The sequence below is a fragment of the Phyllobates terribilis genome, unplaced genomic scaffold (genome assembly GCF_046119375.1).
Source record: "Phyllobates terribilis strain yellow unplaced genomic scaffold, ASM4611937v1 Scaffold_362__1_contigs__length_1925733, whole genome shotgun sequence".
Classification (NCBI taxonomy): domain Eukaryota; kingdom Metazoa; phylum Chordata; class Amphibia; order Anura; family Dendrobatidae; genus Phyllobates; species Phyllobates terribilis.
Window position 1 is genome coordinate 257926 of NW_027363122.1, and position 72089 is coordinate 330014.

Consider the following 72089-nt stretch of genomic DNA (forward strand, 5'->3'; position numbering starts at 1 on the left):
CTGGATGTGAAGCCATTTACGACCACCCGTTGAGTCCGATCACTAAGCCAGTTATGAATCCACCTAACAGTTGCCTTGTCCTTTCAATACTTGGTCATTTTTTCAATAAGGATGGTGTGAGATACTTTGTCAAATACTTTGCTGAAGTCAAGATATACTATATCTACGGCATTTCTGTTAGGCGTCAGGTGTTTGCTAGATTTGAAATAGGTTCAGAACCATCAGTGGATTCTGTAGTCTCCCATTCCAGTCCAGCCAGGGATGATGCTGCTCAACATCATCATCAGTCCCAACGCCTAGCTGGTGCACGAGATGTACAGGTTGTCTCTTGGGTCTTTGTTCCTAGCAACATGAAGGATAGGTTGCGGAGGGAAACAGGGCTGCTAAAGCTTAAGTCCAGGATTCTCTGCACTGAGCATGCCTGTGACATGGTGGACCGTGATTGGTGGTTTGGGAGTCAGCTGATCCGGTGACCTGGCGCCGCCTGATTGGTTGCGGGTGACGTCACCAATAGTGCGACGGTGGGCAGGGCTTAATCTTTAAATAGCCCGCCCATAAACATGGCGGCGCGCTCTGATCATTGAGCTGTGATGGTGTTGTGTGGACGCTTGGTCTTTTGGGCTCCAGGTGTGCTTTAGTTTCTGGCAGGCAGGTTTAGTGGAAATAGGCAGGCTTAGATGAAATAGGCAGGTAGCTTCATCTGACAGTCTGGCTCCGACAAAGGGGTCGCCATACACCCCGAGCAGTCTGCAGACACCCTATTCCCAGCACCGCCTGTAAGCCACGTGGAGAGATACTCCTCAGTGCGGTAGCACGCCGGCTGGGAGCACATATTCGCCGACGTGAGTCACACACGCATCCTAGCGTCTGCTGTGTAGTCCCTGTGCAGTTAACAGGGCTACAGATATATTATTTATCGCACATCTCTCGTGCTGTTAACGGAGATAGTGCGAATCCCTATTCCCGTTCCGGTGTGCAGTAACACGGAAGGGATTGTTATTTAAGTTGGTTGTTTTACCTTCTCACCCGGAAGGTGTTTGGCCGCAGTCCACCAGGCTGCATCGCGGACCCTGTGTAAGGTTGCTTTCCATTATTGAATAAAAGTTGTTTGCAACCGTCCCCTTAACAATTTCCCTGATCCACCCAGTCAGTGATTCTGTCATAGAAGGAAATTAAGTTAGTCTGACTTGATTTGTTAGTTACAAACCCATGCTGACTCTGGTTAATCACTTCATTCTTATCCAGGTACTTACATACATGTTGTTTAATAATTTGTTCAAAGATCTTTCCTGGTATAGCAGTCAGACTCACCGGCCTATAGTTCCCTGGGTCCACTTTCTTCCCCTTTTTGAAGATAGGAACAACATTTGCTCTTCTCCAGTCTTCTGGGATTTCTCCTGTTCTCCAAGAATTTTCAAAGATTATGGAGAGTTGTTCTAAAATTTCTTCTACGATCTCCTTCAGTACTCTGGGGTTTAATTCATCTGGACCTGGAGACTTGAACTCATTTATGTTAGCTAAATATTCCCTCACAATCTTTCTGTTTACAGATAACCTGGATTCTTCAATTCCTTTAATAGGACAGTGAAGATCAGTTGATGTTCCATTTTCTTTCTGAGAGAAAACAGATGCAAAATAGGAATTAAAAAGTTCGGCCTTCTCAACATCCTTTCTTACCATTTCACCATTTTCATCCTGTAAAAATCCTATAGCATCATTGACTTTTCTTTTACTTTTGACATACCCTCAAAATCCTTTTTTATTGCTTTTGACATCTCTTGCAAGCCTTAATTCATTGTCAGCTTTAGCTGACCTGATACGTGCCCTGCAGGATCTGCAGACTGCATTATAATCTTCTTTAGATATGACTCCTTCTTTGCATTTGATAAACATTTCTTTCTTTCTTTTAAGCATGTGTTTAAGTTCTGTGTTCATCCATCCTGGTTTCCTTAAATGCTTCCCATTCTTCCTACTTTTCGGGATTGTTAACGATTGTGCTTTGAGAATCTCATTTTTAAAAATTTCCCATCCTTCCTGGACATTTTTGTCCTTAAGGACATCCAGCCATTGGATCCCTCCTATTCTCTTTCTGAGTCTCTTAAAATCTGCCTATTTAAAATCTAACCTTGAAGTTTGAGTCTTCACATGTCTTCCTCCTCTAGTTATCCAAAATTCTATAATAGCATGATCGCTGCTTCCTAGGGTCCCAGCCACTTTTATCTCCTCAACCATTTCCTCCCTGTTTATAAGGATTAGATCCAAAGTAGCAGATCCCCTTGTTTTCTCCCCTACCTTTTGGAAGATAAAGTTGTCAGCAAGAGAGGATAAGAATTTGCTTGACCTGTTAGTTTTACTTGAGAGAGATTCCCAACAAATGTATGGATAGTTGAAATCTCCCATGACCACTACGTCATATTTTTTGGAGAACTTGGTCATTTGATACATAAAGAGTTCATCCATATCTTCAGCTTGCCCAGGTGGCCTGTAGTAAATGCCTACAATGGTGTCCTTTCCGTTGTTCTCTCCTTGTATTCTTACCCAAACACTTTCCACAGAACTCCCAGTCTCTGCTTCAATCTCTCTGCAGATATACGCTTTTCTAACATACAATGCGACACCTCCTCCTCGTTTATCAAGTCTGCTTCTTGCAAATAAGTTGTATCCTTTTAGCCTTGTATTCCAATCATGTGTATCGTCCCACCAAGTTTCAGTGATTCCAATGACATCATATTTCTTTTCCTGCGTTAGTAGTTCCAATTCTCCTTGTTTGTTGCCCATGCTTTGTGCATTTGTATAAAAACATTTTAGTTTGTGATTGGTTTCTCTTCCTCCCATATTTTTATTACTTAGATTTTTTTGTCTTTGTTCTTCCTTTCCACTTCCAATAGCAGAGATCTCAATAGTATTTGTCAGCTGTATGGCTTTTTCTGGCCTTTTGCTTCCCTTCCCACATTGATCTAGTTTAAAGCTCTCCTGATGAGTGTAGCAAGGCGACTTCCAAATACATGTTTTCCAGTCTTCGTAAGGGGCACCCCATCTCTAGCAAGTAGTCCATCATATAGATAATTCATTCCGTGATCCAGAAATCCAAATCCTTGTTGACAGCACCATCGACGTAGCCAGTTGTTCACCTGTAGAATCTTATTCCACCTCATTGTTCCATGGCCATCCACTGGGAGGATGGATGAGAAGACCACCTGCGCTCCCAATTCTTTCACTTTCTTGCCTAAGTCTTCAAAGTCACTGCAGATGGTTTCCAGGTCCTTTCTTGCAGGGTCATTTGTCCCCACATGTATTAGCAGGAATGGGTAGTGATCTGTAGGTCTGAAAAGTCTTGATATCCTGTCAGACACATCTTTAATTTTTGCTCCTGGAAGACAGCACATTTCTCTTGAGGTTATGTCTGGTCTGCAGATAGCGGCCTCTGTTCCTCTCAACAGGGAATCCCCCATGACCACCACTCTCCGTTTTTCCTTCACAACATTTTCTTTCTCTATCCCGGAGGATTCTGAGGGCTTACAAGGTTATTCATTGTGGGCAAAGTCTTATCTTGCTGTATTTCTTCATGGTTCTCCTGTGTGAGAGCCTGGTACTGGTTCCTGAGCAGTATGGGTGCTGACTGCCTCTCGATACTCCTGCTTCTCTGGGTCACATGCTTCCATTCCTCTGTTTCATCAGGTGCAGTTCGAATTTCTTCTCTTCCTGTATCATGAAGGGATAATTATCCTCTGTCTAAGAACTCTTCACCTTCCTTAATGATTTTCAAGGTAGTTAACCTCTCTTCTAGATTTCGCAACTTTTCCTCCAACAGGGACACAAGCTTGCATTTCTGGCATGTGAAGTTTGGCTTTTCCCTGGCAAGTATGTGAACATGTATCAGGATATGCAGCTCACCAAATGGCTCCTGGACTCTTCCATGTTCTTATTGTTAATGTGTTATGAAAACAGTGAAATACGCTCCAAAATTCGGTTTACCGATGTCCTCCTTTCAGCTCCAACGGCCAAAATCCAGTGTTCTTTGAGCTCACGGAGACTCTTCACTTATCCCAAAATGCAGTGGGAATATGCAAATTATCTCCTCAGGACTCCTCCCCTGGTTTCATCTGTCAATGTAAATATAGGGTGCTTCCACGTTACTGGTAGCACAAGGGCACTGGAAAAGTGAAATAACTCCTCGCCCCCAAAAGAAATATAGCAAATTCTGTGCTCCGAAATTTTAATGCTACCCCCCACCCCCGTCCTCCAGAGCTCCAGTGTGTGCCTACATCAGATTTACCATCCACATGTTTGGCAGGGGTATAACTTACAAAATGGGGTCACTTGAGGGGGGGTATTCTGCTCTTTTAGCATTTAGGGTCTCTGTATATGGAGTCCGCAAACTATTCTAGGAAAACCTATACTCCAGCAGTCAAATAGCGCTCCGTCCTTCCCGAGTGTCGCCGTGTGGCTAAGCAGTACTGTACAGTCACATATGAGGTATTTCCACATTCAGCAGAAATTGTGGGCCACATTTTAGGGGCCAGTTGTATCCATTAACCCCATTTAAAATGTAAAATCTGGGGCTAAACAAAATATTTGAGATAAAAATGTAATTATTTTTTCTTCACTGCCCAATGGTATAAAATTCTGTGACACACCCATGGTGTTAATATGATCATTGCACCCCTAGATGAGTTCACTGAGAGGTGTACTTTGTAAAATGGGGTCCTCAGGCTGTTATGGCACCTCAGGGGATCTCCCAGTGTATGATGGCACCCGATGCAGATCACGTAGGAGAGGGAGCCCTCTCCCTCCTCAAGCCTTCTAAATGCTGTTATTTCTATTGATAATGACATTTAAGGGGTTAAAAAGCTGGGAATGGTGAGGGCAATGCTCCTGACAGTGACAGCCGAGGCTCTGCTATCACTTAAGCCAAGCTCCCGACGATGATGGTGAGGGCACAGCCCCTGGGCCCGGCACAATCGTCATGATGTTACTGTATGTCAGTGGTTGGGAATCCCTTCCCGATCAGGACGTATAGGTATGTCAAAGGTCATGAAGGGGTTACAATTTTAGCAGCAATTTTTCATATTTCCAAGGAAATTTAAAATAAACTGCACTTTTATGGACCTATTCACTTTTGAAGTGACTTTGAAGGGTCTTTTATTGTAACCCCCTAAAAAACACCCCAATTTAAAGAATGGAGGTTTCAAAGCATACAAGAAGTTTGCTATTCCTTGAGGTGCTTTGCATTAATGAAAATATAAGGAAAAAAAATTAATAATTCCATTTAGTCAAATTCCATTCAGCTAAAATGTTACTTCAGCCCTAATATTTAGACTGCACAATTTATTAAACAATTTATCCTGAATGCAGCATTACTCCTTGTATAGCAGACCCTAATATTGTATAGCTACTGTACGGTTTGGTACTCACTCGGCTGCAGCTGAGGTAGGCACAGGAAGCATTTTCATTGAAATCCAGGCTAGTTTATTCAGACAGCATAAACTGCTCAGGTAGCAAAACTAAAACACCCTTTTCCGGCACAAAGTGGAAATACAAAGTAAAATGTCCATACAATGTTGCGGGTTCGACCGCTCAGGTCAGTTTCAAATCCTTAGGTGTTTAGCACAGACCAGCATCCTGGAGATCCACATATCTCCAGACACAGAATGAGACAATTGGTCTCCATTTTATTTACCAAACCACGCCCCCGGGGTGGGGATATGTGAGCAGCCATTCCCACCAATCTCTTATGACTGCTCATAAAAGCGGCCCTCATACGTCCTATTAACCCTTTCAGTACTATATGTGCTGGAGCATGCTTTTCTGGGTTTACATCACCGAAGTTAACAACCTCGAGGACCTGTCCGGTGGCCATCTTACATACCCTCCTCTGCCCAAAGCTGGCGGGCTTGGCTATCAATAAGCAAAAAAACTCAAAATTCGAAAATGACGATACACATGAAGATTAGAAGAAGAATAATCAGTTCTGAGAAGGAAATGCATTAAGCATAACACTGTGTGTGTGTGTATGTATGTATGCATGTATGTATGCATGCATGCATGTATGTATATATATATATATATACACACACACATGTATATATACATACATACATACACTACCTAGTCAGGGTGCATGTTTAAAAAGGACTGTATAGACCAATCGGTAACTAAAACACAGAAAACCAATGATATAGAACCAAAAAGAAGACCAGAGTATGCTAAAATATAACAAATTTTAATGGATCAAGCTAAAATACGAATAGGGGTGGGAACAAAGCAACCAGGAGAAAGCGCTGAACAACATGTGTTTCCCACATGCAAATGTACAGTACAAATCAATGGAATATATACCATTGCCACCATTGCCACCAGAATACATATATATACATACAGTGGGCACGGAAAGTATTCAGACCCCTTTAAATTTTTCAATCTTTGTTTCATTGCAGCCATTTGATAAATTCTAAAAAGTTCATTTTTTTTCTCATTAAAGTACACTTTGCATCCTATCTTGACAGGAAAAAAAACAGAAACCTAGAAATTTTTGCAAATTTATTAAAAAAGAAAAACTGAAATATCACATGGTCATAAATATTCAGCCCCCTTGCTCGGTATTTGAATTAGTACAGCCATGAGTCTTCTTGGGTATGAAGCAACAAGTTTTTCACACCTGGATTTGGGGATCCTCTGCCATTCTTCCTTGCAGTTCCTGTCCAGTTCCGACAGGTTGGATGGTGAACGTTGGTGGACAGACATTTTCAGGTCTCTCCAGAGATGCTCAATTAGGTTTAGGTCAGGGCTCTGGCTGGACCAGTCAAGAATGGTCACAGAGTTGTTGTGAGGCCACTCCTTTGTCATTATAGCTGTGTGCTTAGGGTCATTGTCTTGTTCGAAGGTGAACCTTCGGCCAAGTCTGAGGTCCAGAGCACTCTGGAAGAGGTTTTCACTCAGGATATCTCTGTACTTGGCCGCATTCATGTTTCCTTCAATTGCAACCAGTCGTCATGTCCCTGTAGCTGAAAAACACCCCCATAGCATGATGCTGCCACCACCATGTTTCACTGTTGGGATTGTATTGGGTAGGTGATGAGCAGTGCCTGGTTTTCTCCACACATACCGCTTAGAATTATCATCAAAAAGATCTATCTTCATCTCATCAGACCAGAGAATCTTATTTCTCATAGTCTGGGAGTCCTTCATGTGTTTTTGAGCAAACTCTATGCGGACTTTCATTTGTCTTGCACTGAGGAGAGGATTCCGTCGGGCCACTCTGCCATAAAGGCCTGACTGGTGGAGGGCTGCAGTGATAGTTGACTTTGTGGAACTTTCTCCCATCTCCCTACTGCATCTCTGGAGCTTAGTCACAGTGATTTTGGGGTTCTTCTTTACCTCTCTCACCATGGATATTCTCCCACGATTGCTTTGCTTGACTGGATGGCCAGGTCTAGGAAGACTTCTGGTGGTCCCAAACTTCTTCCATTTAAGGATTATGGAGGCCACTGTGCTCTTAGGAACCTTGAGTAATGCAGAAATTATTTTGTAACCTTGGCCAGATCTGTGCCTTGCCACAATTCTGTCTCTGAGCTCCTTGGGCAGTTTCTTTGAGCTCATGGTTTTCATTTGGTCTGACATGCATTGTGAGCTGTGAGGTCTTAAGCCCCCGTCTCACATAGTGATATCGCTAGCGAGATCGCTGCTGTGTCACGGTTTTGGTGACTCACCAGCGACCTCACCAGCGATGTCGCTATGTGTTACACTTTGCAACGATCAGGCCCCTGCTGTGAGGTCGCTGATCGCTGCAAAGTGTCCTGGACCATTTTTTGGTCGTTGGCCTCCCGCTGGCCAGCACACATCGCTGTGTGTGACCAGCGGGACCAAAGAACTGGCTGGTAACCATGGTAAATATCGGGTTACTAGGGGCACGCGCGCACTTAGTAACCCGCTGTTTACCATGGATACCACTCTGCTACGGTGCGCGGAGGCTCCCGCGCACCGTAGCAGAGTGGTATCCATGGTAAACAGCGGGTTACTAGGGGCACACGCGCACTTAGTAACCCGATGTTTACCATAGTTACCAGCCTGCTCCTGCTTAAGCAGCAGGCTGGTGACGGGAGCAGGACATCGTGGAACGATTCTTTCCACGATATCGCTGCTCCCCTGATCGCTGGTGAGCCTGCCTGTTTGACAGCTCACCAGCGATGTATTAGCGATGCAGCAACGATCCCTGACAGGTCGTAACGTTGTCGGGATCGCTGTTGCATCGCTTAGTGTGACGGGGCCTTTATACAGACAGGTGTGTGCCTTTCCAAATCAAGTCCTATCAGTTTAATTAAACACAGCTGGACTCCAATGAAGGAGTAGAACCATCTCAAGGAGGATCACAAGGGGTCTGAATACTTTCCATACCCATTATGTATATGTGTATATATATATACATATATATATATATATATATATATATATATATATATATAATACACATATAAATAAAACAATAAGGAACCAGGTGTATATCAATACAGATTATATGTATTAGATATGGGGAAAACATATGTACTACCTCTATCAGGGTGTAAATAAATATTGTGCAAAAGAACCACAGGATGCAAGAGAGGGGCAATGATGGAAATAGCTCCTAACGTATAAACTATTCCATAATAATAAACCAATATAGGCGGGTATAGAATAGTCTATATACCTGTGTATGAGTCTGGAGTAGAGGGGGCATACGGTGCAGAGTCACCACCCCGACAGCAGTGGACCCTCGACAGTGCATCAGCATTGCCATGCAGTTTCCCGGGCCTATGCTCTGCATGGAAGCTAAAATCCTGAAGGGCTAGGGACCATCTGGTCACTCCGGCATCGTTCCCCTTCTTGTCCCTCATCCACCTTAGTGCGGCATGGTCTGACACTAGCCTGAACTTCCTGCCTAAGAGGTAGTATCTTGAAGTGTCCAACACCCACTTGATGGCCTTTTCCACAATGGAGTAATTCTTCCCACAGGATGTCACATTCTGACTTAAATACATTATGGGATGCTCTTCCCCATTCACTTCCTGTGATAGGACAGCACCCAGCCCGACATCTGACATGTCTGTCTGGACCACAAACTTATTTGAGAAATCCGGTGCCACCATAACTGTCTGTTTACACAGAGCTACCTTCAGTTCCGCGAAGGCAGTCTCAGCTTCTGGAGATTACTTAGCCATAACCGACTTTGTCCCTGTAAGGAGGTCTGTCAAAGGGGCCGCTATCATGACGAAGTTAGGGATGAACCGGCGGTAATAGCCCACGATGCCTAGGAACGCTTTGACCTGTTTCCCTGAGAGGGGTAGTGGCCAACTCTTCTTGATCACGTCGACTTTATTTGGGGCTTTATTTCACCTCTCCCTACGACATAACCCAAGTATTTGGTTTCTTCAATGCCCATGGCACATTTCTTCAGGTTTATAGAAAACCCTGCCTTCTTTAAAGAATCAAGTATCGCCTGGACTTTGCTCAGATGGCTTCCCCAATCCTGGCTATAGATCACGATGTCATCCAAGTAGGCTGCTGCATACTTCTTGTGGGGAGCTAGAATCAAGTCCATGGTCCTCTGGAAGGTAGCCAGGGCTTCTTGCAACCCAAACAACATCCTTGTGTACTAGAATCAACAATCTGGCGTTGAGAAGACAGTCTTCTCCTTGGCATCTTGGGACATGGGTATTTGCCAATTCCTTTAGCGAGGTCAAGGGTGGTAATATACCTGGCTGGCCCCAACCTTTCAAACAGTTCATCTACACTGGGCATTGGGTAGGTGTCAAACTTCAAGAATTTGTTGAGTTTCCTATAGTCATTGCAAAACTGCCATTCTCTATTTGGTTTTGGCACTAAGACTATGGGACTGGACCAGCCACTCCTGGACTCCTCAATGACTCCCATGCTCAGCATCCGCTTCACCTCTTTTGCAATCACCTCTCGGTGGGCTTCGGGAATCCGATACGGCTTCATATTTACTTGGACATGATGACCCGGAAGAAACTCATGCTCTATGGTCCGAGTACGCCCTGGTAGTTCTGAGAACAGGTCTCAGTTCCGCTATAGCAACTCTCGGCACTGTGGCATCTGGGCATGTGACAGCGACTCTGCCAGCTTGACTTCCTTCACGTGGGCTTTGGTCTTCGCCACCAAACAGGAGCTTCCACAAACTCCCTATGTCGCCATGGCTTGATCAGGTTGACCTGGTACACCTGGTAGGGCTTCCTTTTCCCTGGTTAGTGGACTCTATAGTTGACATTGCCAAGCTTTTCAAGAACTTCATAGGGGCCCTGCCACTTGGTCAGGAATTTGCTCTCCACCGTAGGCACTAGTACCCAATTTCCAAGGTGGAAGTGTCTCACCCTCGCTGATCTTTAGTACACCCTTGACTGTGCCTCTTGTGCTTTGAGGAGGTGTTCTTTCACAATAGGCATCGCCTCAACAATCCTTTCTTGCATCTGGGCCACATGTTTGATTACATTCCTGTAGGGTGTAGACCCCGCCTCCGAAGTCTCCTTTGCTACATCCAGGAGTCCAAGGGGCTGTCAGCTATATAACAGCTCAAATGGTGAGAAGCCAGTAGAGGCCTGTGGGACTTCTCTAATAGAAAACAGAAGGTACGGCAGTAGACAGTACCAGTTCCGGCAGTCTTTCTCTACGACCTTCTTCAACATGGCCTTCAAGGTTTTATTAAACCTCTCCACTAAGCCGTCTGTCTGGGGGTGGTAGACTGAGGTCCTGAGTTGTGTGATTTGCAGGATTTTTCACAACTCCCTCATCCCCCTTGACATAAATGGGGTCCCTTGGTCCGTTAGGATCTCCTTAGGCAACCCCATTCTAGAAAAGATGTGGACTAGCTCCTGGACTATGCACTTGGCAGAGGAGTTTCGTGGTGGTACAGCCTCCGGGTAACATGTAGCATTGTCCAGTACCACCAAGATATACTGATGTGCTCTGGCGGACTTGACCAGGGGTCCCACTAGATCCATGGTGATGCGATCGATTGGGACCTCAATGACAGGTAGTGGCACTAAAGGGCTACGGAAGTGAGCCACAGGGGAGGTCAACTGATAGGTGTGACAGGACCTACAGTAATTCACAATCTCTCGGTGACAACTGGGCCAGTAGACCCTCTGGAAGATTCTTTCCTGGGCTTTTTCTACCTCCAGATGACCACCTAAGACATGTACATTGGCCATATCTAACACCCTGCGTCTGTACGGCCCTGGCACTAGTAACTGATCGATTACCTCTCTTCTGAGCTTCGTGACCTGACATAGTAACTCCCCAATTCCAGCAAAGTACGGATATCAGGTATCAGCCCTAGACTCTTGAGCAACACCATTCAGAACAGTGACATTATTAAACACACCTTTTAGAGTTCAGTCCCTGAGCTGGGCGTTTCCAAAGTATCCCCACCTCCAGCTCAGGGATGCTGCTTCATCCTCACCCCCAACAAGCACATGAAAGGGAAAACTGTCGGTTGCGGCCTGCGACGAGGTTTCTTTAGGAGCGACCTGGTTGTGGTCTGGACAACCCAGCTTCCTCCCTTTCTCCCACAAGTCCCAAAGCAAGGCAAAGTCCTGCCCTATTATAACAGGGTGCAACAGGTCCTTGACTACGCCCACCTCATGGGACTCGGTGCTACAGTTTGTGCCTATGACCACTAGGACCACAGGGTAGTCCTTAGCGTCTCGATGGATACAGCAGATGTCCACTTTTTTCTGCAGAATCAGACGATGAGGAATTATGGCCCTCACTAGGGTTACCAAACTCCCAGAATCGAACAGACCAGTCATTTGCGCTCCATTCACTGACACGGGGCATGCCTGTGGTCCCACGCCTCGTGGAGGGACAGCACTACAAGCAGGATATGCAAAGTAGCGCCGTCCTGTGCTGCAGTCTACTGGCTCGTTGGTCATAGGGCAACAGGCCACTATTAGACCCGGGGTGTGACATCGCCAACAAATTAAGTTATTGGATGGGGCCTTTGGTAGCAACTCGGGACCCCTCCTGAACTCTAGGATGCCCCCCAGATGTGGTTCTAGTTCCCCACTTTTGGGTGTCCATCCCCCCTGTTGGTAACCACAGTATGGAGATGCTCCCACCCCTTACTTCCCCAAAGCACTCTCGACCGCCTGGTACCTTTCTACCAACCTCACAAGGTCATTGGCATTATGGGGATCTCCCTGTGCAACCCAGGATGGCACCAGCCTTGGAAGGGAGTGTATGAACCTGTCCATCACAATCCTCGCCACTATATGTGCTGGAGAGGAAGATTCCGGTTGCTACCACTTTTGGACCAAGTGTAGGAGGTAAAACATTTGGGACCGGGAAGGTTTGTCACTGCAATAGGCCCAGTGGTACACCCGCATCATGTCAGTCAGAGTCACTCCTAAGCACGCCAAAATCTCAGTCTTCAACTTGATGTACTCTTTTGCATCTTGCAAGGCCAAGTTATAATAGGCCTTCTGCTGTTGCCCTGTTAAATATGGTGCCAGAACCTCCGCCCACTGCTCTGGAGGCAATATCTCTCGCTCCGCCACCCTCTCAAAAATTGTCAGAAACGCCTCGTCCTCATCACCCGGGATCATCTTTTGTAAGGCTCTTCTTAACGTCTTCCTGGCAAGTGAGTCATCACTTGGACTTGGGGGTGGGGCGATTGAACTGCCATGGATTAACTCGGCTAGGAGGTTTATCTGCTGCTTGTACTGCTGCTGCTGCCACTGCTGCGGTTGATGCTGCCGGAGATTAGCCTGCACCAGTTGCTTTATCAGCTCCTCCATGATGCCAGACGTCCCCTACTGGCTGACGGCCTTCACCCAAGACATAAAAGGTTTCCTGTAGCAGTCACACTGCCCCTTGGGATTTGTGACTGTGCTTCTAGCACCAATTGTAGGGTTTAATACTCACTCGTCTGCGGTTGAGGTAGACACAGGAAGCATTTTCATTGAAATCCAAACTGGTTTATTCAGACAGCATAAACAAAAATAGCGTTTTCCGGCACAAAGTGGAAGCACAAAGTAAAATGTCCACACAATGTTACCGGTTCGCCTGCTCAGGTCAGTGTCCAATCCTTAGTACAGACTAACGCCTTGGAGATCCACAGGTCTCCAGACACAGACACTGAATGAGACATTTGGTCTCTATTTTATTTACCAAACCACGCTCCAGAGGTGGGGATATGTGGGCAGCCATTCCCACCCATTTTTTATGACTGCTCTTAAAACCGGCCTGATACGCCCTATTAACACTGTCAGCAGTATACGTGCTGGAGCATGCTTTCTCGGGTTTACATCACCGAAGCTACCAACCTCGATGATACATATTTCCCCTCAAGGACCTGTCCGTCAGCCATCTTACACTATATACATGTCATTAAGGGTATACAAGTTTAAAGATTGCACATTTTTCAAAATTTTCAGAAAATTTGGAATATTTTCATGAACAAAGACAAAACAACAGATCTGAATTTACCGGTAGTAACAGGTAAAATGTTTTACAACAACAAAATCACAATCTCAGAATCACTGACAGAAGCATTTTAAAGTTATTACCGCAGAAAGTGACGTATCAGACTTGAAAAATGGGGCTGTCAGGAAGGTTAATGCTGATTTACACGAGACAGGGTTAAGAAACATGGAATGGTATTGTGCAGTACATACCTATAGGTGAAGCATCATCTCCCTCAGAATCTTCCTCTGTATAGTAATGAAACACTTATTAGTAAGGGTGAAAAAATAATATATATATACATTATATATATACAGTACAGACAAAAAGTTTGGACACACCTTCCCATTTAAAGATTTTTCTGTATTTTCATGACTTTGAAAATTGTACATTCACACTGAAGGCATCAAAACTATGAATTACCACATGTGGAATTATGTACTTAACAAAAAAGTGTGAAACAACTGAAAATATGTCTTATATTCTAGGTTCTTCAAAGTAGCCACCTTTTGCTTTGATGACTGCTTTGCACACTCTTGGCATTCTCTTGATGAGCTTCAAGAGGTGGTCACCGGAAATGGTTTTCACTTCACAGGTGTGCCCTGTCAAGTTTAATAAGTGGTATTTCTTGCCTTATAAAAGGGGTTGGGACCATCAGTTGTGTTGTGCAGAAGTCTGGAGGATACACAGCTGATAGTTCAACTGAATAGACTGTTAGAATTTGTATTATAGCAAGAAAAAAGCAGCTCTTCTAGGAGTGGAATAAACAACTTGGCGGCATAAAAGCAATCTTTTTAGAGACTGGATGCTGGATGCAGCGTGATGCTCAACTTATCTCTTCAGAATTTCTCCCATAGGTGTTTCATTTGGGTTCAGATTAGAAGACATACTCACTGAATCATTTTCAATCTGTTCTTCAGAAATGCAACATATGTGTGCTTTGGATCATAGTCATGTAGCTCCCGACATCAGCAGCACTCATGCAGCCTCACTTAAGGATACTGATGCAACCACCATGTTTCACTGTAGGCATCATGCATTTTTCTAATTTCATATTTGTAAATGCATAATGCCAACACTAAAACATGGTGGCAGCAGTATCCTTATGTGGAGCTCTATGAGTACTGCTGGTGCTGGGGAGCTATATTTCACTGAAGGTATCATGAGTTCAAAGATGTACTGCTCTATATTGAAAGAAAATCTGCAACCATAACTCTGTGCCCTTGGTAGACATGCAATTTCCAACATGACAATGATCCAAAACACACATAAGTTGCATTTTTGAAAAAGAACAGGGTGAAAGAGATTCAGTCGCCAAGAATTAATCTGAGCCCAATCAAAAGACCTTCAGGGAATTCTGAAGAGACAAAATAAAGGGGTTTTCCCACAAACAATAGTACATTTTAATCAATATATCTTGGAATACTAATAATTTCCACAATTGGATATGTTTAAAAAATGTTCCTGTGCTGAGATAATCTTATAAATGTGTCCCTGCTGTGTACTGTGTAATGGCTGTGTCTGACTGTACAGGAACATGGTCTGATTATACCACAGCTCTTGGGCAGGGGGTAGAAAAAAAATGTGCACTGATATTACATCAGGGGATCGCAGATGATTCTTTCTTTGAAGTAAAACATTGTTTAAAAACAGGCAGGGAAATGTTTTACCTCACAAAAAGAATCAGTTGTGATCCCCTGCTGTAATGTTTGTATATTCTTTTGCTTCCCCCTGCCCAGGAGCTATGGAATGATCAGACCAGGTCCCTGTACGATCAGACACGGCAATTACGCCATACATAGCAGGGGCACATTTATAACATCATCTCAACACAGGAACATTTTATTTAAACACATACAATTGTGGAACTTATTATTCCAAAATCTATTGATTAAAATGTACTTTTTTTTGTGAGGAAAACCCCTTTAAGCATCACTCTCCATCCAGCATCCAGGCTCTAAAGAGGTTGTTCTTGAAGAAAGGGAAAAAATAGATGTTGCAGTATGTCTCCAACTTGTTCATTCCATGCCTAGAAAACTTGTTGCTGTCCTTAAAAGTCATGGCGGTCATACAAAACACTACAAGTAGTAGTTTTTGATGTGGGGTGTATACATTTTTGCATTAACAAATTTGAGAAAAACTGAAGATTTTGTAAAAAAAAAATCCTATTTTTATTCTTAATTTAACTGCTGGATACAGACAAACTCCAGGGATAAAAGATGGGAGGTAGCACAGGTGCAACATACTGATGAACAACCACTCACACCGACCATTCATAGGGAAAGGGGTGAATGATTAGAATTTAAATGCACATGAATAAAACCTGTATAATGTGCCAGTCACATAGATGCATGTAGTGCACCATGCTGGCTTATTATGTATAAGAACACACTACAGGGACAAGCATCCTATTTCCCCAACCAACACTACAGAGCCTGGTTGTATCCTGCAAAGATGAAAAATACTAGAGTTATTGGTTTATATTTTGATTATATTAAGAGGAATCTTTGTGTGTGTGAATGAATGCAGAATGGGATGGGGGCCTGGCTGGATACACAAGGGGGGGCCTGGCTGGACACACAAGGGGGGGGGCCTGGCTGGACACACAAGGGGGGGCCTGGCTGGACACACAAGGGGGGGCCTGGCTGGACACACAAGGGGGGGCCTGGCTGGACACACAAGGGGGGAGGCCTGGCAGGACACACAAGGGGGGCCTGGCTGGACACACAAGGGGGGGGCCTGGCTGGACACATGGGAGGGGGAGCCTCCCTGGACACATAAGGGGGGGGCCTGGCTGGACACACAAGGTGGGCCTGGCTGGACACACGAGGGGGAGCCTGGCTGGACACACAAGGGGGGGGGGCCTGGCTGGACACACAAGAGGGCCTGGCTGGACACACAACTGAGACCTGGCTGGACACATGGGAGGGGGAGCCTGCCTGGACACATAAGGAGGGAGCCTGGCTGGACACATAAGGAAGGAGCCTGGCTGGACACATAAGGAAGGAGCCTGGCTGGACACATGAGGGAGCCTGGCTGGACACACAAGGGGGTGCCTGGCTGGACACATGGGAGGGGTGGCTGGCTGGACACATAAGGGGGAGATTAGCTGGACACATAAGGGGGGAGCCTGGCTGGACACATGGGAGGGGAGGGAACCTGGCTGGACACATAAGGGGGAGCCTGCCTGGACACATAAGGGGGAGCCTGCTGGACACATAAGGGGGTGCCTGGCTGGACACATGGGTGAGGGGGCCTGGCTGGACACATAAATGGGGGGGCTGGCTGGATACATAAGGGGGGGCCTGGCTGAACATGTAAGGATGGGGGGTTTGGCTGGACACATGGGAAGGGGGGCAGGATGGATATATGGGGGGGGCAGGTTGGATATATGGGGGGGCAGGCTGGACACATGGAGGCCAGGATGGATATATGGGGGGGCAGGCTGGACAGATGGAGACCAGGATGGATATATGGGGGGGGGAATGGACACAGAGGCCAGGATGGATATATGGGGGGCAGCTGGACACATGAAGGCCAGGATGGATATATGGGGGGGGCAGGCTCGACACATGGGGGCCAGGATGGATATATGGGGGGGGGGGCGCAGGCTCGATACACGTGGGCTAGGATAAATATAAAGGGGCCACGCTGGACATATGGGGAACAGAAGGGATATATGGGGGGGAGCCAGGCTGGACAAGCGACTTAATTACTGTTTATGGTGGCGAGTGGGGAACATAATTACTTTAGATTCCAATTATGAACATTATTACTTCTGTAATATAATTTACTTTTTAGGAAACTGTTTTCCATGGGAGGGACCAAAAGTGGGGTCCTGTTACTGTGCAGGGCGGCACTATGTCGCTTTTTTTTCTTCAACTGGTGTAGTGTAGAAGTCAGGGGGGAAAAAGTGGGAATGTGCTCTAGAAGAGATCAGTTATTGATAACTGTGTGTTATTTTCTGCAGAGATGATTCATGACTGGAAGAAGTGATGGCGGTCTGTACCAGATGAAGAAGAAAAGCGAAGATGAAGGACTTCACCTAGAGACATCATTGGTGAGTCAGTGTATTACATGAACACTTACACTATATAGTATATACAGAGCTCCTGTGTATAATGTCACTGGTGATCACTGTATTATTTGTACACTATACACAGAGCTCCTGTTTATAATGTCACTAGTGATCACTATATTATCTGTACACTGACACTACACTGTGTGCAGAATTATTAGGCAAATTGTATTTTAGAGGATTATTTTTATTATTGATCAACAACTATCTTCTCAATCAACCCAAAAGACTCAAATATCCAAGCTTAATATTTTTGGAAGTTGGAGTGGTTTTTTTTTTAGATCTTAGGAGGATATCTGTTTGTGCAGGTAACTATTACTGCGCAGAATTATTAGGCAACTTAATGAAAAAATGAAAAACAAATATAATCCCATCTCACTTGTTTATTTTCACCAGGTAAACCAATATCAGTGCACAAAATTTAGAAATAAACATTTCTGACATGCAAAAACAAAAAAATTAGTGATCAATATAGCCACCTTTCTTTATGATGACACTCAACAGCCTTCCATCCATAGTTTCTGTCAGTTGCTTGATCTGTTGTCGATCAACATTGCGTGCAGCAGTCACCACAGCCTCCCAGACACTGTTCCAAGAGGTGTACTCTTTTCCTTCCCTGTACATCTCACATTTTATAATGGACCACAGGTTCTTTATGGGGTTCAGATCAGGTGAACAATGGGGCCATGTCATTATTTTTTCTTCTTTTAGACCTTTACTGGCCAGCCACTCTGTGGAGTAGTTGAATGCATGTGATGGAGCATTGTCCTGCATAAAAATCATGTTTTTCTTCAACGATACCGACTTCTTCCTGTACCACTGCTTGAAGTGAAGAAGTTGTCTTCCAGAAACTGGCAGTAGGTCTGGGAGTTGAGCTTCACTCCATCCTCAACCCGAAAAGGTCCCACAAGTTCATCTTTGATGATACCAGCCCATACCAGTACCCCACCTGCACCTTGCTGGCGTCTGAATCGGAGTGGAGCTCTCTGCCCTTTACTGATCCAGCCTCTGGCCCATCCATCTGGCCCATCAAGAGTAACTCTCATTTCATCAGTCCATAAAACCTTTGAAAAATCAGTCTTAAGATATTTCTTGGCCCATTCTTGAAGTTTTATCTTATGTTTCTTGTTCAAAGGTGGTCGTTTTTCAGCCTCCCTTACCTTGACTATGTCCCTGAGTATCGCACACCTTGTGCTTTTTGATACTCCAGTAACGCTGCAGCGCTGAAATATGGCAAAACTGGTGGCGAATGGCATCTTGGCAGCTTCACGCTTGATTTTCCTCAATTCATGGGCACTTATTTTGCGCCTTTTTTGGCCAACATGCTTCTTGCGACCCTGTTGGCTATTTGCCATGAAACGCTTGATTGTTCGGTGATCACGCGTCAAAAGTTTGGAAATTTCAAGACTGCTGCATCCCTCTGCAAGACATCTCACAATTTTGGACTTTTCAGAGCCAAACAAATCTCTCTTCTGACCCATTTTGCCAAAGGAAAGGAAGTTGCCTAATAATTAAGCACACCTTATATAGGGTGTTGATGTCATTAGTCAACACCCCTCCTCATTACAGAGATGCACATCACCAGATTTACTTAATTGGTAGTTGGCTCTCAAGCCTATGCAGCTTGGAGTAGGACAACATGTATAAAAAGTATCTCGCGATCAAAATACTCATTTGCCTAATAATTCTGCACGCGGTGTATATACAGAACTCCTGTGTATAATGTCGCTGGTGGTAATAACAGTGTTGTTAGTATTGTGGTTTGTATTCATGATCAGCATTGTAGTATTTGGTCACTTTGTGGTGGTGGTAATATGTAGTCCGGTCATGGCGTGGCAGTATTTTTTCCTTGCATGTGGTATTATTGTCACTTTGTGGTGGTAATATGTGGTCTGGTCATGGTGTGGCCGTACTTGTTCTTTGTATGTGGTATTATTCGGTCAGTAAGTGGCGGTAATATGCAGGGCTGTGGAGTCGGTAATCCAAACCTTCGACCCAGACTCTGATTCCTCAATTTCCATCTTTCCGACTCCGACTCCCTCATACATGGTTCATATTTAAGTGATGAATTTAAAAAAGTCTAGATCCTTAGAACAGGAATAGGACAGACATTTATAGAACATTTCATAACTTTCCCAAATTCTTATGAAAAAAATATTTTCCACAAACTGCATTGAACTACTGTACCCAATTTAGTATATATTTTAGGAGTTGTACCAGAGCGTCAGAGGTACACTTACAAGGGTCTCTGGTGAAAACAAGTAATCACCTCTCCACAGGATAAGTGATAAGTTACTGATTGGTCGGGTCCTGACTGCTGGCATACAATCGGCAGAATGTGAAGCTTTTCTCCCCATTAGACTGGAGCTCATGTGCGACTCGATCACTGATCCAATCATTCCCACAGTGGCTGCGAGCGCTGCTCTTTTTTTGGAAGCCCCCAAGAGAATGAATGGAGCTGCGGTCAGACATCCCATCTGTCACTGCATTTTAAAATGGGGATAAGTGTCCTGACAGGGATAAAACTTCCCCATGCTTCCGATGCTTTTCCAATGTTCGGACCAAAACGATCAATAAGTGATCACCTATCCTGTGGAGCCCATGGATCGGTGATAATTTGCTTTAACCAAAGAACCCCTTTAATGCATACTATCGTAATTGTACATCCCAGTTATAGTATATGCACGGCAGATGTGCCGGAGCCGTCAGTCAATGCTCCACTATAACAGGGATAGCGGATAACAGATATTTGCATATTGCTGTAGGTGGGCACCTAGAGTCAATTACCCCTGTGGGCCCCAGACTCCCCAGTCCGATCCTGGACTACGTCTGGAGACCAGGCTTTTCTGAAATGGAAAACCCCTTTAATAAGTGTTATTTAGTAAAATCATCTTTGATGAATATTAGTATTCAAGCTATATCAAATGGAGAGTCATATTTTCTGTGTCCTTCCAATCTCACCTTCTTTATAGCTCGCTCTCCTGCGGTTCGGAGATGTCTTTTCTAACAGCTTCCTAACCTGTCATGTAGAGAGGAGAAAATCTTCTAACATGGAGCACTTAGGCAGACTTTCTTTTTAATGAAACATGAATAGAACCAATCTATCACAACAAATATTGGCAGAATGTAAATTTAAATATAGACATCAACATGAAGGATGAAACAATGTAGTGCTTCACTTGGTCATGCCCATACCCAATACATTTAAATTATGTGTTGAAACAGTTCAAAATGCGTCACACAGACTATCATACACAGTATTTTACCTGCGGTATAAGGAATGGTTCTGGCAATTCGGGAGAGCTGTTCATATTCCCAAAATAAGGATCCGGGTCATCCTCCAGCATGTCAGGAAGTAAGTAGTGTCTAAATATGCACAAAATGTGTCACTATATAATGCAGAAACTAGTTTTACCTTCTATAAATACAGTATTTGCAACAACACATACTACATTAGGAAAAAATATTAGTAATTTAACTAACTACATGGAAAGGTATTATGCCATTCAATATGAGTGCTTTCATTTCCACATACAGTACAGACCAAAGGTTTGGATACACCTCATTTAAATATTTTTCTGCATTTTCTTGACTATGGAAATTGTACATTCACACTGAAGGCATCAAAACTATGAATTAACACATGTGGAATTATATACTTAACAAAAAAGTGTGAAACAACTGAAAATATGTCTTATATTCTAGGTTCTTCAAAGTAGCCACCTTTTGCTTTGATGACTGCTTTGCACACTCTTGGCATTCTCTTGATGAGCTTCAAGAGGTAGTCACCAGAAATGGTTTTCACTTCACAGGTGTGCCCTGTCAGGTTTAATAAGTGGGATTTCTTGCCTTATAAATGGGGTTGGGACCATCAGTTGTGTTGTGCAGAAGTCAGGTGGATACACAGCTGATAGTCCTACTGAATAGACTGTTAGAATTTGTATTATGGCAAGAAAAAAGCAGCTAAGTAAAGAAAAACGAGTGGCCATCATTACTTTAAGAAATGAAGGTCAGTCAGTCCAAAAAAATGGGCAAACTTTGAAAGTGTCCCCAAGTGCAGTTGCAAAAACCATCAAGCGCTACAAAGAAACTGGCTCACATGAGGAGCACCCCAGGAAAGGAAGACCAAGAGTCACCTCTGCTTCTGAGGATAAGTTTATCCGAGTCACCAGCCTCAGAAATCGCAGGTTAACAGCAGCTCAGATTAGAGACCAGGTCAATGGTACACAGAGTTCTAGCAGCAGACACATCTCTTCAACAACTGTTAAGAGGAGACTTTGTGCAGCAGGCCTTCATGGTAAAATAGCTGCTAGGAAACCACTGCTAAGGACAGGCAACAAGCAGAAGAGACTTGTTTGAGCTAAAGAACACAAAGAATGGACATTAGACCAGTGGAAATCTGTGCTTTGGTCTGATGAGTCCAAATTTGAGATCTTTGGTTCCAACCACCGTGTCTTTGTGCGACGCAGAAAAGGTGAATGGATGGACTCTACATGCCTGGTTCCCACCGTGAAGCATGGAGTAGGAGGTGTGATGGTGTGGGGGTGCTTTGCTGGTGACACTGTTGGGCATTTATTCAAAATTGAAGGCATACTGAACCAGCATGGCTACCACAGCATCTTGCAGCGGCATGCTATTCCATCCAGTTTGGATTTAGTTGGACCATCATTTATTTTTCAACAGGACAATGACCCCAAACACACCTCCAGGCTGTGTAAGGGCTATTTGACCAAGAAGGAGAGTGATGGGGTGCTACGCCAGATGACCTGGCCTCCACAGTCACCAGACCTGAACCCAATCGAGATGGTTTGGGGTGAGCTGGACCGCAGAGTGAAGGCAAAAGGGCCAACAAGTGCTAAGCATCTCTGGGAACTCCTTCAAGATTGTTGGAAGACCATTTCTGGTGACTACCTCTTGAAGCTCATCAAGAGAATGCCAAGAGTGTGCAAAGCAGTCATCAAAGCAAAAGGTGGCTACTTTGAAGAACCTAGAATATAAGACATATTTTCAGTTGTTTCACACTTTTTTGTTAAGTATATAATTCCACATGTGTTAACTCATAGTTTTGATGCCTTCAGTGTGAATGTACAATTTTCATAGTCATGAAAATACAGAAAAATCTTTAAATGAGAAGGTGTGTCCAAACTTTTGGTCTGTACTGTATGTAATCCATGTCAATAAAGTATTAGAAGACAATAATACAGCTGAGACTGTGCACCACTAAAGTAGCGTTTTCTCCAATAGACAAATATGATTAAAAGTGCAGAACAGAGGCTCATTTTTAGGCACCGTGCTATGTAAGCGCATGACTGAGGACATAAACCAGTTTATTCCAACGCATTGTCTACTATACCTCATGGGTTATATATACTGAAAGTGAATGAAGTGAGGCTGAATGGCACCAGCCAAGACGTGGAGAGATGAAACCAAGACTAATTGCCCCAACTACTCCCCCATAAAGCCCTCTATGCTCTCCAGCTTAACCTGTCAGAATTTGCCACCACCAATACATGATTAGATTACAACTATTTAGTGAGGATGGCTAAACTGTCTTTATCTTCTTCATACATGTGTGCCAGGAGCAGTCTTATTCTCATCAGTAACTGTCATAGGTCATTTTGCTTTTCACAGTGTAGATCTTGTGTGGTACAGACCATGCAATTCAATCAAATGCACTCATTTCTTGTGACCCTCCTCAGGAAAGACAAAGACATGTAATTCTGAAGGAGTCTCTATGAGAACAACTTAATAAATTAATACTAGCAAAATGATGTAGTCTGGTGGACAAGTGACCGAATTAATTAAAAAAAAAAGTTTTACTAGGCTGCTACTTTTAGTTAAAAAATATCTACAAATTGTAAAACACTTACTGTACAGTAGGTGGTAAATCCAGGTGGGCTGTAGATAGAGGGGTGACAAAAAAGGGAAGGGATGGTCACTTCCTCTGAGAGATGAACAGATTTTTAAAGGATGAAAATGGCACAAATAAAACAGCAACAGGAGACATCAGAAAACATGTTTGAAATAAAAGAAAACTCTCTTCTAAACTCTAGCAGCTCTGGGCCTCGCTGGTTTGATACACATCCCTTGCCTGGCGCATGTGCTGAATTTGGTGGTGTAGAGCTTCCTTAAAAATGACCCACATATGTCAGAGGTGCTGCTGAAAGTGAGGGCAGCATGTGCATGCTTTTGGCGTTCTCACCCTGCGGCTGCCGACCTGCCTGCGCTGCAGCATCACTTCTACCTTCACACTCACTGCCTCATATGCAATGTGCCAAGATGGAACTCCACCTTACATATGCTGGAGAGACTGTGTGAGCAGCAGCAGGCAATGGTGGAGTTTCAGCTGCAGCACGCACGGGGGTGAGATGCTGTGAAGAACAACACCACTTAACCACCAATGAATGGGCTTCCATGAAGGACGTTTGTGCCGTGTTGCGCTGCTTCGAATACTCCAATATAGCCAGTGCTGATGACACCATCATGAGCGTTACTATACCTCTTCTATTAAGAAATTGAAAAAACTGATAAATAGCCTATTTTGGGGAAAAGGGGTGGTTATGTGGGAGAGAATAATCGCCCTAGTAGTCTATATCCCAATCCACGTGTTAGTGGACCCCAGAAGGACAAAAGAGGGATTTAATTCCAAAAATATCAATTTTATTAGAAATTTTAAAAATGACATCATAATTCACAATATAAGAGAAGGGAAGAAGAAGAGGTGGTAGGTAAACCATAGGGGCAGGTTTTAAGGAATAAAATCCTGCCAGGAGACTAATATACCTAAACCAGCATAGAAGGTAAGCCAGGTACGCGTACTAGCTGCTATTTAAAAGATAATGGAAGGATCATATCAATCTATGTCCACACTAGTAATAACAGTGAGGTATAAAGCATGGTATACAAGATAATAATATTGATATGTGGGCATATGGCAGCATATATCAGATCATATAGCAGTGATATATGGGTAAGAGCATTAAACAAATAGCATTAGATAGATAGCATAAAACATGTACACCGGTGATACATAAGTGTAAATAGATCGATAGTGCTATTGATATAGTATTACTGTCTAGTCTGGAGCTGTCTAGTCTGGAGCTGCGGCTCTATAGAAAATCAATTACCTTGTGCCATATGAGAAGTGATAAAGCAGCGTGTCCTGGAGAGCTGGGGGGGATGTGGAGCTCACTTCTCATATGGCACAAGGTAATTGATTTTCTATAGAGCCGCAGCTCCAGACTAGACAGCTCCAGACTAGACAGTAATACTATATCAATAGCACTATCGATCTATTTACACTTATGTATCACCGGTGTACATGTTTTATGCTATCTATCTAATGCTATTTGTTTAATGCTCTTACCCATATATCACTGCTATATGATCTGATATATGCTGCCATATGCCCACATATCAATATTATTATCTTGTATACCATGCTTTATACCTCACTGTTATTACTAGTGTGGACATAGATTGATATGATCCTTCCATTATCTTTTAAATAGCAGCTAGTACGCGTACCTGGCTTACCTTCTATGCTGGTTTAGGGATATTAGTCTCCTGGCAGGATTTTATTCCTTAAAACCTGCCCCTATGGTTTACCTACCACCTCTTCTTCTTCCCTTCTCTTATATTGTGAATTATGATGTAATTTTTAAAATTTCTAATAAAATTGATATTTTTGGAATTAAATCCCTCTTTTGTCCTTCTGGGGTCCACTAACACGTGGATTGGGATATAGACTACTAGGGCGATTATTCTCTCCCACATAACCACCCCTTTTCCCCAAAATAGGCTATTTATCAGTTTTTTCAGTTTTCTAGGGATTACTGACCATATATATATTCTTTATGGCCAGCTTGTAGGTTTTCATTCTATTAAGAAATTGACAGAGAAATTAATTGGGTATCTTGAAAATAATTTCATGTAAATATCATTATACCCTATTTACATTAATTTCAAGGATCACATTTAGAAGAAATTCATATTCAATTATATAAATATAATGAAAAAAATGGGGTGCTGACTTCATACAATGCTGGCCAAAAGTATTGGCACCCCTGCAATTCTGTCAGATAATACTCAGTTTCTTCCTGAAAATGATTGCAATCACAAATTCTTTGGTATTATTCTCTTCATTTAATTTGTCTTCAATGAAAAAAACACAAAAAGAATTGTCCTAAAGCCAAATTGGATATAATTCCTCACCAAACCTATAAATGGGGGTGGACAAAAGTATTGGCACCCTTTGAAAAATCATGTGATTCTTCTCTAATTCGTGTAATTAACAGCACCTGTAACTTACCTATGGCACCTAACAGGTGTTGGCAATAACTAAATCACACTTGCAGCCAGTTAACATGGATTAAAGTTGACTCAACCTCTGTCCTGTGTCCTTGTGTGTACCACATTGGGCATGGAGAAAAGAAAGAAGACCAAAGAACTGTCTGAGGACTTGAGAAACCAAATTGTGAGAAAGCATGAGCAATCTCAAGGCTACAAGTCCATCTCCAAAGACCTGAATGTTCCTGTGTCTTCCATGCGCAGTGTCATCAAGAAGTTTAAAGCCCATGGCACTGTAGCTAACCTCCCTAGATGTGGACGGAAAAGAAAAATTGACGAGAGATTTCAACGCAAGATTGTGCGGATGGTGGATAAAGAACCTCGACTAAAATCCAAACAAGTTCAAGCTGCCCTGCAGTCCGAGGGTACAACAGTGTCAACCCGTACTATCACTCAGCGTCTGAATGAAAAGGGACTGTATGGTAGGATACCCAGGAAGACCGCACTTCTTACCCCGAGACATAAAAAAGCCAGGCTGGAGTGTGCCAAAACTTACCTGAAAAAGCCTAAAACGTTTTGGAAGAATGTTCTCTGGTCAGATGAGACAAAAGTAGAGCTTTTTGGGAAAAAGCATCAACATAGAGTGTACAGGAAAAAAAAAGAGGCTTTCAAGAAAAGAACACGGTCCCTACAGTCAAACATGGCGGAGGTTCCCTGATGTTTTGGGGTTGCTTTGCTGCCTCTGTCACTGGACTGCTTGACCGTGTGCATGGCATTATGAAGTCTGAAGACTACCAACAAATTCTGCAGCATAATGTAGGGCCCAGTGTGAGAAAGCTGGGTCTCACTCAGAGGTCATGGGTCTTCCAGCTGGACAATGACCCAAAACACACTTCCAAAAGCACTATAAAATGGTTTGAGAGAAAGCACTGGAGACTTCTAATGTGGCCAGCAATGAGTCCATACCTGAATCCCATAGAACACCTGTGGAGAGATCTCAAAATGGCAGTTTGGAGAAGGCACCCTTCAAATATCAGGGACCTGGAGCAGTTTGCGAAAGAAGAATGGTCTACAATTCCAGCAGAGCATTGTAAGAAACTCATTGATGGTTACCGGAAGCGGTTGTTCGCAGTTATTTTGGCTAAAGGTTGTGCAACCAAGTATTAGGCTGAGGGTGCCAATACTTTTGTCTGGCCCATTTTTGGAGTTTTGTGTGAAATGATCAATTATTTGATTTTTGCTTCATTCTCTTTTGTGTTTTTTCCTTGCAAGCAAATTAAATGAAGAGAGTAATACCAAAGAATTTGTGATTGCAATCATTTTCAGGAAGAAACTGAGTATTATCTGACAGAATTGCAGGGGTGCCAATACTTTTGGCCACCACTGTGTATACATGGATTGGTGGGGGGGAGGAAGCATATATACATGGATTGGTGGGGGGGGGGCAACATATATACATGGATTTTGGCATATACCAAGATGGGAGTGAGCACATTCTTTATTTCTGCAGTCTCATACCCTGCTCCTTTCTGTGGCTGCTCTATGCTGCCCTCACCAGCTCTCTGTACGAGTTGTTTTTCCTAAACTAAATCCTCAGTATTCGGGTTAATTTGCCATATTGGCACTTTACGATAAATAAGTGGGTTTTGGGTTGCAGTTTGGGCACTCGGTCTGTAAAAGGTTTGCCATCACTGCAATATACTGTTGAGACAGTTGACCCCCGAGAGCATGGATTGGGACACTCCGCTACCATCCCAGAAACAACAAAGGTGGGAGATATGGAAGAAGTCTCTGAAGGTCTTAGAGCATGTCCAAGTCTCACGCAGTTATTCCCTAAGCACCCTTTCAGCCTCCACCAGGAGAGAAATCCACATTTTCTCCGACGCATCTACAGAGGCCATAGCTGCAGTAGCCTACCTGAAAACCTCAGAAAGCAACAACAAGGTACATTGTGGATTCATCCTTGGCAAGGCAAAACTAACACTGAAACCGTCTCACTCTGTACCAATACTCAAACTTTGTGCTGCCGTACAGGCAGTGGAATTAGCTGAAGCTATAAAGGATGAAATTGACATTGTGATTGATTCATTTACATTCTACACAGACAGTAGAGCGGTACTTGGTTACATTTACAACCAAAAAAACAATTTTACGTCTACATCAGCAATAGAGTAGAGCGTATCAGAAGCTTTTCTATCCCTGAATACTGGCACTACGTCTCTACTGACCTGAACCCAGCTGACCGAGGGACAAGATTCACAGCCGCGTCTAAGCTCAATGACAACATGTGGCTGTCACCTCCAAGTCTCTTATATAAGGATTCTAGTTCAAAGGACATCAACAACACTTATAAGCTGGTGGAACCGGAGTCTGAAAAAGAGATCAGACCAATCACCTCTACTCGCTACACTTCTGTGATGCCAAAATCAAAACTAAGATCTCACCGCTTTGAAAGCTTCTCAAAATGGTCAGCTGTTGTGCGGGCCATAGCTCGTCTTGTTCACATCGCTCATTCCTTTGCCAGTGACAAATCATCAGTGTTGTGGCTGGCACATGTGTAGAGGATACCCTACTGTTGCTGACATCAGACATGCCGAGCAATTCAGCGGTGAGTGCAACAAGAATATGGTCACGAGATCGACAGTATCACAAAAGGGTACCAGCCTGTCCAAGAACAGTTTACTGCTTGAATTGAACCCAGTGGTCGATCATTACGGACTGTTAAAGGTGGATGGTCATATAGAGAAGTCTGATCTATGTAATAAGGAGCAGAATCGTATCATCATTCCGGGTCGGCACTACAATGCTACGCTATTGTTCCATCACCATCATGAAAAAGTGCAGCACCAAGGCAGACAGTTTACCGAAGGCATCATAAGGTCCGCTGGCCTCTGGATCGTGGGGATGAAGAGATGTGTCTCCTCAGAGCTCCATAAATGCTTTATGTGAGAAAAAGTAAGAAGAAAACACTAACATCTACAGATGGCAAATCTCCCAGCAGATCAGCTAAACACAGACCAGCCATGCACATATGTCGGAGTAGATGTTTTTGGACCATGGTCGGTTGTTACAAGAAGGACCCGTGGTGGAGCCGCAAAAAGTAAGTGGTGGGCTGTGCTTTTCACCTGTCTTAGCATCCAAGCAGTTCACATTGAGGTAATTGAATCCATGGATTCCTCTTGCTTCATAAATGCTCTCAGAAGATTCTTTTCTATCTGGGGACCAGCCAAATAGCTCAGATCTGACTGTGGCACTAACTTTGTGGGAGCGTGCAAGGAACTACAGTTAGACAACTTCTAGACTGACAATGGGTGCACTTGGGTGTTCAACCCTCCTCATTCATCGCATATGGGAGGATCCTGGGAACGCATGATTGGCATTGCTCGAGGAATCCTTGATTCGATGTTGCTGGATCATAAGCTACCTCTCACCCATGAAGTCCTGGTTACCTTCCTTGCTGAAGTGTCTGCTGTGATAAATGCAAGACCATTGGTACCATTATCATCGGACCCCAAAGCTCCAATGATTCTTACTCCTGCCACACTTCTTACTCAGAAGGTTGGAGATGCTGAAATCCCTCCAGGGAAGTTTGTGGACAGAGACATTTACAGGTGTCAGTGGAAACAGGTACAACACTTTTCTAATGTCTTTTGGCACCGCTGGAAGGCTGAATACCTGCACTTACTTCAAACCAGTCACAAATGGCAGACTGCAAAACCTAACCTCCAAGAGGGAGACCTCATCCTCCTTAAAGATAAAGAAGCTCATCGCAATGACTGGCCAATGGGTCTTATCACCAAGGTTACACCAAGCAATGATGGAAAGACTTGTAAGGTAGAAGGCAAGGTCATCTCGCGTTTTCTTTCGTCCAGTCACTGAACTTCTACTCCTTTTACAAAAGGAGGTCATCACATGAAAGACACTGCTTCAGGACACAGCTTACGACGGAGAGCCTACCGCCATATACTTCCAGCTGTGTTGGGACATTTGAACTTTTCCCAGTGGATTCTTAGGTTGGTGGAAGTGTTTGCACATTGCGGCTTCCCCAATCCAAAGATGGGTTTCTGTTTTGGACTCGGATTATCCGGCTGTTGAAGACTTCAATGGAAAATTGGACTACAACTATTACTGTTATTGTTGTTTGCTTGTGTATTTTCTTTTGTCTTTCAGGTCTACCATGACATTCCCAGAAAACATCACATTAAACGAATCATTAAAATCTAAAGATTTCAGACGGGGAGTGTTACGTCCCATGAATGGGAAATTTGCTGACTATATACTGAACTTTTTACAGTTGCTGTGTATTACTGTTTGATTGCATTGCTGCAAGGTTCACCTTCCTTGAAGTTTGTCCCTTCTCTCTCCCTGTCTCCCTCTTATGTGACTGTGATGTAGCTAGCCCCTCCCTTCTTCTTCCAGCCTTTCCTAATTCTCAATCTTGCAACAATTAGGAGCTCATGTGCTTACAGCCTGTCTCAGGAAAAGTTATTTTTACTTGCTGTTGATGCATGCATTCTTACAAGATTTCTCAAGATAAATAAAGCTTCTTCTGAATTCTTTACAACGTGCCTGCCTGCAGCCGAGTTAAAGCTATCTGTGTCCATCTCCCTTGTAAGTAAAGGTGAAGACACAGCACCCTATATTTACAGCACAGCCATGGGGACAGAATATTCCTCTTGGAGATTATTGTAGGTTTAATCGTTTTCTTTTTGTTTGACAGCTGTCACACACTAAAAGACGCTTTTTTTTTGGCATCACTATATTTTGAGAGCTATAATTTTTCCAGATTTTGTCCAACAGCGTCATGTGAGGGCTTGTTTTACGGAACGAGTTGACATTTTATTGGTATCATTCTCAGGCACATGACATTTTTTGATCGCTTTCTATTCTGATTTTTGGGGCGCCAATCCAAGGGCAGAGAGGGCTTCCTCCCTATACAAGCTCTCTAAATGCTCCGATCGATGTCTATCGCCATGAGGTATCCATACGTCCAAGTTTGTTAAAGTGAACCTGTCAGCAGGATTGTGCTTAGAAAACTACATACACTGTCAGGTGGGCGCCGTTAAACTGAGTAAAATGATACCTTGGATGTTGTAATACGTCCAGTGGTTCTTTTATCATCTTTAGTTTCAGTTCTGCTGCCATAATGATATGTATGTGCTCTGGTGCTCTGCTTCTGTATTCATGTATTCCTATCTCTTTCCTCTGACAGGTCACTGTGCTTTCAGTGACCTGCCTACTCTTTTACATACTGCCTGTGTAATTTCTCTGCCCATGTGAAATTTACATTCCCAACATGGACGCCCGCGCATGTGCAGTAGCATCTTTTGGTTGCCGAGAGATGCTACTGTGCACACGCGAGCACCATTTTACTCAAAAGTCTGAGCATAGGGAACATGGTACCATAGAGCAGGACTTGAAAGAAGAGCACCATGAATCTAGCACTCAAGGTTAAACGGCGCACACGCGAACAACATAATTAAAGAAATAGGGCATGGTAGATGTGTAGAATGAGTCAGAAGGATAAAACAAAGAAAAAGAAAGAATACAGAAAAGGGGAAATGGGATGGCAAACATAGACAAGAAAAGTAAGAGCCAAAAGTAAGTTTTTTTTTATACCTGGTGAAGCGTTCAAATGACCTAAAGGAAGACAAAAGGGGGAAAAAAACAATTAGGATATATATGTAGGAAACACATAAAATTACAGTACAGACCAAAAGTTTGGACACACCTTCTCATTTAAAGATTTTTCTGTATTTTCATGACTATGAAAATTGTACATTCACACTGAAGGCATCAAAACTATGAATTAACACATGTGGAATTATATACTTAACAAAAAAGTGTGAAACAACTGAAAATATGTCTTATATTCTAGGTTCTTCAAAGTAGCCACCTTTTGCTTTGATGACTGCTTTGCACACTCTTGGCATTCTCTTGATGAGCTTCAAGAGGTAGTCACCGGAAATGGTTTTCACTTCACAGGTGTGCCCTGTCAGGTTTAATAAGTGGGATTGCCTTATAAATGGGGTTCGGACCATCAGTTGTGTTGTGCAGAAGTCAGGTGGATACACAGCTGATAGTCCTACTGAATAGACTGTTAGAATTTGTATTATGGCAAGAAAAAAGCAGCCAAATAAAGAAAAATGAGTGGCCATCATTACTTTAAGAATTGAAGGTCAGTCAGTGCGAAAAATTGGGAAAACTTTGAAAGTGTCCCCAAGTGCAGTTACAAAAACCATCAAGCGCTACAAAGAAACTGGCTCACATGAGGACCGCCCCAGGAAAGGAAGACCAAGAGTCACCTCTGCTTCTGAGGATAAGTTTATCCGAGTCATCAGCCTCAGAAATCGCAGGTTAACAGCAGCTCAGATTAGAGACCAGGACAATGCCACACAGAGTTCTAGCAGCAGACACATCTCTACAACAAGTGTTAAGAGAAGACTTTGTGCAGCAGGCCTTCATGGTAAAATAGCTGCTAGGAAACCACTGCTAAGGACAGGCAACAAGCAGAAGAGACTTGTTTGGGCTAAAGAACATAAGGAATGAACATTAGACCAGTGGAAATCTGTGCTTTGGTCTGATGAGTGCAATTTGAGATCTTAGGTTCCAACCACTGTGTCTTTGTGCGACGCAGGAAAGGTGAACGGATGGACTCTACATGCCTGGTTCCCACCGTGAATTATGGAGGAGGAGGTGTGATGGTGTGGGGGTGCTTTGTTGGTGACACTGTTGGGGATTTATTCAAAATTGAAGGCATACTGAACCAGCATGGCTACCACAGCATCTTTCAGGGGCATGCTATTCCATCCAGTTTGCGTTTAGTTGGACCATCATTTATTTTTCAACAGGATAATGACACCAAACACACCTCCAGGCTGTGTAAGGGCTATTTGACCAATAAGGAGAGTGAAGGGGTGCTACGCCAGATGACCTGGCCTCCACAGTCACCAGACCTGAACCCAATCAAGATGGTTTGGGGTGAGCTGGACCGCAGAGTGAAGGCAAAAGGGCCAACAAGTGCTAAGCATCTCTGGGAACTCCTTCAAGATTGTTGGAAGACCATTTCCGGTGACTACCACTTGAAGGTCATCAAGAGAATGCCAAGAGTGTGCAAAGCAGTCATCAAAGCAAAAAGTGGCTACTTTGAAGAACCTAGAATATAAGACATATTTTCAGTTGCTTCACACTTTTTTGTTAAGTATATAATTCCACATGTGTTAATTCATAGTTTTGATGCCTTCAGTGTGAATGTACAATTTTCATAGTCATGAAAATACAGAAAAATCTTTAAATGAGGTGTATCCAAACTTTTGGTCTGTACTGTATGTATTTAACAGTAAAATTATGTCAACAGATATCGCTAATCCACTGGTTAAATAACACAGAGGAAACAAAGGAATATGTTAATCAATAAGACAGTTCATACTCTGGATTGAGGCCATATGCCTGCCTCTCCTTCAATCTGTGTATTCTGTTGCCACCTCGCCTTTTCAAAGGAATAGACTCCAAGTAGCGTAATTGTGAAACGTTATGTCCGGCAGAAACAAGATGAAAGGGAACTGGCAGCATTGTCCTCTTACACCTAATGGTAGATTTATGCTGAGGTGCGCTTTTAAGGGGTTGTACACTAATATTTAAAATATGCCAAAGCGTTTTTATAATGAAAAGCAACTTCTTTATAATTACCTTCCTCTGTCAGTGAGCGGCGCTATCACTGGCCGCTCACAGGCAGCACGTGAACCCCCGCTGACGTCCCGTTTATTGAGGCGTGACTCAGCGCTGGGGTCCCCGTGGTGGCTTCTGGGTTGAAGGCGGGGTTACCCCACCGTGTCACACCCAGCATCCACCGCGCGTTTTCCCAATGAATGGGGAGAGGGACAGCATGCGGTGGATGCTGGGTATGACTTGAGGGGATAACCCCGCACACAACCCAGCAGCCACCATGGAACGCGGAAGAGAGAGATCCCCGGCAGCAGTCTGGACTTGTCGTGACATCAGCGGATGTCAGAGCCGGCTGCAGCCGGGGGTTAAGTGATGCCTGTGAGCGGTCAGTCATAGCGCCACTCACAGGCAGAAAAGGAAGAGGGAGGCAATTACAAAGAAGCAGCTTTTCAACATAAAAATGCTTTGCCATATTTTACATAGTAGTGGACAACCCCTTTAAGTACCAGGGACCTGGGTGTATGGATATGTCCAAATCCATAAAGGGGTTAATTAATGCAAAATGGAATGAAAGAATTAAAAATGCCATTAAGTCAAATTCCATTTAGCTAATATGTTACTTTAGACCCAAATTTTAGCCTGCACAATTTATTATGTAATTTCTCCTAAACGCAGCATTGCTCCATACATAGCAGACACTAATATTTTCTAGCTATATACAGTACATAGCATTAAGGGTAAACAATTAAAGCGGTTGTGCCACCATAAAGAATACAGTTAACCACCCAGAAAAGGTGGAAATAAATAGTTTTGTAATTTACAGTGATTCAAAATTATGCTTCATTCAAAAGTTACCAAGCTTTTACTTTTATGAATGCTGCTCTCTGGCGCCCCCTGGCGTTATTCCATTACGTTCTGGTAGTGGGTGATCAGCTGGTCGGGTTTGGGCAGTTCCTGTCATAAGAGCTCCCAACCGGCAGTCTGCACAATGTATTGCAAGAAAAGAAATGAAAAATTCCATCTCCAAAAACGTTGTATTAAAAAATTCCAAGTTGTTATTACATCATTTTAACATCTGATGAGGTCACAAGGTACATGGGGATTCACATAGCAACGCGTTTCCAATGCCAACCAGCTTTCTTTGTCAAGCTACTATGACATGATTCTGTGATCTTTTAAATATTTCTGAAACCAATATGATGCAGTGACTGGGATTGTATACGAGGGATGTGATATATCCCCCAGAATGTGTACAGAGACCTATTAAATCCATTGGAGTGCATTGCAGTCACACGCTCACCTCCGGCTGCAATGCAGGAATGAAGGTGAGCATTGACCTGGTCAGGCTATCTGGCTAAGGCAGATTAAGTAAAACCCGGCAGGGCCTTCATTTCTTGGGGGAGGCTACAGGAAGGCAGTGGGGCGGCCTCCTCCCTCCAAGCCGGGTTTTCCAGTGGCTCTTGCCACAGGTCCTTTAAAAACCCTGCACTAAGGATTAGTGTGGTTCTATGTTGGAACCTGCTAGGAGCATAGCAGGAAAGCTCATCAGGATTGAGTGTGGCTGAACCCACGCCTGGGAAGGCTCTGCACCTGTCAGGCTCTGAGTGGCCCGGCGCGGCCGTTGCCTATGGCAACCGTTGTTTAAGGACTTGTGTTATCCCAGAGGACTTTTCTGTTTACCGGTGAGTTGCTGAATAAAGCTGTTTATATTGGACTTGCTTGGGTCACTGCCTCAGTTACTGCAGGTTGTGAACACCGCTGCCTTACAGCTTGGTGGAGAATGCTGGCATAGTGACTGAGGCATACCCCACTGGCCGCTGCATGACCACAATCCGGCCGGCCACCTTTCAGCCCCACCCCGTGGACAAAATGGAGGAGCTGTTAAAGCAGCTGGTACTTACCCAGCAGCAGCAGCTGCAGTCTCAGAGGTAGGAGCTGGAACAGCAGCATAATCAGCAGCAGCAGCTACTGTACCAGCAGCAGCAAAAACCAAAGAACTGTTGCTGCAACAGATTGCTGCCCTGCGGGAGACGCCGACGGCACCAGCCCCGGAACGTCGCGAGGCCAGGGACAAGGTTCGCTCAGCGTTGAGGAAGATGGGACCGGAGGACGATGTGGAAGCCTTCCTGACCATTTATGAGCGCACAGAGGAGCGGGAAAACCTACCGGATGGCCAGTGGGCAGAAGTGGTGGCTCAGTTTCTGGTCGGCGATGCCCAAAAGGCCTTCTTCGACCTAAGTCGGGAGGACGCCCAGGACGACCAGAGACTGAAAGGTGAGATCCTTGCCCGACTGGGAGTCAATACATACGTGAGGGCTCAGCATGTAATTTCATAGGCTTATGTGGAGACCCGACACGCCCGGTCTCAGGCTTATGAACTCCTGCAGCTAGTAAAGAGGTTGCTCCAGCCTGAGACTTTGTCTCCAGCCCAGATGGTGGAGAGGGTGGTGGTTGACCGGCTGGTGAGGACTCTGCCAGCCGCTATCCAAAGTTGGGTGGGGCAAGGGGACTCCAGCACACTCGACCAGGTGGTCAGCCTGATCGAGCGCTACTCGGCCATTCAGGACTTTATCCAGGACTCTGCCCCCTGTCACACCGATCCCTGCCAACTCAGGAACCTGGAAAGGGGTCGCGCCCCTCTGCTGAGGACAGTCAGCACCGTACCCGTGCTGAAGGGGTACCCCGAAATGAGAGTCGCAGGAGACCTGTTCCCTCCCAAACAGTCATAAGACCTAACAGTACCTCCACCATTAGGTGCTGACGGTGTCAGGGGAAGGGACATGTGGTTGCTAACTGCCCCCTAACTACGGAACCCATGGACTGCGGGATTATCCACCCGGTCTCAATGTACGCCCAGACTGTCTGCACTGCGAGCGCCGACCCCTCTGACAGTGAACCCCAACTGTGCCAGGTACTGGTTAATGGGTACCCCACAGAGGCCCTCCTAGATTCGGGGAGCCTAGTGACTTTGGTACATGGGTCGATGGTGGCAGGAGACAACCTCAGTGGACGGACTGTCGGGGGTTGTGTGCATCCATGGGGACCTCCGAGAGTACCCAACCACAGGTAGTTTAATCCAAGCCATGTGGAGACATAAAACATGTGGTGGGGGTGGTAAAAACTCTTCCCTATGGGACTGTGTTGGAAAGAGACTTGCCCCTGTTCTGGACTCTGTGGAAAAACAAAATCCACTCTCCCCCGATAAAATGTATTACAGGCGCTGTACCCGACGAACCTGATTCAGGGGTACCTGCCGTAGTGGTATCCAACCTAGGGACAGAGTGTGACCCCGATAGGTTTCCCCTAGAGGTGCTGGCAGGAGAGGTCGAGGAGACCCCATCGATCCCCGAGCTGGAAGTGTCCCGGGACACGTTTGGGACAGTTCAGCTACAGGATGCCACTCTGACTCGCAGGAAAGGGTGTTAGAGGTAAATGGCGTAGCTCAACAGCCCCGTGCAGATACTGTATTTACACGCATGGTAGTCAAGAGTGAGTTGCTCTATAGGGTAGACAAAATCAGGGACCAGGTCGTGGAACAGTTAGTGGTATCTCAGTTGTACCATCTGCAGTTGGCACACACACACCAGCTGGGTGGACAATTGGGGGTTAAAAAGACGTAAGAGCGTATCTTGCAGCGGTTCTTTTGGCTGGGGATTTACGCGGAGGTCCAAAAGTACTGTGAATCCTGCCCTGAATGTCAGTTGACCACACCCACCGCAAGTTTCCGTAGCTCATTGGTACCCCTGCCAGTAATAGAGGTACCTTTTGAATGGATTGCAATGGACTTGGTAGGGTCCATTGTAAAATCCGCTCGTGGCCACCAACATATACTGGTGGTCGTTGACTGTGCCACCCGGTGCCCGGAGGCTATACCGATACGCCACACCTTGGCATAACAAATTGCACAGGAGCTGTTTGCTATGTTCTGTCGCCTTGGACTACCTAAGGAGATCCTGATGGATCAGGGGACCCCTTTTAAGTCCAAAATCACAAGGGAACTGTGCAAACTGCTAAAAATTAAACAATTGCGCACCTCGGTGTACCAACCTCAAACCGACGGGCTAGTAGAACGGTTCAATAAAACCCTCAAGTTCATGTTAAAAAAGGTGGTTTCTAAGGACGGAAGGGATTGGGACATGTTGCTACCCTATTTGATGTTCGCCATCCGTGAGGTACCCCAGGCTTCCACAGGGTTCTCTCCCTTTGAGTTATTGTACGGCAGACACCCTAGAGGTCTGTTGGACGTAGCCAAAGAGACGTGGGAACAAGAGCCGACTCCACATAGGAGTATAACTGAACACGTGGCTAGCATGCAGGACCGGATCGCGGCGGTCATGCCCATCGTGAAAGAACATTTGTTAGATGCCCAGGCAGCCCAGAGGTGCACATATATTAAAAGAGCCAGAGTCAGGTCTTTTAACAAGGGCGATTGGGTGTTAGTACTTGTACCCACAGCCGAGAGTAAGCTCATGGTCAAGTGGCAAGGGCCATATGAGGTTCGAGAAAAGGTGGGGGAGGTAAATTACCGGTGTATCAGCCCGGAAGGAGGAAACGGGAGCAGCTTTATCATGTAAACCTGCGAAAACCTTGGAAAGATCGAGAGTGGTTAGTTACAGACATCACTCCGGGCATATCACCAGAGAGTTCTCTACCTTCAGCAAGGGATGCGTCCGGGGGAGAGGTCAGGATAAGTGATGCTCTCACTAAACAGCAGCGACGGGCGGCTCGCTCACTGGTGCAGCAGAATACCGACGTGTTCTCAGAGCTACCGGGTAGGACTACAGTTCTCCAACATGACATTGTCACCGAACCTGGGGTAAGGGTGCGAATGAGACCGTACCGGGTACCCGAAGCCCGGAGGCAAGCCATCACGGCTGAGGTAAAACAGATGCTCCAGTTAGGCGTCATCGAGAAATGACGGAGTGGGCTAGCCCCATCGTACTGATTACGAAACCAGACGGATCGTTACGCTTCCGTAACGATTTCCGAAAACTAAATGAAGTGTCGAAGATTGACCTTTATCCAATGCCCAGGGTGGATGAACTGATTGAGAGACTGGGGTAGGCCCAGTACTTTACCATGCTCGATCTCACTAAGGGTTACTGGCAGGTACCTCTCACGAAATCGGAGGAGGAAAAGACCGCCTTCATAACTCCGGAGGGTCTATATCACTATGCGGTCTTACCTTTTGGGTTACATGGGGCCCTGGCTACATTCCAGAGGTTGATGGACATAGTGCTCAAGTCTCATCAGGAGTACGCCTCCGCATATCTAGATGATATTACCATCTTTAGCACCGACTGGCATACGCATCTATCCCAGGTACAAGCAGTGCTGGATTCTCTCAGAGCAGCGGAGTTAACGGCAAACCCGAAAAAATGTGCGATAGGGTTAGAGGAAGCCCGATATTTGGTGTATGTGATTGGCCGAGGATTTATCAAGCCCCAAATCAATAAAGTTGAGGCCATAAAAAATTGGCCTAAACCGTCAAGTACACAGCAGGTGAGGGCGTTCCTTGACATCCTTGGGTATTACCGCCGGTTTATACCTAATTTTGCTGGGAGAACGGCGGCCCTGACCGATCTCTTGAAAGGAAAAAAATCAGTAATGGTTCAGTCGAACCTTCAGGCAGAAGAAGCCTTTCAGTTCATGAAGTTGGCCCTGTATGGACAGCCGGTCCTCATCAGCCCCAACTTCAAGGAAACTTTCATTGTACAGACAGATGCCTCAGAAGTAGGCCCAGGGTGCCAGTGGCAACTTTGCCAATCCTGGTGTTATGTGGCAAATGCCAAGCGTCCTGCACGGTGTTGGGCTGTGAGCACAACCCCCATCTGTGGACGTCAGACCATCATACCACCCTCATGGAGTCGGTTTCCAACCGATTGTGCAGACACATGCACATTTGTGACCTGCTGGAGGTCATTTTGCACGGCTCTGGCAGTGCTCCTCCTGTTCCTCCTTGCACAAAGGCGGAGGTAGCGGTCCTGCTGCTGGGTTGTTGCCCTCCTACGGCCCTCTCCACGTCTCCTTTTGTACTGGCCTGTCTCCTGGTAGTGCCTCCAGCCTCTGGACACTACGGTGACAGACACAGCAAACCTTCTTGCCACAGCTTGCATTGATGTGCCATCCAGAATGAGCTGCACTACCTGAGCAACTTCTGTGGGTTGTCGAGTCCGTCTCATGCTACCACAAGTATGAAAGTACAACCAACATTCAAAAGTGACCAAAACATCAGCCAGAAAGCATTGGTACTGAGATATGGTCTGTGCTCCCCACCTGCAGAACCACTCCTTTATTGAGGGTGTCTTGAAAATTGCCAATCATTTCCATCTATTGTCTATTCCATTTGCAAAACAGCATGTGAAATTGATTGTCAATCAGTGTTGCTTCCTAAGTGGACAGTTTGATTTCACAGAAGTTTGATTTACTTGGAGTTATATTCTGTTGTTTAAGTGTTCCCTTTATTTTTTGAGCAGTGTATTTGATATGTAACTTTCTATGTATTTGTCTCTACTTGTTCTTATTGGGGTGTGTTGTTAAGAGTTTTTTTTTAATATGGGTGTGATCTCATTGGTCATGTAATCGGTGTATTATTTGTAATTGGTTTCGGAAATATTTAAAAGATCACAGAACCATGTCATAGTAGCTTGACAAAGAACGGTGGTTGGCATTGGAAACGTGTTGCTATGTGAATCCCCATGTACCTTGTGACCTCATCAGATGTTAAAATGATGTAATAACAACTTGGAATTTTTTAATACAACGTTTTTGGAGATGGAATTTTTCATTTCTTTTCTTGCAATACATTGTGCAGACTGCCGGTTGGGAGCTCTTATGACAGGAACTGCCCAAACCCGACCAGCTGATCACCCACTACCAGAACGTAATGGAATAACGCCAGGGGGCGCCAGAGAGCAGCATTCATAAAAGTAAAAGCTTGGTAACTTTTGAATGAAGCATAATTTTGAATCACTGTAAATTACAAAACTATTTATTTCCACCTTTTCTGGTTGGTTAACTGTATTCTTTATGGTGGCACAACCGCTTTGTTTACCCTTAATGCCATGTACTGTATATAGCTAGAAAATATTAGTGTCTGCTGTGTATGGGGCAATGCTGCGTTTAGGAGAAATTACATAATAAATTGTGCAGGCTAAAATTTGGGTCTAAAGTAACATATTAGCTGAATGGAATTTGACTTAATGGAATTTTTCACTTCTTTTTTTGCATTGATTCCAAGTGTGACCACACGTTGTTCCTGGCTTCAACACACTGAAATCCCTGGAGGGTGAGCTGACTTCCATTTGTTCTCTATTGTTATGCACCATGTACTCTTGGTCACAAGGCCCCCTGCTGTAAGCACAGAGTGTCTGTCATTCACCCCCTCCCCCTGTGCTCATAGCTGATCTCCAGGTGGGACACCTCCTCCCCCTGCTTCATAGCTGATCTCGGGGTGAGACACTCCCTCCCCATGCCCTCACAGCTGATCAACGGGTGAGATACTCCACTGCCCTCACAGCTCATCTCCGAGTGAGATACTCCACTGCCCTCACAGCTCATCTCCGAGTGAGATACCTCCCCCCCTGTGTTCACAGATGATCTCCAGGTGAGATACTCCCTCCCATTGTGCTCACAGCTCATAGCTCATCTCCAGGTTAGACACCCTCTCCCCCTGCGCTCACAGCTCATCTCCGGGTGAGATCATCTGCTTCACAGACTTGAGAGCCCGATAGCAGGGAAACACTTCCCATGCTTAGTCTGTGAAGCAGATGATCTCATCCAGAGCTGAGCTGTGAGCACAGGGGGAGGAGGTGTCTCACCCGGAGATCAGCAGTGAGCGCAGGGAAAGGGTTTATCTCACTCAGAGATGAGCTGTGAGGGCAGGGGAGTATCTCACTCGGAGATGAGCTGAGAGGGCAGTGGAGTATCTCACTCGGAGATGAGCTGTGAGGGCAGGGGAGTATCTCACTCGGAGATGAGCTGAGAGAGCAGTGGAGTATCTCACTCGGAGATGAGCTGTGAGGGCAGGGGAGTATCTCACTGGGAGATGAGCTGTGAGGGCAGGGGAGTATCTCACTCGGAGATGAGCTAAGAGGGCAGTGGAGTATCTCACTCGGAGATGAGCTGTGAGGGCAGGGGAGTATCTCACTCGGAGATGAGCTGTGAGGGCAGGGGAGTATCTCACTCGGAGATGAGCTGTGAGGGCAGGGGAGTATCTCACTCGGAGATGAGCTGTGAGGGCAGGGGAGTATCTCACTCAGAGATGAGCTGTGAGGGCAGGGGAGTATCTCACTCGGAGATGAGCTGAGAGGGCAGTGGAGTATCTCACTCGGAGATGAGCTGTGAGGGCAGGGGAGTATCTCACTCGGAGATGAGCTGAGAGAGCAGTGGAGTATCTCACTCGGAGATGAGCTGTGAGGGCAGGGGAGTATCTCACTGGGAGATGAGCTGTGAGGGCAGGGGAGTATCTCACTCGGAGATGAGCTGAGAGGGCAGTGGAGTATCTCACTCGGAGATGAGCTGTGAGGGCAGGGGAGTATCTCACTCGGAGATGAGCTGTGAGGGCAGGGGAGTATCTCACTCGGAGATGAGCTGTGAGGGCAGGGGAGTATCTCACTCGGAGATGAGCTGTGAGGGCAGGGGAGTATCTCACTCAGAGATGAGCTGTGAGGGCAGGGGAGTATCTCACTCGGAGATGAGCTGAGAGGGCAGTGGAGTATCTCACTCGGAGATGAGCTGTGAGGGCAGGGGAGTATCTCACTCGGAGATGAGCTGTGAGGGCAGGGGAGTATCTCACTCGGAGATGAGCTGTGAGGGCAGGGGAGTATCTCACTCGGAGATGAGCTGAGAGGGCAGTGGAGTATCTCACTCGGAGATGAGCTGTGAGGGCAGGGGAGTATCTCACTCAGAGATGAGCTGTGAGGGCAGGGGAGTATCTCACTCGGAGATGAGCTGAGAGGGCAGTGGAGTATCTCACTCGGAGATGAGCTGTGAGGGCAGGGGAGTATCTCACTCGGAGATGAGCTGTGAGGGCAGGGGAGTATCTCACTGGGAGATGAGCTGTGAGGGCAGGGGAGTATGTCACTGGGAGATGAGCTGTGAGGGCAGGGGAGTATCTCACTCGGAGATGAGCTGTGAGGGCAGGGGAGTATCTCACTCGGAGATGAGCTGTGAGGGCAGGGGAGTATCTCACTAAGAGATGAGCTGAGAGGGCAGTGGAGTATCTCACTCGGAGATGAGCTGTGAGGGCAGGGGAGTATCTCACTAGGAGATGAGCTGTGAGGGCAGGGGAGTATCTCACTCGGAGATGAGCTGTGAGGGCAGTGGAGTATCTCACTCGGAGATGAGCTGAGAGGGCAGTGGAGTATCTCACTCGGAGATGAGCTGTGAGGGCAGGGGAGTATCTCACTCGGAGATGAGCTGTGACGGCAGGGGAGTATCTCACTCGCAGATGAGCTGTGAGGACAGGGGAGTATCTCACTCGGAGATGAGCTGTGAGGGCAGGGGAGTATCTCACTCGGAGATAAGCTGTGAGGGCAGGGGAGTATGTCACTCGGAGATAAGCTGTGAGGGCAGGGGAGTATGTCACTCGGAGATGAGCTGTGAGGGCAGGGGAGTATCTCACTCGGAGATGAGCTGTGAGGGCAGGGGAGTATCTCACTCGGAGATGAGCTGTGAGGGCAGGGGAGTATCTCACTCGGAGATGAGCTGTGAGGGCAGGGGAGTATCTCACTCGGAGATGAGCTGTGAGGGCAGGGGAGTATCTCACTCGGAGATGAGCTGTGAGGGCAGGGGAGTATCTCACTCGGAGATGAGCTGTGAGGGCAGGGGAGTATCTCACTCGGAGATGAGCTGTGAGGGCAGGGGAGTATCTCACTCGGAGATGAGCTGTGAGGGCAGGGGAGTATCTCACTCGGAGATGAGCTGTGAAGGCAGGGGAGTATCTCACTCGGAGATGAGCTGTGAGGGCAGGGGAGTATCTCACTCGGAGATGAGCTGTGAGGGCAGGGGAGTATCTCACTCGGAGATGAGCTGTGAGGGCACGGGAGTATCTCACTCGGAGATGAGCTGTGAGGGCAGGGGAGTATCTCACCTAGAGATCAGCAGTGAGCGCAGGGGGAGGGGGTATCTCACTTGGAGATGAGGTGTGAGTGCAGAGGGAGGCCATGTCTCACCTGGAGATCAGCAGTGAGCTCAGGGGGAGGGGGTATCTCACCCGGAGATTAGCTATGAGCTCAGGGGGAGGGGGTATCTCACCCGGAGATCAACTGAGAGCTATGAGCAGAGGAGGAGGGGGTTTTCTGACCCAGAGGTGAGCTGTGAGTGCATTGGGAGGGGGTATCTCACCCGGAGATCAGCTGTGAGCTATGAGCACAGGGGGAGGGGGTGAATCACACACACTCTGTGCTTACAGCAGGGAGTGTTGTGACAGAGAATACATTTTGCATGCTGCGGGTAGAGAGCTCTTACGCAAGGAACTGCGCAAACCCGACCAGCTGATCACCTACTACCAGGACGTAGTGGAATAACGCCAGGGGGCGCCAGAGAACAGCATTTGAAAAATAAAAGCTTAGTAACTTTTGAATGAAGCATAATTTTGAATCACTATAAATTACAAAACGATTTATTTCCACCTTTTCTGGTTGGTCAATTGTATTCTTTATGGTGGCACAACCGCTTTAAGTTTAAAATTTCACATTTTTCTAAATTTTTAGAAAATCTGGGATATTTTCATGAATAACAACAAAACGTATTAATTTAAAATTTACCAGCTGCAACAGGTACAATTTGTTCCAAAAAGAAGATCAGAAATATCAGAATGACTAGCAGAAGCATTTCAAAGTTATTACCAAATAAAGTGACGTTTCAGATATGAAAAATGGGGCTGTCAGAAAGGTTAATACTGATTACCATGAGACAGGGTTAAGAAACATGAAATGGTAATGTGCAGTACATACCTATGCTCAAAAGTGCAGGCATATCATGCCAGTAATAAAAGGAAATACTGATTAGTCAGGGTGATAAAACAATGTATGTAACATGTAGGTGAGTGGTATGTATAAATATCTTTTTTTTTTTTCAGTGCCCAGCATAAAGTGACTACAAGAAGTAGGATTTTAGTTAATACCTCACTGAACACAAGAACAGTTTCCAAAATACTGACAAGACGGAGTTTCACAGAACATTTTTTTCACCCATAGCATGAAAGTAATGTTAATATTATAACTTTCATTACAAAATCTTCAGTTTTACCCAAATTCAGTGATGCACCCTACACCAAAACTACTACATGTAGTATTTTGTATGACCTCTATGATTGTTAAGGACAGCACCAAGTCTTCTACACATGGAACGAATAAGTTGGTGACATAAAGTAACATCTATCTCTTTCTATTCCTCCAGAACGACCATTTTAGAACCTGAATGTAGAGCCATTCTAACTTTTCTCTTCAGAATTCCTCGGTATGTCCTGCACTTCTGTGATGCGTGTTGGAGTACTTGTAAGATGTGTGCAGCTTATTCTTGTGATCTTTCTGATATGTGCACATCTACTTGTGTGATTTGTGCACTGTGCTTGTGTGACATTTCTCAAGTCTGCGCTGTGCTTGTGTGACATCTCTCAAGTCTGCGCTGTGCTTGTGTGACATCTCTCAAGTCTGCGCTGTGCTTGTGTGACATCTCTCAAGTCTGCGCTGTGCTTGTGTGACATCTCTCAAGTCTGCGCTGTGCTTGTGTGACATCTCTCAAGTCAGAGCTGTGCTTGTGTGACATCTCTCAAGTCAGAGCTGTGCTTGTGTGACATCTCTCAAGTCTGCGCTGTGCTTGTGTGACATCTCTCAAGTCAGAGCTGTGCTTGTGTGACATCTCTCAAGTCTGCGCTGTGCTTGTGTGACATCTCTCAAGTCTGCGCTGTGCTTGTGTGACATCTCTCAAGTCAGAGCTGTGCTTGTGTGACATCTCTCAAGTCAGAGCTGTGCTTGTGTGACATCTCTCAAGTCTGCGCTGTGCTTGTGCGATTTGTCTGGTGTGTGACAAGTGATTTTTTGATGTGTGCCTAACATGTTTTTATTGCATCAAATAATGTTGCTTAAAGTGAATTTCTGTTTTAATTCTTTTACTGCCCTTAGGCTTGCCCTAGAGAAAAACAATAAAATCAGGGATACTCTCAGGGTCAGCAATTCCTCTTCCGCTACTGCCCTGGTCTTTGTTTTCAGGCTGCAGCCGTGATGTCCTGACTAAAACACGTGACTGCTGGAGCTTAAAGGGGTTTTCCCACAAACAAAAGTTCATTTTAAAAATGGTCTGTGTCTGACCGTGTATGGAAAATACCACAGCTCCTGAGCGGAGGAGGAAGCCAAAGACAATACAGACATTACATCAGGGGATCACAAAGGATTCACATAGGATTCATTTTGAGAGGTAAAATATTGTTTAAACACAGGCAGTGAAATATTTTACCTCACAAAATGAATCAATCCTATGCGATCCCGTGCTGTAATGTCTGCATTGTATTTTGCAGCCTTCCCTGGTAGATGGAACAAGCTGCTGACCCTATGATTGGCTACAGTGGTCACATGAGATATTACCACTGCAGCCTGTAAACACGGACAGGCCAGGAGCACAAACACATCAATAGACTAGGTGAAAATGAGTAACTCTGATTTTATTATTTTTAGACTAGGTGAAAATGAGTAACGCTGATTTTATTATTTTTAGACTAGGTGAAAATGAGTAACTCTGATTTTATTATTTTTAGACCAGGTGAAAATGAGTAACGCTGATTTTATTATTTTTAGACTAGGTGAAAATGAGTAACGCTGATTTTATTATTTTTAGACTAGGTGAAAATGAGTAACTCTGATTTTATTATTTTTAGACTAGGTGAAAATGAGTAACTCTGATTTTATTATTTTTAGACCAGGTGAAAATGAGTAACTCTGATTTTATTATTTTTAGACCAGGTGAAAATGAGTAACGCTGATTTTATTATTTTTAGACCAGGTGAAAATGAGTAACTCTGATTTTATTATTTTTAGACTAGGTGAAAATGAGTAACGCTGATTTTATTATTTTTAGACTAGGTGAAAATGAGTAACTCTGATTTTATTATTTTTAGACTAGGTGAAAATGAGTAACGCTAATTTTATTATTTTTAGACTAGGTGAAAATGAGTAACTCTGATTTTATTATTTTTAGACTAGGTGAAAATGAGTAACGCTGATTTTATTATTTTTAGACTAGGTGAAAATGAGTAACTCTGATTTTATTATTTTTAGACTAGGTGAAAATGAGTAACGCTGATTTTATTATTTTTAGACTAGGTGAAAATGAGTAACGCTGATTTTATTATTTTTAGACTAGATGAAAATGAGTAACTCTGATTTTATTATTTTTAGACTAGGTGAAAATGAGTAACTCTGATTTTATTATTTTTAGACTAGGTGAAAATGAGTAACTCTGATTTTATTATTTTTAGACCAGGTGAAAATGAGTAACTCTGATTTTATTATTTTTAGACCAGGTGAAAATGAGTAACTCTGATTTTATTATTTTTAGACCAGGTGAAAATGAGTAACGCTGATTTTATTATTTTTAGACCAGGTGAAAATGAGTAACTCTGATTTTATTATTTTTAGACTAGGTGAAAATGAGTAACGCTGATTTTATTATTTTTAGACTAGGTGAAAATGAGTAACTCTGATTTTATTATTTTTAGACTAGGTGAAAATGAGTAACGCTAATTTTATTATTTTTAGACTAGGTGAAAATGAGTAACTCTGATTTTATTATTTTTAGACTAGGTGAAAATGAGTAACGCTGATTTTATTATTTTTAGACTAGGTGAAAATGAGTAACTCTGATTTTATTATTTTTAGACTAGGTGAAAATGAGTAACGCTGATTTTATTATTTTTAGACTAGGTGAAAATGAGTAACGCTGATTTTATTATTTTTAGACTAGGTGAAAATGAGTAACGCTGATTTTATTATTTTTAGACTAGGTGAAAATGAGTAACGCTGATCTTATTATTTTTAGACTAGGTGAAAATGTGTAACTCTGATTTTATTATTTTTTTTCCCTAGCGCAAGCCGATGAGCACAAAAATAATTAAAATGAAAGTCCCCTTTAAGAAGGGGGGGGGCATACACAATTCTTGCACAGGGACCCTTTGGTCTCAGTGCCCGCCCCTGCATGAGACGTTATAATAATTCATAAATCATATGGTTTTGATTGGCTGCTCCTAGTAAGAACACAATAAAATAAGCTCTAGTGGGCTGTGTGCCCACTATGCATTTTTTAAGCGTTTCCGCAGCGGCAATTACGCTTAAAAAACGCTTGGTAGGAGGTCTGCAATGTTCCCCAATGATAATCCACATGTGCTGTGCACATGCTGCAGAAATTTCCGCTGCGGATTATTATTACGGAAAAAAGCGCAGCACTACCAACTATTTTGCGTAAGCGCAGCGTTTTTGCCGCCATTGACTTGCATTGAATCGCATAATATCCGCATGACTACATGAACACATGTGGAAATTAAGCAATTCAATGTGCGGATGGAGAAGAGGAGACTCTCATCCAGACCCGGGTACCATAGTACCTGTAAAAAAAAAAATTAAAATAAAAAAAAACATTATACTCACCTTCTGATGGCCTGCGGTCTTCTCTCCGGTGTGTCTTGGCTCCCCGGTGGCTCGTCAACGTCAGCGGTCATGTGACCTGTCAGCTGACTAAATTACATCATGGAAGGTCCTTTTACACCACCGCGGGCCACCAGGGAGAACGGAGAAGGAAACCGGGGGCCATCGGAAGGTGAGTATAATGTTTTTTTTTATAGTTTTTACCATTTTTATTCTTTTTTTTTAACTAACTTTGTCACACGGTTGCATGGATTTATATAGTGTGACCAAGTTGTCAAGCACTTTTCCAAGCCAAAATCTTTTAGAAAACGCTTGACAACCCGCATGGGAAATCGCATGTGCTAAACGCGTGACAAACGCTTGTTCCGGGCTGAAAATACGCATGTAAAATCCACATGAGTTTTTTCTGCCAAGGAGATGCAGAAACGCTCAGGAAAAATCCAGAGCGTTTCTGCATTGTGGGCACATTGCCTAATAGTGGCAGTGGATCAACATACTTAATTCTCATCAATAGTAAGCAGTATAAATTAATATAACTTTGCTTAATATTTCCAGTAATATTCTTAAATTCAGTGTGTTGGTTTAGCCCTGCACTACAGTCACAGTATTTCATGTGAGCCCTTGAGAAAACTAATTGCCGACCCCCGATCCATGCTCTGTTAACCCCTTTACACCCCTTTACAGCATTTCTCACTGTTTCCGGCAATGTGATTGCCGGAAACAGAGGAGCACTGATCCTAGGCTGCAGATCAAAGAACACCTCCTTGTGACCGCCCGGTCACCTGTATTCAGGAACTCTGATTGGAGCAATCATTGGTGACATTGATTGCTCCAATCAGATTACCTGACTACCTCCACCTGTCACCACCCCATCATCTCCCTGTGACCGCCCTGCAGACCCTCACACTTGGTGAGGATTTCTACAGAGCGGTCACATCTGATGTGTCTGTGCTGGGCCTTGTAGTGCCACAGAATATTCTGTGACACTACAAGACCATTTTCTCACCTGTTCCAGTCGCTGCTGCTGCTGCTCCTGGATCTTCTGCTCCAGCGTCCTGGGTATCCTGCTCCAGAGCCTGCTGCTGATCCTGCTGCTGATCCTGCAGAGAAGACTTTGGTAAGTCTGTTCTCCCCTCATCCACCCCAATCCCCCCTCCCCCCTCTTTTTACCCCTCCCCCCCTACCACCATTTTTTTTTTTTGCGTCTGCAGCAGTCTCCAGCTCCGGTCCGAGTCTCCAGCTCCGCCCCCGGTTACCAGCGCCGGGCTCCGGCGCCGGGCTCCCAGTCACCAGCGCCGGGCTCTCGCTCCGGGCTCCCGGTCACCAGCGCCGGTCTCCTGCTCCGGGCACCGTCTCCTGTTCTGGTCCCGCTGCTGATCCTGTTGACCCCTTGGTAAGTCCATCTCTGATCTCCCCTCATCCACCCCAATCCCCCTCTCACCACTCCCCCATCTTTTTACCCCCCTTCCCACCCAATCTCCCTCACTTCAGTGTCCCTGTTAATTATCTCGGTTCTGGTCTCCAGCTCCAGTACCGGACTCCTGCTCTGGGCTCCCGGTCTCCAGCGCCACTCCCGGTATCCTGCTCCGGGCTCCTGCTCTGGGTCTTCTGTTCCAGTCCTGGTGACCCTTTGGTAAGTCCATCTCTGATCTCCCCTTGTCCACCCCAATCCCCCTCTACCCACTCCCCCATCTTTTTACCCCCCTTCCCACCCCAATCCGCCTCACCCCAGTGTCCCTGTTAATTCTCTTGGTTCTGTTCTCCAGCTCCAGTATCGGTCTCCTGCTCCGGGCTCCCGGTCTCCTGCTCTGGGCTCCCGGTCTCCTGCTCCGCGCTCCTGGTCTCCAGCGCCGCTCCTGGTCTCCAGCGTCGGGCTCCCGGTCTCCTGCTCCGGGCTCCCGGTCTCCTGTCCTGGGTCTTCTGTTCCAGTCCTGCTGACCCTTTGGTAAGTCCATCTCTGATCTCCCCTCGTCCACCCCCATCCCCCTCTCCCCACTCCCCCATCTTTTTACCCCCCCTTCCCACCCCAATCCGCCTCACACCAGTGTCCCTGTTAATTCTCTTGGTTCTGTTCTCCAGCTCCAGTATCGGTCTCCTGCTCCGGGCTCCCGGTCTCCTGCTCTGGGCTCCCGGTCTCCTGCTCCGCGCTCCTGGTCTCCAGCGCCGCTCCTGGTCTCCAGCGTCGGGCTCCCGGTCTCCTACTCCGGGCTCCCGGTCTCCTGTTCTGGGTCTTCTGTTCCAGTCCTGCTGACCCTTTGGTAAGTCCATCTCTGATCTCCCCTCGTCCACCCCAATCCCCTTCTCCCCACTCCCCCATCTTTTTACCCCCCCTTCCCACCCCAATCCGCCTCACACCAGTGTCCCTGTTAATTCTCTTGGTTCTGTTCTCCAGCTCCAGTACCGGTCTCCTGCTCCGGGCTTCCGGTCTCCTGCTCCGGGCTCCCGGTCTCCTGCTCTGGGCTCCCGGTGACCAGCGCTGGTCTCCTGCTCCGGGCTCCCGGTTTCCTGCTCCAGGCTCCCAGTCTCCTGCGCCGGGCTCTTGGTCACCAGCACCGGGCTCCCGGTCACCAGCGCAGGGCTCCCGGTCACCAGCGCCGGGCTCCCGGTCACCAGCGCCGGGCTCCCGCTCCAGGCTCCTGATCCTGAAAGAAGAACAGAGAGGACTTTGGTAAGTCATCTCTGATCTCCCCTCATCCACCCCAATTCCCCTCTTCCCACTCCCCACACATCCGTGCGCACATCCAGCAGCCGCCGAGTATTGATCAGTGACATCGTTGCTGTTTGCACCACATACAGTATTTCCTTTTTCCACACACTCTAAAAAAAGTATTGACACACACACACTCTAAATAAAGTATTGACACACACGCACCACATACATAACAAACAATGTCCCGCTCATCCCAAACTTGCTATTCAGCGGAGGAGGCATACGCTATTCTTGCCACCGACACTGACAGCGAGGGCGAGGATCCCACATTTATTTATTTTTCCGACTCCTCGTCGTCTTCCTCTTCTTCCTCCGGTTCTGCTGGACTGCCCCGCCGTCGTCGCAGGAGAGACAATGATCCAGCGCTCCCCACTACTGATCCCATATGGACCTCGCCCCCCGAAAATTATGAACCACTGATTTCTGATTTTGTGGCGGAATCAGGAATCAAGTTTGACACCACCGGCCTCACAGAAATAGACTTTTTCAAAGTCTTTTTCTCTGAGGATTTTGTAAACCTCACGGTGGGCCAAACTAATTTATACGCTCATCAATTTTTAGAACAAAACTCCTCTTCATCATTTTCTAACTGGTCTCCTGGAGACACAGTAGAAATGATGAAGTTTTGGGGCCTGGTCCTTCTTATGGGGATCCTGAACAAGCCCGAGCTTCGGCAATACTGGAGTGTTGACGTTTTGTATAACACTCCAGTGTTCCGAATGGCCATGATCTGGAGACGCTTTCAGGCCATCCACAAGTTCTTGCATTACCAAGATAATGCAAGGTGTCCTGCACGAGATGACCCAAACTTTGATCGTCTTTTCAAAGTTCGGCCGGTCATCGAACACTTCAACAACAAGTTTGCTGAAGTGTACGTGCCCCAAAGGGACATCTGTGTGGATGAGTCCTTAATCTCTTTTAAAAGGCGGCTTGGATTGCGGCAGTACCTGCCCAGTAAGAGGTCCAGGTACGGGATCAAGCTGTATAAACTTTTTGAGAGTACCTCAGGGTACACTCACAAGTTTAGAGTTGATGAAGGGAAGGACTCCCGGATTGAACCCCCTGAATGCCTCCCCGTTCTGGGAGTGAGTGGGAAAATTGTGTGGGACTTGGTGCACCCACTGCTGGATAAAGGTTATCACCTCTTTGTGGATAACTTTTATACAAGTATCCTGCTCTTCAAGTCCCTCTCTGCGCGACGTACTGCAGCCTGCGGTACTGTCCGCAAAAATTAGAAAGGCCTCCCAAAGACGCTAATTGGGCAGCTGCTCAGAAGGGGTGAGAGCAGAGCCTAATGTAGCGACCACCTGCTGATGGTCAAGTACAAGGACAAAAGGGATGTCCTTTTGTTGACCACCATACATGGTGATGGCAGCACCCTCAGCTCTGTAAGAGGTTCCACTACACAGGTCGCCAAACCAGACTGTGTAGTGGGGTACAACAAGTACATGGGGGGAGTTGATCTTTCAGATCAAGTCCTCCAGCCGTACAGTGCTTTGAGAAAGGCCAAGGTATGGTATAAGAAGCTGGCCGTGCACATTGTACAGATGGCAATGCACAACGCTTTCCTTCTGTCACAATGTGCAGGCCAGACTTCTACGTCGTACCTTCACTTCCAGGAGACTGTTATCAAGGCCCTGATATTTGGCAGCGGAGACAGAGCAGGCCCTAGTAGTTCCAGAATTGAAGGACTGAGAATTGTACCAGGCCAGCATTTCCCAGGGCAGATCCCTCACAGCGGAAAAAAGGAAAGTCACAAAAGAGGTGCCGAGTGTGTTATAAAAGTGGAATACGCAAGGACACCCATTTATCAATGTGACAACTGCCCTGACAAACCTGGCCTGTGTATGAAAGACTGCTTCAAAAGGTACCATACTTTGATGGACTATTAAATTAATTTCTGACGTATGAGAACCTGACAAACACTACACAACTGACGTAGTGTTCGTCAGGTTGTCATACGTCAGTTGTGCAGTGCTCGTCAGGTTGTCCTACACAACTGATGTATAACACTACTGTTAGGTGTCGGTCTGGTGCTGGATTCGAAATGGGTCCAAGACCTTATATGGTCTCCCATTTCAGTCCAGCCAGGGCTGATTCTGCTCAGAATCACCATCAGCCCCAACGCCTAGCTGGTCCACGAGCACTGTTTATCTCCCAGGTAGTTGTGCCTAGCAATGTTAAGCCTGGGTTGCAGAAGGAGACAGGGCTTGTGGAATCTAAGTCCAGGATTTGCCGAACTGAGCATGTCCGTGACCTGGCGGATCATGATTGGTGGGTTGGCACTCACCTGACCCGGTGACCTGCCACCGCCTGATTGGTCCACGGGTAACATCACCAATGGCGCGTCGGTGGGCAGGGCTTAGTCTTTAAAAGACCCGCCCACAAACATGGCGACGCGCTCAGATCATTTTGCAAGTGTTGTTTGTGTGGACGAGTGTATTCCACGTGCTCTCTAGCTGCTCTCTCCGTGACCTGCCGATGCCAGAGTTAGCTCGGCTAATTAGCGTAGGTCACTCAGGCAGGCTTAGATTTGCTTAGGCAGGTAGCTACGTCTAGCAGCCTGGCTCAGCCAATGGGGTTTCCTAATACCTCGAGCAGCCTGCAGACACCCTGTCCACGGGTATCGCCTGTCAGCCACGTGGAGTAGTACCCTTCAGTCCGGTGGCACGCCGGCTGGAGGCACGTGTACCCATCGCGTAGTCACACACGCATCTAGCGCCAATCCCTACAGAGTAGCGCCTGTATCGAAGACAGGGCTACTGCTTTCCCTCCAGTCGCACGTCTCCCTGCAGTTCTTAGAGATTGTGTGAACCGCTGAAGCCCGCTCCGTGTGCATTAACACGGAGTGGTTCTTCAGTTAAGTAGGTGCTATCCCGGTCACTCTTCTCCCGTGCAGTTAACGGAGATAGAGCGAACCGCTACACCCGTTCCTGTGTGCGGTAACACGGAAGTTGGTTGCGTACCTTTCCACCCGGAAAGTGTTCGGCAGCAGTCCTCCAGGCTGAATCGCGGACCCCGGGGTCGGTTGCGTTCCATTTTAATAAAGTTGTCTGCAACCGCCCTCCTAACAACTACATTATAAAATTCAAAAATCAACTACCACTACCAAAAGGGGGGCACTTGTTGGGCATTTCCACTGTTTAGGCACATCAGGGGTTCTGAGAACGTGACATGACGCCCGCAGACAATTCCATCAAAGTCTGCGTTCAAAAGCGTCACTCCTTCCCTTCCGAGCCCTGACATGCGCCCAAACAGTAGTTTTCTCCAACACATGGGGTATCTGCGTACTTAGGAGAAATTGCACAACAACTTATGGGGTGCAATTTCTCCTGGTACCCTTGTGAAAATAAAAAAATTGGGGTCTAAAATAAAATGTTAGTGAAAAAAAGTTAAATGTTAATTTTTCCTTTCATGTTCAATTAATTGGTGTGAAGCATCTGAAGGGTTAATAAAGTTCTTGAATGTGGTTTTGAGCACCTTGAGGGGTGCAGTTTTTAGAATGGCGTCACTTTTGGGTATTTTATGTCATATAGACCCCTCAAAGTGACTTCAAATGTGATGTGGTACCTAAAAAAAATGTTTTTGTAAATTTTGTTGTAAAAATGAGAAATCGCTGGTCAACTTTTAACCCTTATAGCTCCCTAACAAAAAAAAATTTTGCTTCCAAAATTGTGCTGATGTAAAGTAGACCTGTGGGAAATGTTATTTATTGCAAAATTTTCGCCAAATTTCCATTTTTTTCACAAATAAACGCAAGTGATATCGAAGAAATTTTACCACAATCATGAAGTACAATATGTCACGAAAAAACAATCTCAGAATCAGGGGGATCCGTTGAAGCGTTCCAGAGTAATTACCTCATAAAGTGACAGTGGTCAGAATTGTAAAAATTGGCCCGGTCATTAACGTGCAAACCACCTTAGGTTGTAAAGGGGTTAAAGGGAATCCGTCAGCAGGTTTTTGCTATGTAATCTGAGGACAGCAGGAGATAGGGGCTGAAACACAGAATTCAGAGATGTGTCACTTGTCAAAGTGCGTGCGGTGTTGCTTAGTAATTGTCAAGGATTTATCACGAAGAGATTAACATTGCCGGACAACACTAGTCCAGCAACGCCCCCTGCTGTGATAAGCAGCACACCGTCTATGGACTTTGTACATGGAGAGCCTGGTGTGGGTGGGGACAGCTTTCTCAGCTCTGCTTCATTCTAAATCTAAAAGCTCTGATTGGGTCAGAACTGCTGCAACCAGTAATCTAAGTGATACATTGATAGATTCAGCTTCTATTTGTCTACATTACGCTCCTCTCAGATGAGTAGAAAAAACCTGCCGACAAATTCCCTTTTAGATTTTGTTGCCGGTGTCAAGCTATTGTTTATATGTACCTTTTATAAAACCTATAAAAAGTTTGGAATCAATAAAATATAAAGTCATAGATTTCATTATACCTTCTGAATGCTCGTAGAGTTGTCCGCTAGGCCCACTTGCACTGCAGATTTAAGAAAAAAAAAGACATTACTACATGCATGTAAGAATTATTAACTACAATAAAAAATGGTTCTTTCCTTAAAGGGAACCTGTCACCTGAAAAAAACACAATCAGCCTGCAGATATGGGGATAATCTCCAGATTAACCCTGCTCTGAACTTTATTTCTCCCGGCATCCATTGGATTCAGTCACCGCTCTGTGTATAGTGAGAAGTGGCTGCAAACACTCCCCCTGCACTGACTTACAGCAGCTCAGCAGTAGGGCCGGCTGTCAATCACTGCCGGGGACGAGGTTACAGCCGCCGCTCTCTATACAGAGAACGGTGACTGAACCCACGCCGGCGCCACCCGTGACTGAAACCAGAATGCTAAAAGGAGGAATAAAGATCATTACCTCATGACAGTAGGGGTCTAAGTGCTGGGCAGGTTCAGAACGCTATTAATCTGCAGATTAACTCCATATATGCAGAAAAATAGCTTCTTTCATGTCACAGGTTCCCTTTAAGGAAAGAAAAAATAATATTACATCAGTTGAGACACTAGAAAGACCTAGGTGTATTCTGACCATAGGAAGAATCACCAAATACCAAGGTTCAGGAAGAACCAAATAGAGGACAATATACAGTAGGTACGGAAAGTATTCAGACCCCTTTAAATTTTTAACTCTTTGTTTCATTGCAGCCATTTGGTAAATTCTAAAAAGTTCATTTTTTTCTCATTAAAGTACATTCTGCGCCCCATCTTGACTGAAAAAAAAACAGAAATGTAGAAATTTTTGCAAATTTATTAAACAAGAAAAACTGAAATATCACATGGTCATAAATATTCAGCCCCTTTGCTCGGTATTGAGTAGAAGCTCTCTTTTGAGCTAGTAGAGCCATGAGTCTTCTTGGGAATGATGCAACAAGTTTTTCACACCTGGATTTGGGGATCCTCTGCCATTTTTCCTTTCTCCAGTTCTGTCGGGTTGGATGGTGAACGTTAGTGGACAGCCATTTTCAGGTCTCTCCAGAGATGCTCAATTGGGTTTAGGCCAGAGCTCTGGCTGGACCAGTCAAGAATGGTCACAGAGTTGTTCTGAAGCCACGCCTTTGTCATTATAGCTGTGTGCTTAGGGTCATTGTCTTGTTCGAAGGTGAACCAAGTCTGAGGTCCAAAGCACTCTGGTAGAGGTTTTCATCCAGGATATCTCTGTACTTGGCCACATTCATGTTTCCTTCAATTGCAACCAGTCGTCATGTCCCTGCAGCTGAAAAACACCCCCATAGCATGATGCTGCCACCACCATGTTTCACTGTTGGGATTGTATTGGGCAGGTGATGAGCAGTGCCTGGTTTTCTCCACACATACCGCTTAGAATTATCACCAAAAAGTTCTATCTTCGTCTCATCGGTCCAGAGAATCTTATTTCTCATAGTCTGGAGTCCTTCATGTGTTTTTCAGCAAACTCTATGCAGGCTTTCATATTTCTTGCACTGAGGAGAGGCTTCCATTGGGCCACTCTGCCATAAAGGCCCAACTGGTGGAGGGCTACAGTGATAGTTGACTTTGTGGAACTTTCTCCCATCTCCCTACTGCATCTCTGGAGCTCAGCCAGTGATCTTGGGGTTCTTCTTTACCTCTCTCAACAAGGCTCTTCTCCCATGATTGCTCTGTTTGGCTGGACGGCCTGGTCTAGGAAGACTTCTGGTGGTCCCAAACTTCTTCCATTTAAAGATTATGGAGGCCACTTTGCTTTTAGGAACCTTGGGTAATGCAGAAATTCATTTGCAACCTTAGCCAGATCTGTGCCTTGCCACAATTCTGTCTCTGAGCTCCTTGGGCAGTTCCTTTGAGCTCATGATTCTCATTTGGTCTGACATGCACTGTGAGCTGTGAGGTCTTAAACAGACAGGTGTGTGCCTTTTCAAATCAAGTCCTATCAGTTTAATTAAACACAGCTGGACTCCAATGAAGGAGCAGAACCATCTCAAGGAGGATCACAAGGAAATGGACAGCATGTGACTTAAATATGAGTGTCTGAGCAAAGGGTCTGAATACTTATGACCATATGATATTTCAGTTTTTATCTTTTAATAAATTTGCAAAAATGTCTACATTTCTGTTTTTTTTCAGTCAAGATGGGGTGCAGAGTGTACTTTAATGGGAAAAAAATGAACATTTTAGAATTTACCAAATGGCTACAATGGAAAAAAGAGTGAAAAATTTAAAGGGGTCTGAATACTTTCCATACCCACGGTATCTGTTTGCACTTAGCAGTGAGAGATGTCACCAGTAGCAGTGCAGGAAGGATTGTGAAATCTGGAGACAGATCCACTTTAACCATTCACATACACATACATGAAACCAAGTAAATTTAAAGGGGTTGTCTGGTCAAAAGTGATAAGTCTGCAGTCACTCTATGTGACTTCAGACTTATGAATCCCAACCCCCAGCACAGGCACTGTGCGATGCGGTGATTTGCCGGTATGAGACCTGGTAATGGAGGGTATGCATGTGTTATACATACCCTTGGCCAGTGGACAGGCCTCACTCTCCATACACTTGTATTGAGAAAGGCTGCGTCTTCTAGTCGAAGCTCCTACTGGCAATCCACGGCACTAGATAGGGCCTGGCCTCACTCCATACAAGTGAACGAAGCGAGGCGGCGCTGACTGGCCAGGGGTATGTATAACACATACATAGCCTCCGGTCCCGGGTCTCATATCGGCAAATCCCCATAGCGCAAAGTGCCTGCGCTAGGGGGATTCATGAGTCTGCAGTCACACAGTGTGACTGCAGACTTATCCATTTGGACCGGACAACCCCTTCAACATTTAGAACTTCAGGATATATGAGAAAAGAGGACAGCTTCTTGAGTAATAAATTACAAAGAGAAGAAAAAGTAACAGCACTGAAGGGGTTCACTATAAAGGGATGCTCATGTACAATACCAATAAAAAGTTTGAACACAACAGTTGATGAAATAGTTTACCTTCATTTTATTGGAATGGGCTCATAGGTCTCTGTGTCTCTGAAGGATGACAAGCTGGATGGCAGCGCTCAGCTTACTGTACTTGTCATTTAGTGTAAAGGATTTATTAAAAAAAATAATAGTGTTTTCATGCACCGTATCTTAAAAAAAGCCGGCCGGCAATTCAGCAGCGGTACCCGACAATTTAGAATAGAAAGAATAGAGCATTACACATAGATTAGATACATAGAAACATGTCAGTCACATATATAATAAGTACAGTGACAGTGTTGCTTACTGTACTTGTCATTTAGTGTAAAGGATTTATTTAAAAAAATAATAGTGTTTTCATGCACCGTCTCTTTAAAAAAGCCGGCCGGCAATTCAACAGCGGTACCCGACAATTTAGAACAGAAAGATAGAGCATCACACATAGATTAGATAGATATTATGTATGTGACTAACATGTTTCTAAGTACAGAGACAGTGTTGGTTACTGTACTTGTCATTTAGTGTTAAAATAAAGGATTTATTACAAAAAAAATTGGCGTAGGGTTCCCCGTAATTTTAGGCTCTAGCGGAGGTTAAGCAGACGACTGGGGCAGATGTTTGAAGTCTGGCAAGGGGGTAATACCCATGGAGCTTCCTAGGCTACTAATGTCAGCCCCCAGCTGAATACCTAGCCTTTACTAGCTATTAAAATGGGGGACCCCCCCAAAAAAATGACGTGGGGTCCCCCCTATTTTAATAACTAGCAAAGGCTAGGCAGACAGCTGGGGGCTGATATTAATAGCCCAGGAAGGGTGCCATGAATATTGGCACCCTCCCAGGCTAGAAACACCAGCCGTCAGCCGCCCCCAGATATTTCCTGATACCGGAAGGTATCACTCAACACTACTCATGAGCGATGACATTACTAAGTTACTGATGTTATCGGTTGTGAGTAGTGTTGAGCGATACCTTCCGATATCAGGAAATATAGTATGGATTGGATCGGACCGATACTCAAAAAGTATCGGATATCGCCGATTCCGATACCGGAAACCGGAAGTCAATGGGACACTAATATCGGAATGAAAATAAACCCTTTCTTTCCTTGTAGGTTAATTCTACATGAAGTAAAACAACTAAGAATAATGTAGAATGTATTATGCGAAAAGCCGGCAATTCAGCAGCGGCATACACCGGTACCTGACAATTTACAACAGAAAGAATAGAGCTTCACACATAGATTAGATAGATAGAAACATGTCAGTCACATATATATGAAGTACAGGGACAGTGTTGCTTACTGTACTTGTCATTTAGTGTAAAGGATTTATTTAAAAAAACAATAGTGTTTTCATGCACCGTCTCTTTAAAAAAGCCGGCCGGCAATTCAGCATCTGTACCCGACAATTTATAACAGACAGAATAGAGCTTCACACATAGATTAGATAGATAGAAACATGTCAGTCACACATATAAGAAGCACAGTGACAGTGTTGGTTACTGTACTTGTCATTTAGTGTAAAGGATTTATTTAAAAAAATAATAGTGTTTTCATGCACCGTCTCTTTAAGAAAGCCGGCCGGCAATTCAGCATCTGTACCCGACAATTTAGAATAGAAGGAATAGAGAATCATACATAGATTAGATAGATAGAAACATGTCAGTCACATATATATGAAGTACAGTAATAGTGTTGATTACTGTACTTGTCATTTAGTGTTAAAATAAAGGATTTATTTAAAAAAAAATTGGCGTGGGGTTCCCCTTAATTTTAGTCTCTAGCGGAGGTTAAGCAGACAGCTGGGGCAGATGTTTGAAGCCTGGGAAGGGGGTAATACCCACGGAGCTTCCCAGGCTACTAATATCAGCCCCCAGCTGAATACCTAGCCCTTACTAGCTATTAAAATGGGGGACCCCCCCAAAAAAATGACGTGGGGTCCCCCCTATTTTAATAGCTAGCAAAGGCTAGGCAGACAGCTGGGGGCTGATATTAATAGCCCAGGAAGGGAGCCATGAATATTGGCCCCCTCCCAGGCTAGAAACACCAGCCGTCAGCCGCCCCAGAAATGGCGCATCCATAGGATGCGCCAATTCTGGCACTTAGCCTCGCTCTTCCCACTGCTCTGTAGCGGCGGCAGTGGGGTAATAGGGCTGGGGTTGATGTCAGCTTATAATGCCAGCTGACATCAAGCCCAGGTTAGTAATGGAGAGGCGTCTATAAGACACCCCCATTACTAACCCCATAGTGAAAGTTAAAAAAAAACCACAAACACCCAGAATAAAGTCCTTTAATTGAAATAAACACACAATTCTTTATTGATCTAAATTAAACCATACTTACCGTCACGCCCATTCCAGCTGAAGCCAACGATCTCCTGCAATAAAAGAAAAACAATAAACCAACATCATCCTTACCTTTCCATGGTTCCCACGACGGCTCCAGCTCTGCTACATTGAGATGACAGGCTGGACCGCAGCAGAACGCTGCCATCCAGCCTGTCATCCCGCAGACACTGAGAAGCGCAGGCATGCTTGCGCTCCTGTGTCTCTCTGTGACGGCATCCAGATGAGCCGACAATGAACTCGGCTCACCTCATGCACGTCACTGACAGCGTGGGAGAATTCTCACGCTGAAGCGCTGAGTGCAGGAGAATTTTCCCACGCTGTCAGTGACGTGCATGAGGTGAGCCGAGTTCATTGGACATGACCTCACCTCATGCACGTCACTGACAGCGTGGGAAAATTCTCCTGCACTCAGCGCTTCAGCATGAGAATTTCCCCACGTTGTCAGTGACGTGCATGAAGTGAGCTCATGTCCAATGAACTCAGCTCACTTCATGTACGTCACTGACAGCGTGGGAGAATTCTCACGCTGAAGCGTTGAGTGCAGGAGAATTTTCCCACGCTGTCAGTGATGTGCATGAGGTGAGCTGAGTTCATTGGACATGAACTCGACTCATCTTTATGCCGTCACAGAGACACACTAAGGAGCGCAAGCATGCCTGCGCTTCTCAGTGTCTGCGGGATGACAGGCTGGATGGCAGCGTTCTGCTGCGGTCCAGCCTGTCATCTCGATGTAGCAGAGCTGAAGCTGTCGTGGGATCCATGGGAAGGTAAGGATGAGGTTGGTTTATTATTTTTCTTTTATTGCAGGAGATCGTTGGCTTCAGCTGGAATGGGAATGATGGTAAGTATAGTTTAATTTAGAACAATAAAGAATTGTGTCTTTATTTCAATTAAAGGACTTTATTCTGGGTGTTGTGTTTTTTTTAAATACTTTACTAGAAATTCATGGTGGTCATGTCTAATATTGGCGTGACCCCATGAATTTCGGGCTTAGGGCCAGCTGATAATGCCAAGCTGGCCTTAACCCCTTTATTACCCAGTGAGCCACCGGACCAGGGCCCTGGATGAGTTGGGTACAGCGCCAGAAGATGGCGCTTCTATGAACGCGCCATTTTCCGGGGCGGCTGCGGACTGCAATTTGCAGCGGGTGGGGCCCAGAAAGCTTGGGTCTCCCTGCGCTGCAGATTCCAGCTGCCTAGTTGTACCTGGCTGGACACAAAAATAGGGCGAAGCCCCACGTATTTTTTTTTTTTCATTATTTCATGAAATTCATGAAATAATTAAGAAAAAAAGGGCTTCCCTATATTGTTGTGTCCGGCCAGGTACAAATAGGCAGCTGGTGGTTGGGGGAGCCCGTTCCTGCCTGCTGTACCTGGCTGGACACAAATATAGTGCGAAGCTCCACGTCAATTTTTTTTAAATTATTTCATGAAATAATTTTTTAAAAAAAGGGCTTCCCTATATTGTCGTGTCCGGCTAGGTACAAATAGGCAGCTGGTGGTTGGGGGCAGCCCGTTCCTGCCTGCTGTACCTGGCTGGACACAAATATAGGACGAAGCCCCACATCAATTTTTTTTAAATTATTTCATGAATTTTCTGAAATAATTAAAAAAAAATTGACGTGGGGCTTTGCACTATATTTGTGTCCAGCCAGGTACAGCAGGCAGGAACGGGCTGCCCCCAACCACCAGCTGCCTATTTGTACCTGGCCGGACACAACAATATAGGGAAGCCCTTTTTTTCTTTATTATTTCATGAATTTCATGAAATAATTAAAAAAAAAAATACGTGGAGCTTCGCCCTATTTTTGTGTCCAGCCAGGTACAACTAGGCAGTTGGGGGATGGAATCTGCAGCGCAGGGAGACCCAAGCTTTCTGGGCCCCACCCGCTGCAAATTGCAGTCCGCAGCCGCCCCGGAAAATGGCGCGTTCATAGAAGCTGGATGCTATACCTGGCTGGCATACAAAAATATGACAAAGCCCACGTCAAAATTTTTGGGAAAAATTAATTAAAAAATAAATAATAATTTAGGGACTGCATCTTTATTAACTCATCAAATGTCATTTAGTGTTAAAATAAAGGATTTATTTTAAAAAAAATTGGCGTGGGATCAGCTATAATTTTAGTCTCTAGCGGAGGTTAAGCAGACGGCTGGGGAAGATGTTTGAAGCCTGGGAAGGGGGTAATACCCACGGAGCTTCCCGGGCAACTAATATCAGCCCCCAGCTGAATACCTAGCCCTTACTAGCTATTAAAATGGGGGACCCCCCCAAAAAAATGACGTGGGGTCCCCCCTATTTTAATAGCTAGCAAAGGCTAGGCAGACAGCTGGGGGCTGATATTAATAGCCCAGGAAGGGTGCCATGAATATTGGCCCCCTCCCAGGCTAGAAACACCAGCCGTCAGCCGCCCCAGAAATGGCGCATCCATAGGATGCGACAATTCTGGCACTTAGCCTCGCTCTTCCACGCTGCCCTGGTGCGGTGGCAGGGGGTAATAGGGCTGGGGTTCATGTCAGCGCCAGCTGCCATGAAGCCCAGGTTAGTAATGATGGGCGTCTATAAGACACCCCCATTACTAACCTACAAAGTGTTAAAAAGAAAAAACACACTACACCCAGAAAAAAATAATTTATTTGAAATAAAACACACCATTTTATTTAATTCTTAGTTTACTAAAAAAAAATAGTTACCTGTCCACGTTCCTGCGCTGATCTCCCATGCACAGCTGTCACATCTGGAGAAGGTGACAGCTGTGCATGGCTGCTGTAAGCTCACGCTGCCGGGAACACGTCCGCTCCCGGCAGCGGGAGCCACTGACTGAGGTCACCGGAGTGCATTCAGGCAGCGCAGCTCCGGAGACCTCCTTTACGGCACTGCTGTACCATGGGAATTTCTCACGATACAGTAGGGCCGTAAAGCAGCTAACCGGAGCAGCGCTGCCTGAACTCCGGCGAACCCGCTTATGCAATGACGGGGCTGCTTTACGGCCCCATCATTCTAGCGGCGGCAGCGGTTCAGAGCGGTCACATTCTATGTGGCTGCTCTGAAATGGAGATCTTCGTGGGACACTCGTGGACTACTACGGAGGGGTAAGGATAAGGTTGTGGTTTATTATTTTATATTTTATTACAGGAGATCGATGGCTTCGGGGAATTAGGTGTCTAGGTGAGTATAGGTGTAGTTTTTTATTTTTTACTTTATTTTAGGTGGCGTTCGGCGGGGACAGGTAATGTATGAACTAATTTCTTTTAGGTAACCACTGGCCACCAATGACATGTATCTAACATTTATTGGGGACACAGTAGTGCAATTTAAATAGCAGGATCAGGCTGATGGGAACTACTGCTCCCATCAAGCTGATCCTGCTGGCACGAGTGGACGGGGGACAGACATAGGCCGATGGGAGTAGTAGTGTCACATCGGCCTATGTCTGCCTGCACGCACACACCCGCACACATCGCACAGACACCGCACACACCCGCACACATCGCACAGACACCGCACACATCGCACAGACACCGCACAGACATCGCACAGACACCGCGCACACCCGCACACATCGCACAGACACCCACACACACCAATCATGACGGGTCTGGGAGGTGTGGCTGACCTGTGCGGCCGTGGGAAAGTTCATGTGAGCTCATGCAGTCAAGCATGAACTCACATGAACCCTCTGAGGGCAACGCGGCGACTTCAAATGAACAGCTGATCGGCATCAGCTGATACCTCAGCTGTTCATTTGAAATATCCGGCGGGAAAGCGCAGCACAGAACGGGAAAGCCGGCGGTGAAGTCTTTTCACTGCCGGCTTCCCCGCCCGGGTCCTTCGCTCCCCGCTCCTTGGTGCTGTGCTCCCCGCCCGGTCCTAACTTACGATCGGGATGGGAGGTGGCGAGGGGAGCGGAGGATCGGGGTGGGAGGCTGCGGGGAAGCAGTATGGGACTGTGTGAATGTTTAAAAGCCGGCGGCTTTTTACCGCCCGCCGGCTTTTAAACAATCAGGAGAATACTCTCACGCTGGGATGGCGTTCTGATGACAGGCTGGATCTCAGCTGAGCGCTGCCATCCAGCTTGTCATCCTTCAGAGACACTGCAGAGCACAGGCATTATGGGAACTTCCGATTCCGGTATTCGATATTGTAAAAGTATCGGAATTAAGTATCGGAATTCCGATACCGCGAATATCGGCCGATACCCGATATTTCAGTATCGGAATGCTCAACACTAGTTGTGAGACATAACCGGGAGTGACCTATGAAGCATGGTTCTCAAAACGACGCTCCATAGCTTGCTGTACAGAATCGTTAGATGTCGTGGGAACCCCAATGGGTTACGTCGCAGGTGCAGAGATTGTAATTTAAAAATAAATTGGCGAATGAGCGAGAGTTTCTTCCTTTTATTTATTTAACTTTCCTTTTATGTCTTTCAGGTTCCCATTTTTGGACTTCTTCTGATTGGCTGGATTACGTTGGATCTTCATGTTTTTTTTTTGCTTTTTAATAAATAGGTGAACGAGGTGTGGGGGAGTGTTCTTTAAAATAAACTATGTTTTCCTGTGTGTGTGTTTTTTTTTATTTTTTATTACTGGGTTAGTAATGGGGGTGTCTGATAGACACCACTCCATTACTAACCCTTGGTTTTGATGCCAGCTGACATTACAAGGCTTAAAATGACAAATCCCGTCACTCATGTGGTTGATTAAAAGTTCTTTTTAATGGAGGTCCACATACAAAACATTTCAGCCCATCCCAGACTTTTGTCAATCATTACATTACAAAGCTGACATCAACCTGATAAAACTACTACCCCAATTGCCACTGCACCATCGCAATCAGGAAAAGCCAGCAAAGAGCCTGAGTTGGCGCATCTCATCGATGCACCAATTCTGGGGTAACTGCAGGCTTTTATTTTTAGGCTAGGAAAGGGCCAATATCTATGGACCTTCCTATCTTGTTAATACAAGAGCACACCTCTGTTCTTTACATAGGCTGGTTATAAAAAGTAGGGGGGAACATACATCATTTTTTTTTATTTATTTATGATATGCATGTGTTTTTGGGTGCATTTGCGCTGTGAAAACACACGTTACAAAGTGTGTTCTTTTTTTACTGCAGTGCTGTTGGAAAGTTCTCACCGCACATGCGTTAATGTCAGTGAGGTGAACAGAGTTCATTGGATAAGGACTCCGATGACCTTTCTGCCAGCACGGGAGACACTGAGGTGCGCAAGCTTGCACAGCTAATTGTCTCTGCAGGATGGCAGACTGTATAGTCGTATCTTGCGACAATACAGCCTGCCATCTTGATGTAGCAGACCTAGACCTGTCGCGCAACAAATGGATGATTTTATTCACGTCAGGGACAGGTGAGGATGATGATGCTTTATTATTTTATTTCAATTGACATCGGCTTCAATGGAATGGGTGTTATGTTATTAGTTAAATTTAGATTTATTAAAGGAGTCTATGTGTTTCTTTCAAATAAATTAATTGATTCTAGGTATTTAAAAATTGAGCGGCACTCGCAAGGTCCGAGAGCCGTGTGATTTTATTTTTCTCGCACCCATTGACTTGCGATTTTTTTTCTAAGTCCGATTTCAGCTGTGAAAAAAATCACAGATGAGCTGTAACTCATAAATTAATATTGGTCAAAGTAGAATCCAATTTTTTATCGGATTGCACTCGTTCGTTTTCCTTGAAAATGAATGTGAGATAAAACATTTCCCTGCCTGTTTTTAAAAAATGTTTTACCTCAAAGAAAGAATTTTTTGTGATCCAGTCCTGTAATGTCTGTAGACTCTTTTGCGTCTCCCCCTTCCCAGGAGCTGTGGAATTATCTGTCCATGTCCCTGTACCGTCAGACAAAGCCATTACACAGTACACAGCAGGGGCCCATTTATAAGATTAAATAAAATGTTCCTGTGCTGAGATAAACACATCCAATTGTGGAATTTATTATTATCAAGATCTATTGATTAAAATGAACTTTGCGGGTAAACCCCTTTAACTTTTTTACTTTGGCTGTGTTCACACATGTTGTGTTTTTCAGCTTCAGAAAACTGCATCAAAACACAATCTCTGGCAGGAAATCAGCTGTGTCAAAAACGTTTTGCTGCGTTTTTTGAGTTTTTTCAGCGATTTTTTTCACTGTCCTGTCTCTATTTATGCATGTACATAAAGTTCTGTTAAAAAAGAACCCCATTCTATTTCACCATCAAAAACGCTGCTGCAAATTTTAGTGCATTTTTTCAGCGTTTTTTTCACCACTGTATAAGGATGCGATTTTCCTCCAAACTATCAGTAATTAATGGGGGAACTCTCCTACACCTCTATTGAGGTCCGATATTAACTATTAACATCAAACTTGACTATTAATAATTAATTTCCACTAACGTTATCTGAGCCCTATACTATATACCAACTGAGACAAAACCGTGTGCTAATAAAAGGTATTTATTACACAAAAGTCTACAGTTAATATACTACTATGTATCACACTAACACAGTACACAAAACGGATTCACAATTCCCAATTACCTAATATATTTTCCACCCACGTTTGCTAATCACTCATGCAATATCGGCCCACCCAACTATACCAACTTTGCCTATATATATCTATCAATATCTAGGAGGGTTAGTACAGGGTATGTAGGGCTAGTAAGTAAAGAAGTTACAGGGGAAGAGAGATACTCAGCCATGTGTTGTTATGTCCATCTTCAAGAGTCTAAGGGGCCCTAGCACATGTGGATTCTGGGGTTTTAAGTCCAGCCAGTGTCCAGCTTCATGTCACAGGAAATGATGTATTATTCCCTGCTCACTGGCTAAGGTCTTTGTTCAAGTCCAACCATACTCGCAAAACCTGTTTTAGCACATGGCTGGACATTCTATTGAAACCTCCCCCAGCAGCAAACAGACTGAAACACATGGGGAGATGTGGGGCCAATATATACATGTATACTTATCTGCAAGCATGGCTAGCATGTATATACATGTACAACCTGGGACACTTCCCTTTACAACCACCCATTATTTCCCATGGGTGAAAAAACACTGACAAAAATGCTGAAAGAAGTGACATGCTCTATTTTCCAAAAACCCAACCAAGGCACAAAATACACAACAACAAAAAAGCATGATGTGTGAACAGACAATTCTGGTTTCTCATAGACTTTGCTGGTACTGCAAAACACAGCTGAAAATTTGCATAAAAATCTGCAGCAAAAAATGCTAAAAAAAACACAACATGCGTGAACATAGCTTTTAAGTGAAGTTTAACTTGAACTTATTATATGTTGTCAAAATTACTCACAAAACGTCGCTTTCAAAAGCCACAAAAGACGACGGAGGGGTTTCCTCATTTCTTGTGAATTTCTTTCTGTAGAAACATACAAATCAAGGTCTGTGTTAAGAGTCAAAGTGAAAAGAAAAATACTATTTTAAATGATAAAACCATCAAGGTAGAGGGAGTTGTACTTGCAAATGTGGAGTGAAGAAATGTTCATTGTTCTCATGGGTCTTAATTCACCAACAACGACTTGGATATTGCATTTTACCTAACCAGGTGGGGGTCAGAAAGGGCAGATAGACACCTACACCATCACAAGACCCTACAATTACCATGAAAGGCAGCACCCACCACTTCCTCACTGATACCTCTCCTAGATAAGAGCGGTCTATGCGGTATGCAATGTATCGTCCTTCAGGGAGCGCTTCTTCCCAGACCATTTCAAGGTCTCCAGCATATCCAACTCCTTTTAAGTACCAGCCTACTGCTCCAATCATGCATTCCCCGTCACCTCTTTTGCCATACTTACGGATGCAAAGTCTGCTTCCAATATCACGGGCTGGAGTAACTTGTAAGTTTCGTAATAGTGAGATCACAGATGTCTATGCAAGCACCGTGTAACGCATGTTACACAAGTCTTGAATGGTGGCTCAAAAAAAGATGAAGAAGCATCAACTTCAATATCATCATAAGAAGCGTCGACACAAGTTTGCAAAAAGGTATGAAAAGTGAACTGTAGAAGATAGGAAACGGGTGGTTTGGAGCTATGGGACAAAAGTCAATAGACTAGGCTATGATGGGTGCAAATGGGTCTGGAAGAAACAAAGGAAAATGGGGCTAACGGATGGAGAAATTGAAGGAACTGTCAAGTTCGGTGAAGGAAGCCTGATGATATGGGGTTGTTTCACAGCTAAAGGCGTTGGATACTTTACCAGAATCAATGGTGGTCTCAATGCTGAGCTATATGTGAGTATCCTACAAGACGAATTACTTTGTACACTCGAGTACCATCGGTATGAAAAGGACAACATAGTGTTCCAGCAGGACAACGACCCAAAGCATACGTTGAGATTGGCAAATAAATGGTTCAATGACAATGAAGTCAAAGTGCTGGATTGGCCCCCACAGACCTCAGACCTTAATCCAATTTAACACTTGTGGGTAGAATGGAATAAAAAACTATATACATATCCAAGCGAGTCGAAGAGCATGCACCAACTGGGAACATGTAAAAGAGAACCGGAATTAGATGTCGGTCAAGACATGTTTGAATCTGATCGAGAGCATGCCCAGAAGGATTCAGGCAGTGTTGAAAGCCAAAGGTGGATTTACAAAATACTAATAAAATAATAAAAAATTGTATTTAGATTTTTAGGAGCAAAACAGTAACAGTGCAGTGACATGACAAGAATCTGCATAATTAATCATATGCTAAATAGTTGCAACTCAAGTTTATATATGAGATAGACAAGATGATTGTCTATAAAATGAGGGTAGTGTCACAATAAAAGAAGTAGTGGATGGTGAGATATGGAGCCTGAAAGTCAAAAGTTCAAAACATTGATACTCTTTTGCTCTTCACTGTATTCATGTGCAGTTGGTGGTTCTGGCGATGTATTCAATTAATAATGATGGTTCCAGTGCTATATTCAATTACCGATTATGGTTCTAATAATGAATTAGTGTATTAATGGTTGTTTTGGTGCTGTATCTAAGTACTGATGATGATGCTGGTGCCATTCATGTACTGATGGAATGTTCTGGTGATGTATTCATTTAATGATCATGGATCTGGTGCGGTCTTCCCTCATTAAAAACAAATTAAACAATTAAAAAAAATTTGGTATGTCCACATCCTTAAAAGTCTGATCTATCAAAATATAAAAAGAACTAACATATGCAGTAAAGAGAAAAAAAAATAGCAGAACTACTTTTTTGTGTCACCACACCTCTTACAGCAAAAAGCCATCCAAATGTATGCACCCTGAATTGATAGCAATAAATATTTCAACTTACTATGCAAAAAACAGCCCTCACATAGCTTCATAGATATATTTTTATTGTTCTAACAGGTCCTAAAAAAAGCATCACAAGCTAAATGTTGTTTTTTTTTTTACAAAAATAAGAATCTCTGAAAGTTAGGGATTACTGTAATCACAAAGACCTGGAGAATCATGTTCACACGTCACTTTTACCACATAAAGAATATCTTAAAAGCAAAACCTAAAAAACAATGATGGGATTGTGTTTATTCACTGCAGGTATACCATGAACTGCTGGGAGGGGTGCCACTTGAATTTTCGCCTTGGGCACCAAAAAAAAAGCTAGAATCAGGCCTGTCCCCACAGACGTTAGGAAGCTAACCGATTCAAGCCAAAATCACCGGGTTTAGCCAACTTCTATCTCATGAGTCTGAGGGCATTTAGAATTAAATAACTTTTTGATCGCTGGGCATCAAAACAGCTCAGACCCCAAGTGATAAAGTCACAATATGATGCTGTTTTTCAGTTACAGTATGGTGGTTCTAAAATCATGTTATAAAAGTATAATTTAGTAACTATATGGCAGTATTAGTTACGGTATTAACCACACATGGTATAGAGAGATTCAGTAATGCTATGGTGGTATGTGGTGGTACTGTTCAATCAATACAATCAATATAGTTGAGGATTTCTATCCTTTAACCCTTTCACGACCTTGGGATTTTCCGTTTTTCGCTCCCCTTTTTCCCAGAGGCATAACTTTTTTATTTTTTAATATGTCCCTGTGATGGTTTATTTTTTCTGGGACGAATAGTAATTTTGAACGACATCATTGGTTTTACAATGTCGTGTACTGGAGAAAAAGGAAAAAATTCAAAAGTGCGTCAAAATTGCAAAAAAAGTATAATTCTACACTTGTTTCTTGGTTGTTGTTATTTTACCATGATCACTAAATGCTAAAACTGACCTGCAATTATGATTCTCCAGGTCATTATGAGTTTGTAGATACCAAACATGAATAGGTTATTTTTTTTAAAGTGGTGAAATAAATTCCAAAGTTTGTAAAAAAAATTATAATGGCACCATATTCCGAGACCCGTAGCGTCTCCCTTTTTCAGGATCTGGGGCTGGGTGAGGGCTTATTTTTCGCACGCTGAGCTGAAGGTTTTATTGATAATATTTTTAGGTAGATATGTTTTAATCGCCGGTGATTGCGTTTTATTGCGATGTTGCAGCGACCAAAAAAACTTAATTCTGGTGTTTTGATTTTTTTTCTCGTTACACAGTTTACCATTTGGATTAATTCTTTTTATATCTTGATAGATCGGGCGATTCAGAATGCAGCAATATATGTATATTTTTGTTTTATTATTCATTTATTTTGAATGGGGCAAAAGGGGGGTGATTTGAACGTTTATATTTAAAAAAAAAAATAATTTTTTTTTTTTACTTTTTTCTGGCCTTAATAGTTTCCTTAGAAGACTTGAAGGTGCCTTCATCCGATCACTTGTGCTACACATGGTTAAAATGATCATCTGCTATGAGCGATGGCCAACGGGTAACGCTCATGGCAAATCGGCACATGATCCTGCTAAAAAACAGATTGCAGTAAAAAAGAAAACAATTTAAGACATTCCCGTCCTTATTTGAATGAACTAATTTTGCATTGTATCTTTTCATTTTTTATCACCCCTAACAAATCCAAAAACAGGTATAACTACCAGACATGTGAACATAGCCTTACAATACAATGTAACGAATGATAGTCGTATTTAGTGCTTACGTTGGCTGCACCTCCTCCTCACTGTCGTCCTCAATAATTGGACGCTTTCTGCCTCTTATTCTGGACGTCCTTCCTAAAATATATAACAAAACTGATTATGATTCTCATTCACCTCCAGATTTACACATCATCAGAGAAGCAGTCTCCACCTCTCACCATGGAAGAAGCAGAACCTATTACACACTGTAGGGATAAAATTATTGGGACACACACACATTACTCCTGGAGGAAATTTTATGACATTCCTTTTTAAATCCAGGGTCATTAACATGGAGTTGATCTCCCTTTGCAGCTAATAAAGCTTCCACTCTAAAAAAAAAAATTGGGGATATTTCTGTGCAATTTGTTGTCCATTCTTCCAGAAGAGCAGTTATCAGGTCAGACACTGATGTTGGACAAGGGGACCTGGCTTGTAAT